Source organism: Camarhynchus parvulus, chromosome 4, assembly GCF_901933205.1.
Source record: "Camarhynchus parvulus chromosome 4, STF_HiC, whole genome shotgun sequence".
Taxonomy (NCBI): domain Eukaryota; kingdom Metazoa; phylum Chordata; class Aves; order Passeriformes; family Thraupidae; genus Camarhynchus; species Camarhynchus parvulus.
The window spans coordinates 65,390,198-65,462,286 of NC_044574.1; the positions used below are offsets into that span (position 1 = coordinate 65,390,198).

Here is a 72,089-nt window from a genome sequence, read left to right on the forward strand (position 1 = left end):
GTGGCTTTTCACAGGCAATGAAGTTTATACTTGAGTACTTCACTCCCATGACTCAGTGATGTGAATTTGGTAAGAAACCTCAATAAACAAGAGTGCAACAAATATTGTTTTATGCTTGGGAGGAGCAGATCAGTGGTTACTTGAGAGATAAATATTTCCAGATGTGTTTATCAGTTGTTCACTGGAGTATTTAAGCATAAATAACTAACTAACTTGCTTTAAGTTACAGCTCTGACTTGTGCCAGGAATCCCCCTGGCAAACTAAGGAAATTTAACAGTTTTGGAACGGTCACAGGAGATTGCATCTGCTCATGGTGAATGTCCAAATGGATACACAAAATTGTTTCAATTTTGCTTTTGTATTCTCATCAGTCAGCATCTAACCCCAAGGGAAAGCCCTGCTGCACAGGGTTCACTTCTCCCTCCTGGAATACTGAGACGGATGCTGAGAAGGGCCATCTCCAGTGATTAACTGCAGAGGAGGATTCACAGCTGTCATCTCATTTTAGGGTTAAATGCATCTCTTTAGTCTGCAATGAGGTTTCCAAGTGTCTTTGAGAGATGGACTGCAAGCTAAAACTTTCATCCTGGCCTTTCCTGCTCAGCCTTCTCTGAGTTTCCTTCTTGGATATCTGACTCTTCCCACACGTGGTTGGCCACACGTGGGCACATACCTGCTCCAGGAGTGGGGAATTCTATGTGTTCCTGACTTATAGACCATGTGAATTTAAAGCTTCTTTTGTGTCAATTTAACCCCCTCATGCCAAAGTTTCTTGGTAAAACCACTAGTAACATAAACGCTGTGTGAATCTGGGCCTGCAGTGTGGCTGCTCAAAGCTTCTGCATTTTATTTTAGTCATTAAGCTCCTTCATGGGTGTCAAGGCACTATTCCCATAGCATGTGTTGTTTTCTTTTTGGAAAACCCCTCAGAAATCAATAGAAACTTTTTGAGTAGGGTGGGCAACACCTACTAGGCTAATTTTGATTTAATCTCTGCTCAGGGGACAGAACTGCTGCTCCTCCTTATCTCTGTTTGCCCTGAATTAAGCACATCTGATTCACTCCTAAGCTCCTTCATCAGCTTTAGCATATGGATGAGTAAAACCAAAACATTATTTTTTTTTAAAATCCCATTTTATATTCACATAAATAAGCAAAAGCTTAACCACAGGGAATCGTGCTGTGAAAAAAGTTGAAAAAGAATTTCAACCTCCTCATTATTTTATGTGATTTAAAATCTAAGAGCAACATGCTCCAAAAATTTCTTACAAAAGAGGAATACTTATTAATCTAAGTATTCAGCTATATTTCTTACCTAAAATGAAATTGCATTAGTCAGAATAGAGAATTTCAGCTACAAAACCTACATTTAAAAGGAAATTCATGGTGTTTAGATTAAAATTTGCTTTAAGGCTCAGTGGCAGTGATTCTGTTCCCAGATCTAGAAAAACACCTAACCCAAACTAACATAAATTTATTTAATTTCTAAAAGCTGTGATTTGGTAGGGATATGCATGAGAATGTCATTGGAGGAGGCAAATGAAGCTGCCTGGGTTCAGCAATTGCTCACTTCAGTGGTATGTTTTGATTCCTTTTGAATTTGTGCTTGACACCAAATATTCAAGACTTGCAAATGTTTCTTTTAGGGGGTGGGGAGGAACTACAGCCTGATATTTATATAAATATTCAATCTTAGGAATAACTTTTAAAATAAAATACTCCCTTATAAGTCGAAGTTTCAAATTAGGGAATGCTTCAAACCCATAGACGCACACTTTCCATTTTAGCAACTTGATCTGTGCATTTCAGTTCAATTTGGAACAGCTTTTTGATCCCCCAAATAATGCAAACTTGATTTTCAGACAGTTCCCTGGCCTTTCAGCTTGCTAAATATTGCACTGTGCTCTCCTAACTGCTACGTGCAACACCATGCCAGCAAAAACAATAGCTGTATTTATGAAATACATTATTGCAGCTTCCAGCCCACAATTCAGAGACTTCATGGCTGGAATCTAAATTATGTGCCAGCATGCATGCAGTTGTTATTAATCCACAGCTGGAAATGTGAGCCAGCCCTTCGTATGATATATTCTTCTTTGTGAACTGGTGAACTACTTCTGCAGATAGAAATTACCCCAATAATTTACCAATTCCCTTCAGCAAATGAGCACTGATGAATTGTTTAGTTTTAGAGCTTATCAAGGTTGCTTTAGGTGAGTTTCTACCAGGATGTGTGTGCACTGGCCTCCCAATTTCTTTTTTTTTTTTTTAATTCTGTGTACTAATTAATCTCTCAGTGAAGTGTTGTCTTCCAAAACCTCCTGACACTTACTAGAAAATGATTCTCAGCCTGTCTTTGGGGCGGCAACGTTTCATTCACTCACATGCAGGTCACACTGGTTTTCTTTCTTTGAAGACTGTGACTACAAAAACCACCCTGTTCAGAAAGCCCTGGTTCCCCCAGGGAATGACAGCTTTCTGGCACCAGCCAGCACCATTCAAAAAGCGATTCTTGCTCATTTAAAGTGGTGCTGAATGAACTCCATTGGGCAAAAGGATCTTATGGGAATGAGAGGATGATCATGAAGCCCAAGCAATCCTTCACCATTATCTCCAAGCAATCCTTATCAACTCAAGATCTTACAGAAATACCATGGAGAAGTTTCAGCTGGAATCACAGGAGCACAAGGTTGGAAGAGACCTCCAAAATCATTGAGTCCAACCTGTTCCCTGACACCTCAACTAAACCATGGCATGGAATGGACCTTGTGAGTGAATTTGGTCAACCCTCCCTCTCTCACTTCCATGTAAACACAAAATCCAGGCCCTTGGAAGGCTTCTGAGCTGCTCCAGGACCCCACACCCTTCCTCTTTGGCAGCCAAAGTAAAGCAGTCCCTCCCAGCCCCGTAATCTTACACAGCTTAGTGAACATGAGCATGGTGATTGCTCCAGCCTGCAAACCCATTTCAGTAGCAGCACCAACATCCTTTGATGCCAGTAGAAGACCATCATTATACTCTGCACCACCAGGAGAACTGTCTAAGAAAAAGCCACTAAGTCCTGCCGCCTCCCAGGTCTACCACAGCCACCAGTCACATCAAGAAAACCAAATTCCCTGAGCGTTGCTAATGACTGCTTTCTTTTTCCATCTCCTTATCATTATGGTACAAGTCTCCATAAGAAAGCCTCAAGCCTGGTGAATGGCAAACTTCATTGGATGTGCCTGGCTCAATATTTCTATTTTTGATAGCTTAATTAGAGTGGGCAAAAGACAAACCACTTTTATATTCAGATGGCTTTGCAGACTGCAGTGTTTCTCTTTTATTTATCAAAATCATATGTGTCTATTTTAAGCTCTTCATCCTAAAATATTATGTCCTGGAATCTGACAGAAGCTTCCTGAAGAAAATACAAAAATGGTAATTCGAGAATTTAGGTCATTTATAATCAAGGATTCAAAGCAAGATGCTAGACACAGCTGAAACAATAGGAAAAGTACTGAGGAGCAGGGCAGGAAATAGTATTCCTGCTCAGATTTCAATGGAGCCACACAATGGTACTTCTAGATGGGTGTCCATAAAAAAGATTATGTGCAGGAAATTTAGCACCTCCATCTCCCTAAACCACCATTTACATGCAATATCTTCTGCCAGTTAACAAAAAATTTTTCTGCCTAATTATGCATGAAGACAGCAACAGATAGTTCTTACTCCAACCTTCCCTGATCTGGGGCAGAAAGGTGCCACTTCAACATGTTAATGAAATCTTCATCCCACTATATGAAAACCAACTGCAGACCACATGTAGATCCTGGCTTGGAAATGCCTGACAGTTTTTTTCAGCCTATTGTAATTAGAGAATTTACCATGCTGCCTAATCCTTCAGTTTGTGGGTATCTGCCATTTTTGTCCAGGCAGGGCAAAAATGCACAGGGAGTGTATTTTGCCTGTTTCTCTCAACTGGGCCATCAAGTGTGATGGTCCACAAAAAAATGTGTGTGGGGGGTGTATTAAGAAAAAAAAAAGGAATTTGACCCTGAAATTAATTAGCATTGGGATGTCATGGGTAATTTTAAAATGGTTTATCCCAAAAGTGAGATGTTAGAGCCAACATGTGGGATTTTTAAGGAGCCATATCTCCTCCAGATCAACAGAAAGCTGATAGGCTGTGAGGTTTCTTCCCTTTACATTCAATAATTACATTTAAAACCAAAACATTGGCAAAAATATCCACACCTTCAACTTTTTTTACAAAAACCATCTGAGATCACTTGCAACTCAGACCAAGTCCCTGCAGGCTTTTACCAACACCAATAATGGCACTGGAGGTGGGCAGGGAAGGAAGGGGGTGCTGCAGCCAGCTCCACAGGGAGGGCACACATCCAGCCCTGGCACCCCTGCCCAGGAGCTCCCAGGCTTCCCCAAGTGCCCTGCATGCCTGCCAGCCCTGCCAGAGGGACAGGACACAGAGGCTTTGGTGGCACCTGCAGGGGAGGGGCTGCAGCCAAAGGGGGAGCAGCACAGAGCCTTTCAGCCCTAAAGGCCAACACAACCTGTGTTCCCCTGCAAAGTACAGGGATGCCTCAAACACCAGCAGCAAAGGCTGGATCTTTCCTTTTTATCTCATGCACATGTGGTACCTCCAGCTGCTGCCTGAGGAACAAAGGATGAGGGAGGGTGAGTGATCTGGGGCTGTGTGTTTGCCCGGTTCTGTTAAATTAATTCATATTTAGATGCAACTGACACCTCCTCAGATCTGATTTTAAGTTATTTGCTTATGGAGTGAGCTAATTTAATAGGTAATTAACATGAGAGAACATGGACTCATTAATTTTTTATTTTGTGAAGTCCTCAGTCACTGATAACCATTTTTGTATTCGACTGATGATTTTGTGAAAATAAAAAAAAATAATTGGTCATGTCTAAAGCAAAAGCATAAATTTGAGACACTGGTAATAAAAAACACTACCCATGCCTGCTTTTTAATGCTTAGTTTGCCTTTGAAATATTTTGGGTGAAATTCTGTATCATCACACCCAGAGTGAGCCTGGAAAAGGATCAGGAATTTTTAAATGGCTGTAATAAAATGTGATCATATTCTTGGATGGGAAACATTAGACAGATGGAAGGAATCCTACTAATGCCCAACAATGCATCAAGCAATGTAATTACATGCTGTAGCCAGGATCCAGTTACTAATGCTTTGCAAGGCACAAAGGTATATGGAATCAACTATTTTTACAGCTGTCATAAAACTCCATTCCTACTAATATTCCTCTACCTCTCCTATGTGTATTGCCATAAGCAAAAAATCTGGATGCTAGCAGAGAAAAATCAGGAATTACAGCAGGACAAAGTCGGTTTTAAACCCAGAACAGATAGCATTGTGCCAGCACAGGATGTTATTTACAGAAATTCCATGATGTAACCCAGTAAAATCTGTTTACCAACTTAGAAACCAGTTCTTTTAAGTTTAGGGTTAATATAGGCCCATCTTAAAAGCTATAGGCAGTTTTTTCCTAGTAAATCAACATAATACCCCCAGAAATCCCACAGCTGTCACCATAAACATGTGTCACACAGTGATGCCAGGCTGGTGCATCCCTGAGTTTGGAGGAAAGGCTGAGTTCTCAAATCCTTTCCCAGTTTCTCTTCTTACTGTGTACCACATAGGTCTAACCCATGGAGATAAGCAGGTCTCTCTGTAAATCTCCATAACTGTGCTGTGGGAGTAGAAATAATTGGCGTTTTCCACAGAGGCCGTACAGTGCCAAGGGTTGTACTCCGCTAGGCCAGGGACGGAGCCTGCAGTTGGCCACAGGGGTCCTGCTGACACATGGCAAGCCCCAAACCACTCAGAGACACAGCATTTGTCAGCAATAACACTCCATGCACACAGCCAGGAAAACCAGAGCCAGATTCAGGGCTCATGGGCTGGACAAAATAACTGGGATTGTGGAAAAACAACCCTCGCGGCCTTCATGGCCAACTCCGGATTACAGATACGGATTTGCGTCACAGCTGAGATGGGCATGACACGCACAGCATCGCCACAGAATTTCAGAAAGCTTCAAATATTCACCCACAGAGTCACAACTTACCTCATAGAAGGCTGCAGTCACCACATAGACCTAACTCATAGAGATAAGCAGGTCTCTCTGTAAATCTCCATAACTGTGCTGTGGGAATTGGCGTTTTCCACAGAGGTTGTACAGTGCCAAGGGTTGTACTCCGCTAGGCCAGGGACGGAGCCTGCACTTGGCCACAGGGGTTCTGCTGACACATGGCAAGCCCCAAACCACTCCATGCACACAGCCAAGAAAAACAGAGCCAGATTCAGGGCTCATGGGCTGGACAAAATAACTGCGATTGTGGAAAAACAACTCTCGCGGCCTTCATGGCCGACTCCGGATTACAGATGCGGATTTGCGTCACAGCTGAGATGGGCATGACACGCACAGCATCGCCACAGAATTTCAGAAAGCTTCAAATATTCACCCACAGAGTCACAACTTACCTCATAGAAAGCTTCAGGCATCTGCCCACACAGAGTAACATCACGTCAGAAGGCCGCAAGGATCTGGGCTTCTCGTCCTTCAGCCCAGCCTCTTATCCCCTCCTGTTGATGCACTGCACCTGTGTGCCCTCTGTTCCCTCTGGTGGTTGGGCAGTGCCCCTGGGCACTCCTTACCTTCAATGCTGCTCACCTGTGGCCAGTTAGGGGGATGCTCCCAATCAGCACCACCTGTGCACCTACAGACTGGCTGGGCACAAACACCCAGGGCTGGGCTTGATTATTTATGGAAATGAAGTGTGGAGCTGCCATTTTAACTAGCTGTACCTCCATGAGTGAATGAAAACTCATCACAGCTGCAACTGTTTAGCAAAGTGCATGGAATTATGATTGCTCAAGTTTTCTCATATTTTTTATCTATCACATACATATAAACGAATTATAAAGAATATTTTCTCCTGCAGTTCTCTTTAACTTATAATTTAATTTCATTCATTGACTTAACAAAAGATCTGCTTCAGATATGGGGAAGCCAGGGAAGAGATTAGAAGCTAGGGGCTCTGCAGTCTTCACTGCACATGGTAGCATTATTTTCTGGAAGATTTCACAATCTTACTGTAATAGTTTTCCCATTAAGTTCAATCTTGCTACAGTTAAGTTATAAATTGATACTTGCCAGAGTCACAGTTACTGCACATCTGAGGTATATAATGATTCTTTAATTTAACAAATCATCAAATACCATATGTATTATTAGCTTTTAACAATTATTGTAGCCTTTTCACGATGCTCTCATAGCTCCATTCAAAGTGATATAAACAACACTAATGACTGTTGTTAAAGAGGCCATGGAACTTGCTCAGGTAGTTTTTCTTGGCCATGCTAAAGAACAGCTCAGGTTCAGAGGTGAACAGGAGTCAGTATTACCTTTATTATTTAAAATGTATTCTCATTGGCATTGTCTGCTAGTTTATTTACACAACAGATTTCCCTGATTCATGTTTTGCCTCCCTGGATAGCTGGAGCCCTTGCTTTGAGCAACTTAGAAGATACAATGGATGTGATTGTCTTAGGTGATGAGATACTGAGAGGAAATATCAGAGTCCTTCAGGTTCCTCCTTGCACTGAGCTCCAGCAATACTTTATTTAATCACTTTCTAATTGAATATATGCAGCATTTGTTCCCTTTCAAGAGGAGGGAGGATGTCAGCTAATTATATGCTTCATACCAGGATGGGAGTGATTAGGTAATTATATATCTCCAATGGCAGAATCTTCTAGAGGAGCTGTTTCTTGTGGGGGGACTTTATCTGTTTTCCCTTTCTTTTCAGAGGTTTTGCTCAGTAGAAATATATCCCTGGGCTTTTCTTTGCCAGGATATTGCCACTGGAAAGTTGTATTCTACAGATATCAAGGAGAAATTAAACACAAACAGAAACACTAGGGAAGTATTATAGCAGAAGATCACACATGATGATAAAGCAGTAGCACTTTTGCATATATAGTACAAAGCACACCCTGCACTAATGCAAACACCAAGCACAGCAATTTCCATTATCCTTCAGGCATATTCATCACAGATTTTTTTTTTGGCCCTAGAATTAGCTTGGAGAGTAACAAAAATCAGAGGTTTTAAGTCGATTTCATTCGCTGAGATTAAAGCAGAAAGATTAAATGAGCAGCAAACAGTGCCAAAAGTTTGGATATCAACACTGTCATTCTTGCAAACTTTTCCAGAGCTATAAATCTTCCCCATTTTGCTCAAGGATTTTTTTTTCTTTTTTTCCTTTTTTTATAGTGACTTGATGAAAGGCAGCAGCACTTTACGGATATTATAAGTGGTGCAAAATGATTGGTAGCCTTGGGAATTCTCCCCGCTTGGAACGACATTTAAAATCTATGAAATTTAATTAAAAATACATATATCATAATTGCTGTGCCTAGTTCTCTTCAGCACTCTGCTATCCCATCTAAAACATCCCATTTTCCGTTTTTCCTGCACAATGGCTCTGAGCTGGCTGGCATGAGCTGTTGTGACTCTATCAAAAGTAGCTGGTGCAATGTCAGAGCTTTTTTCCCTGTGCTCAACCAAGGCACAAGCAATTTAGCATCGTACACGTGGGAGTTCATAATCCCTGACACAAGACACCGTAACCATGAAGCCAGTGACCAGAAGCCCCATCAGAGATGCTCAGCTTGTCTAATCCTGAAGATAGCTGAAGCTTTAAGGCCTTAAACCATTTTCCTAGCAGTCCACAAAGCCCTCTCGAAGCATATTTGAAGATGATTTATTTTTTCATCTGGTACTTACGCAGCTCACATTCCCTGCCCATGGCAGGATGGGGTTGTGGAACTGGATGATGTTTAAGGTCCCTTCCAACCCAAAATGTTCCATGGTTCTTTTATGGAACCCTACAAATAAAAACATTTGCAGAAAAGGTTTGTGGTTTTCCACAAGTTCGTATCTCCATGATGAGGATGAGCTTGTTTTGGAGAAAGCAGGTGATGCACAGTAGAGAGTGTGATGTTGAGCAGCATTGATAAAACAAAGCAGAAAACCTCACCTGGATTTTGGTTTCCATGCCATAAATCTCACACTTCCCTTGCTCTCCACCCAGACAACATCCCAGTGACAGCAAATATCATCCCTTTTATTTGTTTGCTGTGAAATCTCCTGCTCTTGTCAGAGCCACTGATAATCCTCACGGATGGAACAAGCCCTTGGTTGCAAAAGAAATGGAAATATCACATTGATATCCTCTTTTCCACACTGACAGGGTGAGAACTTGGCCATTCCTTGGCATCTGGATGGGATGCCCTCTGCAGCACCTCCTCCTCCCCTCTTTAACTTTCCTCTCTGTAAAACAAGAGCCACAATTACTGCCCTCCTCTGTGGTTTGTGTGGAAATCCATTGATGAAGTTACTGCCACTCTCAGAACCTCTAAAGCTGAAAGTACATTCTAATTTAGCTCAGTTTAAAAAGGTTTCTTTTTTTTTTAAAGTAAGAGAACCTTTACGTTTTGTTTTCAAGCAGCCCTTTCAAATTCATATTTTATGAGTTCCTTTAGCTTAAATTGGCAGAGCAATTGTCTCTCTTAGAAAGTCTTGAAGTAGTAAAGATATTAGTTAGGCATTACAAACTAACTAATTGGGCCTTCAATTATCATTAAAATTGTTTTTTTAACAGCTATCTGCTGATATGAAAACCTTTTGATCCTATAATAGGGCTTGAAGTATCACAGTGCTCAAAACAAAGATTAGGTTACTCTTACATTAAATGTCTCTATTTATATAGAAACTATTTCTGTCTAAACATTACAAAGGAGATTGTATTATCACAAGCAATTATTTCAGAAATAATTAAAAGGCTTTTTTCCCCTTCAAAATGAAATTTGAGCTCAGCTACAATCAAAACACTTCCCAGTTTTGTTTTTGTTACATCAGCAAAGCCTTAAGAAGTCACCTTTAAGAACACAATCTATAGAATACCTTGATATATTTAAAGTATTTAAAAAGAAAGTTATTTTCTCAAGGAAAAAAGCTCTAGGAGACATTCTTTCTAAACACCTTAACAAGGAGGAGGTCTCCTGCTCTTTAAAATATTCTGCTGATGGTTTATTACCTTTTTTTAAGTAATAAAAAAAATTTAAAACCCCAACACCCAACTGGCTGCCTTAATTACAGTGTGCAGCAGCATCTCCTCAAATTAAAGGTTATTGTCAAACACTCTCTGTGAGACAATGCTAAACCAAATGGAAAGATATAAAAATACATCCCAGGGTTTATGCAGCAGAGAGCTGGAGGCAACAGGCCTTGTTTTATGGTGAATTAAAAAAAAAGGCATCGTTCTCATTAACACTCATTGTGTCTGAATGGAGCCGGCAATTGCCCTGGGGTCTATATAATTAGCTTTAACACTTGCTTTAATAAAAGAAGGGTACAGGAGGATGTGAACTATCATTTTCTGCAGGTCCTGAGTACTCAAGGAACCTCTGCTAGATTCCTTCTGCCAGGAAGAAAGACACTTCTGTTCCCCTAACTAAAATAATAACAACAATAATAATAGTAATGATAATAACAATAATAATATCATTAGCAACTAGGTTTGGTTTAGTAATGACATTTCTGTCTGTCAAAAAGCTGGTGGTGAGACATGAAGAAGCACCACCAAGGAGGCAGAGGCACCACCTCAGTTCTGGGGAGGCATCACCACAAACCCCTGCCCCCTAGATGAGGTTACAGAGCATCTCAGCAGAAGGTTTTCATTCACAAGGCATGGGGGCAACAGGAGGACAAAAGTAGAAGGGGATTAAACACAGAATTAAAGACAGGATTAAAGACAGAAAAGAGAAAGAGCATTTTCTGCACCCTTCTTCCTTCATATTGCAGTCATGCTGTGTGCAAAAAATATCTTTTAATTCTTCTTGAGAGACCCCCAAGAAGCAGCACAGGCATCCAGCATCCATCAGATGCCTTTGCCTGCAGCACGAGATGTATTTTTAAGGGATTTTTTACATCACCTACAGATCTGGTGTGACTGTGCTTAACTTGTGAAATCTGATCCCTGCAGCAGGCGAAATGACTTTAGGCAGAGCTGTGGCTCTAAGGAAGAGAGGAATGACTGTGGTGCAGTAAATAACAGCACCAGAAGCTCTGTACAACATGACTTTCAGGCTGATTAAAGCTGCCTTAGGTGCCAAATTTGTATGATCTTCTACCAGGCTTGTTAACTGTTCAGAAGCTGCTATTGATGGAGGTTTTAAGACAGAGGAATGTAACTCCTGACCCACGGAGAGGGAGATCACACAGCAGCTACTTCATCTCCTGTAGTCAGCTCCAGACAGTTTGCTGTGAGTAAAATAAACATAATTATCCACTCTTATGGAGGAGCAAAGGCATTATTTCTGTTCTTATTAATCAGCTCAGCACAGTTCACCATAACATTTTCCTACAAATAGAGATTACCTTTCTTTTCCTCGCTCCTGATGGCTCCAGCTGCACCAATCTAAAGTCGACTTCAATGAAGCTACTCTAGATGTAAAGGAAATTTGGTTATACATGAGGATTATAAACCTGATGGGTTTTCTGGGCAATTTGAGATGAAAGAATCACAGCATGGTGTGGGTTGGAAAGGACCACCCCCCCTGCAATGAGAAGAGCATCCTCAATTAGCTCAGGTTGCTCAGGGCCCTGTCTAACAAAGCCTTGAATATTTCCAGGGATGAGGCCTCTACCACCTCTCTGGGCAACCTGTTTCACCATCCTCATCCTAAAATCCTCTCCCTTATATATGTATGACCTCCCCTTGTAGCTTTTTTCCTGCACAAGGCATCAGGATTTATGTTCCCTGCCTGTTGGACACACCAGGTTCCAGGCCTGTGTGTTTTTTATGACCATGAACTCAACTCCCCTCATTTGGACAAAAATGCTCCAAAAATACAAATTAACATATTCTATGAAAGCACACATGCCTCATTTTGTTTATTCTGAGCAGAAGCTCTGAAATGTTGCACCTCAGCAGATAAGACGCCCGTGCTCAGGTTTTAGATCCATGGGGTGCTTGGAATTATTAAATCAAGGGAAAAATATGCCAGAGGAGGAAATGAGCTTCCTCCCTCCCCCATGCTCTCTGGTGCCATCTCACCTGCTTTTAAGCCTCACCACTGCTCCCCACAAAGCCAGGTTGTGTCTGTGTCTCTTCCCATGTCCCTGATGGATGGCAGCCAGAGGAAAGCCAGGAAGCAGAGCATGAGAGACTGGAATACGCTTGCTCATACTTCCGAGTGGTTTTGATGAATAAAACAAGTGAAAAGCAGGTAAAAACTTACACTTTGGAAAACCTGGCACATGGCAGATTTACAAGCTCATGTGGTGAAAAGACTGGAGAATTAAAGCTGGGGGAAGACTAAAATTTTGTGTTTAAAGACTTCAGGCTCAACACCCGAAAGCCACCCTGACCCAGAGATCTAAAGGGGAGGAACCTGCACCAAATCAGCTGAAAAATGCTGCCTGCTCATCTCAAGCCCCCTATTTTTATGCCTGCCTTTTCCTTCTGTAAGTTTTACTTAAAAAAAACTGAAGTAACAAAATCACAAAAGAAAATGCTTCAGTGATTTCAAACTTTGCAGAAAATTGAAATTGGAGCTGCCTCGGAGTCTTCTTTCTACAGCAGTTTCAATTTAGATGAAATGCTGCTATTTACATATATATAGCAATGTATAATAAAAATGTATATATTATGTATATAATTATACATGTAATTGCTATAAAAAACAGACTACCCTCATCTTTGCTGGTCTCAAATGCCTCCTCAGAGGAGTTAAAAAAGAAGCTTTGCTCACTGCATTTTGCAGGCAGTGATTGGGAAGGGAGGATGGATGAGCCCTGTGGAGCGTGCCAGTGACTGCACAGGCTGCTCACAGAGCTAATGGGGAACGTGGTCAGAAACCAGCTTGCACCACAACAAAGAAATTAATCACAATTTGTTGGCACGAGCCTGAAAACAATTTCTCTGGGTCTGTAATGACTGCAGCTGTACTGGGCTCCAAGTCTCAACAGCATTTATAGTCATCAAAATACTGTACGATAAACATCATTTCATGGGGCCAGACTTCCACTGGATGTAAGGATTTTGAAAACAGAGTGTATATATAGATATGTCTTAAATCTGTATTGCAATTTGCCAGCACAATCTCCAGTGTCTTGTGGTTATGGAAGTCTGCAAAGCTAGTGGAGGAAAAACAGCATAAAAATGGGATGGGGCAAATGCTCAAGGTTTTTCTCTCTCACCATGCCTCAGGATTGAGATACAGTACAATTTTAGCACAGTGCCACAGCTGGGACTAACTCATGGCTACAGCCAAAGCATATTTAATCTCTTAGACATAAACATCTTTTATTTTCCTTAAACCCAGCCTGAGCACAGGACTGGTCCAAGAGCAAAAAAAAGGATAGTGGCAAGAAAGCCTGCAATCAGTTTTTCATCTGTCCCCTAGGATGAAAGGGGAATATGTGAGTCATTTTCTTGTACAATGGAGAAGCCTGGATCCCCCTGCAGCTGGTTAAAGCCAAGGACTGGCCAAACCGTATTCCGCTGTGATTTGTCACAGATTAAATGCAATCATAAATGTTTCTGGAAGTGTTTTTTCATGGGTTTTGAACTGGGCAATAAAACACTGTTCTTTCAGTGGAATTTCAGCCAGAGAACTCTTATACTAATGCCTAGTATTAAAGTGATCAATAAGTGATAAATGACTGACATTCTGGTCCTATACACTGAACAATGGAATGCTGAAGGACAGTGACAGTTGCTCCCGTGGGATTTACTTTATTGTTTTCTGCCTCTCTTCAGACTCATGCTTTGAGTCTTTTTTCACTAATGTTTCATAAGCTGCTATTGAAGCAATAAAAACAGAGATAGGGAAAGCATTTGGGAGTTATGCCTGCATTTTCACACATGATATTGCATGGTTCTTTCTGAGATGCTGCAGCCTGCTGGGAGGAAAGGGACTCAGGGTTGCTTTCTTTTGTTTTCTTTAACTAATTTTTAAAAGCAATATGGAAATTCTTGCTGTGTGAAGTAGCTTTCCTCTTTTAGTCAGCCGTTCACCCACTGCCAGATGAAATAGTAACAGTGAGTGAAGCAGTATTTATTCCATCATGCTCGGTTTGGATTACCTTAAACGAAACAAATTTGCACTATACAGTAAACTTCAGCTTGCACAGTTATTTGGGGATTAAAGAGGTTATGGAAAATGAGCAGAGATGTTGTTCTATGTTGTTCTGAACCTGGTGCTGGAGGGGGAATCCTGCCAAGAAGGTGGAGATGTGCTGATGGCAGCCCTGGGCTGAGACACGCTGGGTCCCTCCACTCGGTGCTGCCTCCGAGGATGCTGTGCTGGCTCTAACCACCTCCTCCTGCCTGCATGGATGTGCCCTGTAGGAGCCAGCACAGGTCAGGAAAAGCCAGCGCTGCCTTGGGGCCAGTAATCCTGCCGGTCTCCGTGGGGATGTGTGAGCTCGGCATTCCCACGCACATCCCGCAGCGCTGATGGCAGAGGGAGTGTACCTGGAGACTCCCTGATTAATCTCAGCTAACAGAGGATGAACTGTGTGTCATAACCTGGCTGCATTTCATGTTTGGAGAGAGATTCAAGCTCTTTGGATAGCCCTCAGCTTGTTCCCAGGGGAGCCAGGCCTGCTGGCAGCCGTCATTCCGGGCGGTGGCTGGAGTTATCCCCAGCCCTGCATGCAGGGACCACGCTGCAGCCCCAGCCGAGCTGCACACAACCAGCTACTGCTGCCTTCATTGCACAACAGCCCCCGACTGCAAACGTCCCCGGAATGGGAGAAACACACTTTAACAGCTTATGTAATTTCCAACCAATACAGCCTGGATTAGAGTCCTCCTCCGAAGGGAGGAGTCATGCCTGCTTTCCACCCTGGGGCTACGGCAGCGCCCTGATATCCAAAGTCCTCCCAGCAGCTGTTCCCAAGCAGGGGACAGCCCTGACTACACTAGGAGGAGGATGAAGGCATTCCGTCCCTAACTTGCTCTTCGGATCACACCTCACTTCGCAGGGCCTCTTCTGTAGCAACCTCCTGGGCAGAAGAGCAATGCTCTCTTCTCACAAGGTAAAACTCCCATACCTCACATCCTGGGCTGCATCCAGCCCAAGGACACCTTTCTAGTATGGCTCTTGCACTGACAGCCCCTCCTCTGATGTGCCAAAAATGACACACCCCTGTGTTGCTTTGATTTTTTTAAGATTTTCTAAGTTTTTTGATGTTTACATTCTTGTAGCAAACTTTCTCACACACTTTCTGTAAATTAACTTATTGTTTTGCATGCTTTTATAGAAGAGAAATTTGATAGACTGTTGGAGAGGTGATAGTCATTGGAGAGGTGGCACTTTCACCCTCCAATCCACTGTCACTTTTATAAAACTATAAATGCTGGAGTCAGAAAATAAACTTCCCTTTTCTTCACCTTGAGAGCAGCGGTGTGTGCGCTCACGTTGTTTCGTGTCCTGTAGTGACACCCTTGGTGTGTTTTTGAAGGCTTTGACTGGCAGTCTCACCTCTCACTTGCCCCTGAAGGGCAGCCCTCTGGTTAGCCAGTGCTGCCCACCGTGGAGCTGGGTGTTCACACAGGCATTCCATGCTTCCCCCTGGGATGTAACAAACACACATCATGTACAGACCAAGCCTCTTTTCCACATCCGTCCTCTCTCTGTCCATCTCCACGCTCAGCACCGCCCCCCACCCCCTGATAATTAGGATGCCTAAATGAGAACAGAGCAGATTTAATTGAGACTGGTTTTTCCATGTGAGGCACGGTGCCCACAGCCTAGCGGTCCTGCCAGAGTGGGAAAACCGGAGGAGACAAGGAATACTTGGGCCATGGTGTTACCTAAGTTGTGGAAACCTGTTTTGTTCCTGAAGGAGTAGATTAGGAGTGTGGGGAATATCAAGTTTAAAGCAGCTTGACACTACTTGGCACCTTCTAGTCACTGTCCATGTGATCTGTGAAAATCCCAGAGTTAAATGAAAACAGATTGAAAAGGCAAACACAGTCATTATTTCTGCAGAGAAAGCGCTTTATCCTGGGGATACGGCTTGGCAACCTGGGAGCTTAGGAAACACAGAGGGAGTACATCTGCTGCAGTAATGTTCCTTTTCACCTGGTTCCTGCACAGCGGCACTGCCGAGCAGCACCATGGAAATATGCTCCAGCACCTGTGCTCCCCTTTGTGCCCACTGTTAATCTGGAAAACACTCATTTTTGAGAGTGTGCATTCCCCATTACCAGCATCTGATGGCTTTGGCTAAGAGCTGGAGAGGTGGTGAATCAGTATTCAAGTTTGTTCATGTTGTTAATAAGGGAAGAATAACTCTGATTCTTGGGATTGTCTTGTCTCCATGCAAAAAGATCAACCAACTTCCCTACATGGATCTGGGGCACAGAAATGCTCCTTCTAGTTTGTTGCAAAACAGGTTTTCAGCAGATGCAAGGAAATCCTTATGCTTCAAATAGTATCTTCACTTTCTGCATTGTATAATGCTCGTATGAACTGCTCCACATTTACTGCAGACCAAATCCTTTTGGATATATACAGACCAGGTATCAATCTACCCACAGCTTAAAACTTGTGTTCAGTAGCTGACTGTCCAATGATCTTACCCTTAAAGAACAAATAGTATTTATAAATTACAGTGCACTTTTTCAATCTTAGCCACTTGTTCCTGGTTTAGTTAGCACTGATTGACACAGAAAATATTAATGATAAAAACATTGTCTCTGGGTTGGGAAATCCCAGAACTGCAAACAGCTAGAGAACATTCAGAGGAAATAAATCATTGAAAATTTACCCTGTTGTTGTACTTTTCTATTCACATCTGATAATGGTCATTGCTAATGCCAGATTGCAGGGCTGGATGAATTTCTGGTGTGTCCTGAAATGGCTGTTCTTAAATCCATCATCCCATCCTGGCAAAGAGGACAGACTTACCCTTTTTAGAAAATAGGCTGCATGTAAATGAGCCAGCAGTGTGAGCCAAAAAGCACTTTGGTATCAATTTAGGCACAGATTTTGCTACCTTTCCTCAGGTGAAGGGAATCACACTCTTCAAATACTGCTATGGAAGTGGATTGGAACTGCTGAAGTCTCGACCCCATGTAAATAAGAATGCCTGTGAATAATTGTTCATTAATTTCACATGTTAAAAAAAGTAATTAGCAAAAGCATTTCAAAACCAACTCCATCCAGTGCTCTTGTGGGAAACCTCAACACAAGCAGAGCGAATTAACCACGGTGCTACCAGGGCCAACACTGCAACAGAGTCAGAGCAAATGTGCTTCTGCCTCGCTCTGGGTCTGCAGTGAACAGCTCTGCAGCCAAATGAGGACTCTTAATTATGCACCCTCTAATCATCTCAAGATTTGCTTTAGCAGTGAAGTTTTTAGACATGGCAAAGAGTGAGCTGCATTTTGAAGGCTTCAGAGATGACGTGACCCTTTCCTCCCTGCTTTCTTCTCATGTAACTAAACCTTATACATCAGTGGTCCAGGTGCTTTTTGCTCCTGCTTGGAGAAGTCCAGATGGAAGGGAGAGTATGCAACTACTCAGCTTCTGAAAAACTTCTCAGCTTTGAGCACTGTGCCTGTAGAAGGATCTTGTCTCTCCACACCATGAATACCATCAAATGACAGCCTTCAGAAGCAGGCATCCCCATCAATTCGTCAGCAGGCTGACAGCTAAACAGGGCACAGGGGAGATGTGAAACATTAGCACAGACAGAAACATTCAGCCTGTTTTATCTCCCCTTCAATTCAGAGTGCTACATTAGCAGAAAACTGGCACCAGGACACAAAGGCTTGGATGCACGCTCAGTACTGCCTCTCACAGAGCTCTCACCTGTCAACAAGGTTCCTGGATAAGCCTGTTTTTTTTTTCTATTTATATTTTTTTTCTGAAAGCTCTGATTGGAGTAGGAAAAGTGAGCACAGCTCCAGAGACAGCTTGGCAGGCTGTCCCCCTGTGCCACGCTGCTCAGCACGGGCCAGATGCAGCGAGATGGTCCCTGGTCCCCAGCCCAAGCAGGCAGGAATCTGCTGGCAGAGCAGCCTCCAGAGTGGAGCTGAGTGCTCTCCCACAGCTCCAGCAGCCAGCCAGGAGCTGGAGCTGGCAGCACCCAGCTGCATGGACAGCCTCCAGCAAGCTGCACTGCAAATGCACAAAAAGCAACTAAAAAAAGCAACAGAAAAAAAAAGAAAAAAAGAAAAAAAGCAGGAGATGAGTTAATGCCAGACAACAGGTTATTCAAGGCAGCAGAATTGCCTAATGCTGGGAGAGGCCCAGGGGCTTTTCCTGACGTTGTTTTGAGCCTGTTCAGTGACTGACAGAGCAAATGCATCCTCATCTCAGTATTTCTCCTGTGTTTTCTGTGAAGCACTTCGGGATTTACTGGCGAATAGTAACACCTTTAGTGAGAGCAACAGAACTATCACACTATTGTTAAAGCTGGAGCAAGACTGGAGGGCTTTATTCTTGGGGAAAACACAATGTGAACCAGATAGCCAGCATAATGGAAAATGACAGAATAAATCATAATAAAGGTCCACTCTGTCATTTATGGATAAAGTTTTGAGTTTTGAAGTCTCTCTCTGAGATTGCCTAATGTTCACCAAGACATAACCAACACACAATAGCTCTGCTCACAGCCTTAACTCTAAGAGGAGGGAATTTTATTACTTATCTTAATATTTTGAAACAACTTTTTCCCTAGGAGATGCAGGCTTAAAAGCTGTTACATTAAAAAATGTAACATTGGGGAAAATAAAAAACCAAAACCAACAACCAGACCCCAATGCCTTATTCTGTCCCCACAACCAGCAAATTACATTTTAATTCTAAAGGTCAATCTGTTTATACTATCTACATACACATTTGGACTCTTTTGCCAATTGGATATGGAGTCCCATACCCTGTTTCTGTGACTCTTTGTAGCACAAGATGATTAGGATTTAGATCAAGGCCAAACTCTCATTGCTGTCTCTCCAAGGGCCTCCAACTGAAAGGCTTTAGTTTGCTCTGCCAAACAATCTCAGCTTTCTTGTGGAAAATACATGTAACACACAAGCCAAATTGTAGCAGGGATCTCACAGAGGAGGTGAAGCATTATTTAATGGGATTGTGTATATTCCATAGAATAAGAGATTTAAAACAGGTGTTGAGTAATTTTATTTAAATATTATTACAGTGCTTATCTGAAGAAAATGTCTGTCTCTGGGACATAATAAAACTTATTCAAAGATTAATTAAGTGAAAATTCTTTGCTTCAATAAAAAATAGCCACTGAATTAAAGCCTCTCATACTTTGTTGTTTCAGACTGAAAACTTAACAAAAGAGGGTCAATAATTGCAGTGAGAAACAAGAGAAATCCACAGAAAACAAGTCAGCAGATAATGACAATTTTGCCATTCACCTAATCTCAGGAATCAGTTGAGCTGTGTGTACCAGCTGCTGGGATCTGTGTGAACCAGAATACCTGGGGGAGAAACCTGAAGCATCATTTGCAGAAGGCACAGCCAAACTCCTCCTGCACACTCAAAAACCCTCTGCAGAGAAATCATGGTGGCTCTATGATCTGAAGAAGTGAGACAAGATCACAAAGGGTATTATTATTGCAAGGACTAGAAAACTTCTCTCCCCTACCTTTTCTAATAACACATTCAAGAAAAATGAGTAGCCACCATCAGTGAGAGAGCTTTTGCTTAAGCTGAACATACTATAGAGAAACACTCATCAAGGCAATAATTAACAAAACCCATTTGAACTTGTTAAGAACTTACAGCAACTGAAATAGTTAATTTATTGGCCCTTGTGGTATTTACAGTATATAATGGTCACTTTAAAGAGAAGGACATGCAGCAAATCTTCTCCTGCATATGCTCAAAGCCACAGGAATTAATGCCAGGGTCTGAGGTTGGCTAGCCTGGGCTGCTTACTGGAAACACACATCACGCTTCATTTAGTACTACATGAAAGTTAATCAAGTTTAATAACCTTTTCCTGAAATGTCCCAGGAAATGAGGTAGAAAAATTAAAACAGTTAGATGTCTGCTGAAAAGCAAATATATTTATTATGCACTTTAATATACACAGGGATTTTTGCTTAATATAATACAAGGAATAAAATAAAAATTTTACAATGTGAAATTCATTCAATGTACATTAAAGGCTATTTACAACCCACTCCAGGAAAAAACAGTCTATCTGCAAACCAAGTTAACTGAGGAGTTCAGATGGGGAATATTAAGCATAACAGACATTTGCATAGCAGAGTAACTGAGGAGGGAAAACACCTTTTTAGTTTTAAAGAAATGGTAATGTTTTCAATACTGATCACAGAGAAGACAAAAATGCATCAATTCTGCCTCGGTATCTCTTAATGCATTTCTCTCCAGATGAGTTTTTCCACATGCACACAGTATTGATATCCATGTCCACAAAACAGTCTTTTTCCCCAGCTCTCCCATCAAGGATTTTGGATGTCTTGTGGAGATGACCTTGGAAGGACCAGCGAAATGGGATGAAGAGAAACAGGATTCCTGTTTTATTCAGGTTTTTTGGGTGGTGAGAACTGCTGCCCTGGCAGAAGGAGCTGTGCTGAGTCACAGCTGCACCTCCCTGCTCACCTCCACTCCATTTACAGATGGGAAAGGGCAGGGCAGAGGGAACAACTGGGGAACAGCAACTTTGCTTGGCACACAAACCCCTCACAAATGGTGATGCTAAAAATCACACGCAACAGCAATGTGGAATTACACAGACCATCTGAGAAAATAGATGATTTAAAGCAATTCATGCCCTGTTCCAAAGGGATATTCAAATGTGGCAGAATTGTCATTCTGAAAACATTTTTGACAGGTCTACTTTCTGCTCATTTCGAGAGAGGGCTTCCCCAGTGACTGTTTCAAATGTAAATACTATTCACACAAAACCCACCAGACTATCTGTAAGTTGTGGCCCCTTGTGAAATTGGCCATATTTTTACCTCTGTCCACAAGGTGCAACTAATAACAACACAATAAAATTAAATAAATATAATCCCAATGACAGTCAAGGTCAGTAGAAAAAATGTTGGCATTCAGGGATCCCTTTCCACAGAACAAAACATACATCTAATCACTAAGGAAAGTCGTATTCTTGCACAGTATTGCAAATGTACTGCTCTTGAGGTTTGGAACAAGTTTGCTGAGAACATTTTGGTACTTTCTCTTTTCTAAACCACTAACCCTCTTAAGGCCATTCTGCCAGACTCCTGTTATGTTTATTTTATAATTGTCCCACGGGGACAAGAAATTCAATACATGAAACATTCAGAATCATCCATATTGCCGTGTGTCAGCTTCTAACATCTAATTTTACTATATGCTGAATGCCTGACTATAAAAGATTCTTTTTTGACATTTAGGAAAAAGCATGTAAGAATGGAGGTGCAAGATTTAAAAGCAAAAAGTATTCTGATGACAGTTGATCATAATAACCAGACATGGAGCCCTTCAGTGCCTCAAAATATGCACTACATCTACATCCAGGGGCCATTCATCAAAGTTTAAGGATCTAATTATCCATCTACGAAAAATAACCTCAGCTCTCCATCATCTTATTTCTGGAATGATCAGAATTAGAGTATGAAAAAGATGAAACCCAAGCCTTTAGAACAAACACTTGCATACAAAAATAGGCTTATTTTCTAAAGAGCAAGGCTGTGTAATGGTGAATATAGCAGAATATAGCTTGCATTTGTAGGAGAAAAGAACCCACTTGTTTCACTTTATCACTTGCAGAACTGTGCAAGTAAGATGTGCACATTCAAGGGGAAAACTCTCACTGCTCACTTTCACAACAATGACCCTGACTTTGCTCTCTCTCACACCAGTAAAATACCTCTGCTGTAAGAGCAGGAAACCAGCTTTCCACTATCCATGGCTGGGCTGATTCACCGTGCTCCAGGTACAGAGACACGCTGGCTCTACCTAATCCCCGTGAAGCAGTAACCACATTCATACAAGTTTGTGCTTTAAGGAGTTATTGTCTCAGGACAGGGCTACCTCAGCCACCTCTGTACTCCCCAGGCAACGCTGCCGCTGTGCTTTTCCACTGCACTCCTGCTGAGTATTCTCTCAGCCTCGCTCACAAAGGGGCTGTATTTTCCAGGGTTTGCTTTACTGACATTCCCAAAAATAGTCCTTTACCTTGGAAAAGAGAAAGAGCTGTTTCTAATGTATAGAGATATACAAGAAAGCAGGATCAGACCTTTTAGCACCTCAGACATACCCATATTAGTTACCTCATCACTGTAGCAATAACAGAGCCTATTGAAGCACCAAGTGTCCAAAATTTGCCTATTGCTTTCAGTGGTCCCAGTCTGCCATCCAGATTTGGTGCTGTAGTACCAGAGAGTAGATTTTTGCCTCTTAAAAATCCCAATGACACTGCAGGTGGTTGCAGTCCAACTTCATTGCCACCACTGAACAGCAATTACACAGACAGAACACACAAGTACAGTATTTATAAAATACTGTTACAAGACTTGTAATTCTGGAGGGAACCTTTTGAAGTACACGGGGAACTGACAATACATGACAACAATGCAAATGTGACAAACTCGTTGCTTGTTTTCTTTAGCCACAGAAAAATAAATACAAAAAAAGCACTGCCTTTTCCATAACACAGTTCACTGTGGCACATGCACCTCTACCAAGCGATCTGGAATAGGAAATCAGGATTCCTGGTTCTTACCATTTTCAGCTGTGCTCAGGGAAATACAGCATATATCTTTCTGCAATTAAAAAAAGTGCTCATTCTGTGTATTAAATACAAAGTACACAAAATAAAATTTCGAAGCACAGAGGGTTATACTGAGAAGGCAGCCTGAAAATGTAGGCACGTTACAGTAATTAAGGTAACTGAACTGCAGGAATCACATTCTTGAATTTCTAGGTGGACTAAACAAGCACTGTTTGCTTTCATCCCAGCCAGCTGATAAATCAACGGGAGCAGAAGCGCTTCTGTTCACAGCATCATGGAATGGGCCTGGAAGCACAAAATAAAACCACTGAGCTTTGAAATAGTCTGTAACACAAACAGCACTGTCAGAAATGGAGCTGTATCATCCCTAATTAAAGTCAAAAGCACACAGCAACAACCTGATGAGGAAAAGTGCTTCCTGCCTAACCCCAGTCCTGTGATTGATTCCCTGTGAGCTCTGCCAACCCAAGCTCCTACAAAGTCCCCACAACAGGAGAGCTTCCTGGAAAGGCTGGGAAGCAGCAGCCAGGAAAGAAAAGCCATTCCTGTGGTGCTCCCATGGAGTATTTCTGATGTGATTCCCCACAGGTGACTCATTTATCCACCAGTCAGGGAAATTACCCATTTTTCTGCTTCAGATTTAGCAAAAGAGGAGGTAAATTACAGCCTGTGCCAAGCAATTCATAATCCACACAGAATTGTTCTAAACTCCCATCTTTAAAGTGGAAAGTGTTAAGAGAAAAGCAAAAGGAACCATTTGGTTATCCACACCTCATTTTTTAGCCGTTTGCAAAACCAAGAACTTCCCTGAGAGAAACCCTGAATTTTCAGTAACACATCATTTGTTCCAGACAAAGCAAAGCCAAATTTTAGTATGATATGTGGAATGTTCAGATTTCTTTATATGCTGACTATATTTTAAAATAAAGGAAGATAGAAAAATTCACCCAAACCAGTCTTTTGATGACAGATCAGGTCAGATGAACACATTCTACATCAGAACCATGCAATGGATTTACAATAAAGTATAACATGAAAGCAAGCAGTGAACATCAGGTGGAGGCACGTAAGAGTTAGGAAATACAATCCTTAATTACACGTTTTAAAGTTTTACAGAAGCAGGAAAAATTACAAATAAATTCTAATCCTGTTTGGGCATGATATACTACTGTGGGAATCTGAAGTCCTTGTAACTTTTATGAAGATTTAAGGACTTTTCTGTCCCAGCTGATGATTCCTCTCTATGCCTGTTCTTGCTGTCCTGCCCCACAGCTCATCTGACCCTTCGGTAAAATTTGCATTTTACAATGTGCAGGCTCTAGTGCAGATGTTTCTGAAACACTGTATTGCTTCAAACATTTTAATTGAACCAAATGCCAGCCCAATAGGGTCCTGCACAATATTCTATAGCTCTGGAATTCTCCAGGGACTTCAGCTGTGTCTACAGATAAATTCCATTAAAATCAGTTTCCAGGACATTTTGGGAAAATGTCTATTTATGTGTTTTTGACAGCTGAAGACCTTCCATGTATGGATTCTGCACCACCTGCAAGTGTCCTAGAAACACTCTGTCTCTGATGACCTGCAGCAGAACTGAGTCAGAACTGGCAAGAACATTCTTGTTCTAAGGAGCAGCAGCCTGAGCTGTCCAAAATGCTGCATTCACACACAAAAAAATGCTTTCAAAAATAAATGAGCAAGCAATAAGAGATGGGCAAACCTCTTATTCTGCGTCTCCGAAATTCCAATAGAAAACATATTAACACATCCCAAATATCCTAAAAAACATATACCTCAACAGTTCTATTTATCTCCCTCTTCCTATTTTAGCTGACTCACTGACAATTCATGTCTGAAAAAGAAACTTATAATTATTTTTCAGCTTAAAATTCAGTACTGGAGAGAAGGTGAGATATCTAAATGACCTCCACTGATTAAGAACAACAGAATGGTCAGAAAATTGGTACCATAACATAGATTACAATCTTACACTAAGAAAAGCCACCTCTTTTATGGGAGGACTACCTTTACAGTAACAGAAATATAAAATCAAAGCTTTAGAATAGTATTTTATACTTATGCTTTGTCCTTGAAATCCACATTCAGAGAAATGGTTGCCCATAACTTATAAGAACCTTCAGAAACTTTCTGAGGAGCAATTTTGTAAATAATGAAATAAAGACTGTATCTGAAAATATAAAGAACTGAAATTCTCATCTGTCCTTACATGTGAAAATCAAATTCCAAATCAGTGCTATGTGAAACTCACTTATCAAAGACAGTGGGGCACAATTTGAGCAACTGAATTCAACAGACAACATGACAGTGATCCAATTCCTCTATGGCTGCTGCTTTTAAATGACAGCGAAGGAAATACTTGACAAGTAAAGATTTTAACACCCATCACGTAAGCAATTATGATAGTAAATGATAATAAAATGTAATTTTAGCACATTTTAAATGAAATGCAGGCGTTTGGTTCCTTTGTGACTGGGTAAGTTACCTTTTACAATGGTGTTTCCTTCTTGTAGTTGAAGCTTGGGTCGCTACCTTCAATCTGAAGTTTTAAGGCTTGCTTAAGGCTGAGTTCTGTCTCTGCGGGGGGATAGCCTTCCAACACATCCTGATGCCCTCTGTCCTGCACTGTTCGTGGGACAGAAACCCTGCCAAGAAAAACCTGATTGCTCTGAAGATGGTAATTTGGATTTGTCATAATGCCATTTCTCTTCTTCTGCTCCCCACTCTGTTGGTGAATCAGGAACTGCTGCTGAGATCGACCAACTTCTTGCTGAGCTGGAGGGACCAAAATCTTGCACTGTGGCTCTGGAGGCATTGATTTCAGTGGCATGCTTGTGCCAGACTTGGCAATAGGTACTCGTTTATCAAACTGAGTCATTTCATACTCTAGCACTTTGGGTTGGGAGGAACTACTCTGCTTCATTTTTTTTCCAGCTGACCCAGACTTGCTGGAGTTGTCTGTTTTGCCCCCTTTGTTCGCTTTAGTTGATTTCAAGCTAGGTTTCACTTGGCTCCATTCAAACTCGCTGCTGGGTGAATTGTGATTTTGACTCAGGGAATGAGTTGTGGAAGAAGGGGAGACAATGGACTGCCTGCTTCTGCTCCGTGGCAGGGAATGCTGCTGGATTTGTTCTGTGAAGGACAGGCTGTGGAAACTATCGATGGGCACCGTCTGAGCGGTGGCCGTCGAGGACGTGGTGCGGAGAGAGGAATTTTTGGAGCTTTTCAGGGAATTATTTGATAAAGATGACTTCTGACGGTCAACCGTAGAATCGGGAGACTCCGAAGGAGAACTGAAGGCGTGTGCAGGCCCATTGGATAATCCCCTCATCCCAGACTGCATGTCTCCTCCAGTACTCCCTGAACTATTGGACTTCATGGTTAAGGACTGCATTTTAGAGGAGACTGATTGTAAGGGCTTCTGCTCCATTGTGTGGACTGGAGACGGAGTACAACCATTCAGAGTCGATGCACCATATTTTTCCAGTAATTTGATGATCTGGGAGTGTCCATTTTTGGCTGCAACCCGCATAGCAGTGCGCCCAAATTGGTCAGCGTGATTGGGATCAGCACCATGCTCCAGTAATATCTGGACAACGTCAATGTGCCCCTCTTGGGCCGCAATGCAGAGTCCAGTAGCACCTTGATTACAAGTGTGGTCAACCAGAGCGCCATGCTCGATGAGAAGCTGCACGACCTTCACGTGGCCTTGCCATGCAGCAGACTGCAAAGCAGATCTCTTCTCGTTGTCTGCAGCGTTCACGTCAGCGTGGTACGTTATCAGCACCTGCACCATCTCCAAATGGCCCTGCCAGCAGGAAACATGGAGCGCTGTTCTTCCTTCAGCATCGCTGGCTTCGACGTTTGCACCATTTTCTAAAAAATACTCAGCCATTGTAAGCTGGTTTTCTAATGCTAGGATATAAAGTGTCGGCCGGCCATCAGCATCTTTGTAGTTCACATCTGCTCCGTGGCTGAGCAGGAGCTCAACTATATCTCTGTGACCTTCTAAGGCAGCAACCCGGAGAGCGTTTCTCCCATCATAGCCTCTCTGATCAATGTTGGATTTATTTTCCAGTAACATCTGCACACAATCATAGTGACCTTCCTGTGCAGCTAATATGAAAGGTATCCGTCCATCATTATCAATTTCATTTGTTCTAGCACCTTGTTCTATAAGAGCTTCACAGATCAACCTGTGACCTTCAAAAGCTGCCATGTGCAAAGGTGTCCAGCCTGCATCGTCTCTGTGATTTTCATCTAGCCCCCTGTCCAGCAGAGTCCGTACTACCTCAACATTGCCCTGCGCAGATGCTATGCTCAGGACTGTTCTACCTTCACTGTCAATGCTGTCAACAGCTGCACCCCAAAACAAGAGAGTATTCACCACTGAGGCGTGGCCCATGGAGGCTGCTGCCAGAAGCGGCGTCCGGCCGTTGTTGTCCGTGTGATCAACGTCAGCTCCTCCTTCCAGGAGCAGATCAACCACATCCACGTGTCCTTCGTAGGCGGCCACCAGCAGCGGAGTCATGCCATCCTTGTCGCAGTGGTCGACCTCAGCACCGCGGTCGATCAGGAGGCTGACCACCGAGGCGTGGCCCTTGCTGGCTGGCACGCAGAGCGCGGCCACGGACAGCGCCGTCCTCCCATCCACGTCCTCATGGTTCACCTCCGCGCCGTGGTCCAGCAGGTGCTCCACAATCTCCTTGTGCCCCATGTACGCAGCCGCGATCAGAGCCGTCCTGCCCTCGTTGTCGGCTTTATTCACCTCAGCCCCATGCTGGAGCAGGTTCAGCACGATGTCCTCGTGCCCGCCCCACGCGGCCGCCCTCAGTGCCGTCCGGCTGTCGGCGTCAGCGCAGTCCACCTTGACCCCGGCATAGGAGCGCGGACACCACCTCCGTGTGCCCTCCCCAGGCAGCCGAGCGCAGTGCTGTCCAGCCGTCGTGATCCGTGTGGTTGACGTTGGCCCCGCAGCCGATGAGGCAGTTGACCACCTTGGTGTGGCCCTGCCGGGAAGCCAAGGTCAGCGCCGTCTGCCCGTGGGCATCTTCAATCTCCAGGTCTGCCCCCCTCGACACCAGCAGGTTGACCACGTCAAGGTTGCCGCTGTAGGCCGCGTTGGCCAGCAGCGTTCTCCCGTTGGAATCGCACTGGTTCACGGATGCGCCGTTGTCCAACAAGGTGCGGATGGAGTCCTCCCTCTCCAGGGCCTGCCGGACGATGCAAGACGTGCGGTCGTCTTCGCTGTTGACGTGAGCACCGGCCTTCACCAGCAGCTGTAGCACCTCTTGCTCTTTAGGAATTAAGGTTGACAGGGAGTCTTTGACAGGTGTGCCATTCCAGATCATCCACAAAGCCAGCTCTGAAGTCTCCAACTGTAAATTAGAATTAATGAGATGCAATGCAAACTCTTGAGCTTCTAACGGCGTTAAATCCTTTGCCCGGCAGGTGTAACTCATGGCCAGCATTCTGTGTCCCTCTGCGGCGTTACACAAGTATTTCTGTGTGCAGTGCTTCACATCCAGCAACCACTCTGCAAAACTGTAATGAAACAAGATTTTTGTATTTCCAAGGCCATCGATAAGGACTTTGGACAGGACATCCAATTTGCGTTGAAAGTCCTCCATCGTCATCGTCATGTTTTTGGTCCACACCGCGTTATACAATTCTGTGGTGGTCAAGGGCCTGCAGGCTGCAAGAATTACATTAAGGATGGGCTGGACCTTTGCAAACTGTTTTCTCACAAAAAGTCTCTGGCAGAGCCAAAGGTAGAGGCCATTTAATGTTCCTGGAATATCACGGATCTCCCGCAACATGATAAAATTCTCCACAACTCCATCTAGGACACGCTCCAGATACAAAAAGCAGCCGCTGCTTTTGATGTGAAGCTGATTCAGCATTTCTGCTGTTTCCTTTGTGAGGTGTTGTCTCAGGGCTTCTTCCTGGTCCAAACGATGCAGAATATACTGCTGCACATCTTTCACAATGTAAGCCTTTCGGAGGTCATCCAGACTTATTTTTCGAAAACCTGTTGAGAGGAGAGAAAGTTGTAATTATTTCTGATCCAGCTGTGCTTAACTCAATGTTGAAAGAAGAGTAAATAAAAGCCAAGACATTTTTGGGTGGGGAACACCCACAGTAAAATATTTTCCCCTGTAAACACAGTGAATATAAATTAATTATAATAGCAGAAAACTTTGATAATTAGATGCACTGTTATCATCTATTATAAGAAAAAATAGGTGCTATTACCAAAAATAATATTGAAAATCACTCTAAATTAGGCATTGTGTGTCTGCCTTGGACAATACTAAACACCTAAGCAAAACCATCAAAACTGTAACTGAAATAAGATTATTAAGTATTATTATATTATTAAAGGAGTAATCCCTTCTCCAGCATGGTTAACAATGGAATTCTAAGTAATTTTCAGCTATTTAGCTTAAAACAATTATTATGTTTATTTAGTTACAGAAGAGGGTATTCACACCTGCTGCATATGCATGATTAAATGCATATAAATTACTAACTTGACCACCACAGCTTCTTTTAAAAGCTTTTATGAGACAGGAGAGACACTCAGAAATAGTTTTAAACATCTATAGACCTCTGCACACCGAAATTACCTACTTTTTGCAAATGAGGACTGAGTTCTAGATACACCCTCTGGTTCTCAGGTAGGTGACTCATTGTATAAAGACACAGGTTCTCTCATAGTTGTATCTCTGTTTTTCCAGCTGTTTACTCTTTAGAGGAAAAAGGGGCATTATTTCATACACACAGACTGTGTCTGTCCCCTCCCCACTCAAGGAAAGGGACACCATTCCCAGCAGCACGTGCAGGGAAGTTCCCTGCGCCGCCTTAGCGGCCACAGGACTCTCGGGAATGGGGCTGAGCCCAGGCAGAGCCGTGTGGATCCAGGGCTGCCTCTGGCATTTCAAACATTTGCTCTGGTAAGGCCAAGGTAAGCACTTGATGAGGACCTGCCCTCCCTGATTAATGACACACCGCGTGTTTGAACGTGCCCTTGCGGAAGTTACGGGAAAACCACAGAGGTCACGGAGGCAGCAGCTCCAGTGACTGCATGTCAGGCCAGCACTGCACCTCACTTCTCCAGGGACAGCTTGTCAGCCCTTCCTTACAGCCAGCTCAGCTAGTCAGACACAAAACCAACTGCTCTTCAAACCAAAGCTAAGTTACTGATCTCTAAATTATACTGAAGGAAAAGCAACCATAGATCGATGTGTTCAATTCAATTCTAGCCCCATCTCCACAGAAAAAAATCATTTTAAGTAAGCCTCTCTAGGATGCTGCTTCTAGATCTATGTTTTTATTGTATTTAAACACTCTGTGGATCAAACTGCTCAGTCTGTGAGGTTGTTCTGACAGCAAATTCAGGCTGGTAACAGAGCTGTGGTTTTTGCTGCCCAGTGGCTTCAGCAGAGGTTCTGAACATCCCATTAAGGTCACTCTGTTAATTGTTTAGTCTACATCAGCACTCTACAAACACCACAGATGAGAACAGAGAGGCCAACTATGGAAGTGTTACTAAAATATTTCTGCTTCCCTTAGTAATTATGGAAGCACTACAAACAGGACTGAACCAGTAGAATACCTAAAACAAAATCATGAAATGAAATTAAATCACTGGAGAGGACACTATTGCACAGTCAGTTCAGAGGATAAGACTACACAAGCAAGATTGACTACTTGAAGATTTTTTAATCAAAAGGGAGAAACAAGAAAGATTATTTTCTCCATTCCAGAGGCTTTTTTTTTTTTTTTGGCTCTAAAAGGAAACACAGAAACAGCTTTATCCACCATAATGTGCCACAAATTCAAGTAATGTCCTTACCTGACCTGTAGGATGGCATAATTCATTGCTTTACTATGTATTTTATTAAAATATTCTGTATATAACTTTGAGAAGCCCTTAATTCTTGCACACAACCCAAATAAAAAACTTTGCTGAGTAAGAGCAGACAGTGCCCTGTGATTCTGCAGATCCCAAGCTCCCACTTGAAGCGAAAGGCTGTTTCTAGGTCAGGATCCTTCAGAAGACACAGAAGTGAAAAAATAACACTAAAGCCATTGCTTGGACCCACAGCCACATGCATCCACGGAGCTGTAATTAGGGACAAGTGTCCCTTTGCCTGGCTCATGTGTGCAGAGGGACTAGCTCTGGTTTGCTCAGTTTGGAGCAAACACAGCCACCCTGCTCCCTCACCTTCCCCTGAACTGCCCTGCTTTGCCTCACACAGATCTGTCCCTTTTTTCTTGGCTCAACAAGAACAGGCAGGGAGCTCTGCAAAATCATTCTCTATGTCTTTAGACCTAAGTGACCCTGCTCACAAAATCCCCAACCTCTCACATTAATCCCATGCCCACATCCTGCCTCCCAATATATACCTGCAAACGTAAGCTATTTTTATTTTTACATGGTTTGTTTTTTGAGTAGCGTACTTCATTTCCCTGCAAGGAGAAAACCCCCGACGGACTGGCACAACAGCAATCCTGAGATTTCAGCTGATGTTCAGTGTTGCCTGACTAATGATTTCACTTCACCTCCCCTGACTCCCAGCCTTCCCAGGAAAACTTGCAGTGATAACTGTTTAAGCGCCTCTGTCTCAGTCTCTGTATCTCTGCTTCAAAAAAAAAAAAGACTCTTGCCTGTCTTGCAAGAGTTCTTTGAAAAACAATTTTCATTTTGCTTCCCAAAATGGGTGGGAAAGCGAACAAAAAAAACCCCTAAGCCCTCCAAACAATAAAGTAAAAAAGGAAGGGTTTGTATGTTTGGCATTTGTTTTTTTCCCTTTAAATGATGTATCAGTGCCCAGAGAAGCTGAGGATGCTCCATCCCTGGAAGTGTTCAAGGCCAGGTTGGATGGGGCTTTGAATAACCTGGAAGGTGCCCCTGCCCACGGCAGGGGGTTGGAGTGAGATGATCTTTAAGGTCTCTTCCAACACAAAACATTCGAAGACAATCTGATTACTTTACTCCATACTAGAGCCAAAAACATTACCCTGATCTGTTCTTACCTGAGATAGACCAAGTATCTAAGCACTTCAGACAGGTAAATAAATTTCAGAAGGCTTCAGAGCAGTTTTAAACTATTTGATTTGCTATATGTTTATGGAAGCCAAAAATTGTTTTTCCCCCCCTTTTCTGCAGTATTTCCATACATTCTTTGCTAATGAGATCCTATATATTGTATCTGAAATTAAGCTTGGATAGCATGAAGCACACTACACTCATACAGACCTTCACACATCCCAGGGATGAAACACCCTGTAAGGGCTGAGATTAACAAACTGCCATTGTAACAGACTTTTGGACATGAAACAGGATGTTAATTTTAACCACTGCATCAGGCCATACTATAATAAGCAAATAATTCAAAAGAAGCCTTATAGATAGAACTGAATTTTTTAAAATCTGAATTTTTTGTTGCTAGCTTGAAGAAGGAAAACAAAGCTATGTCTTTTTCTCCCAAATATCTGCTTAAATGAAGTCATTTTACATTTCCAAACAAAGCTCCTGCAAACTTGCTTTTCAACCCTGCTCCATACAATAAGTCACTTTCATGGACAAGAAGTACCAAAATATTAAGAGAAAGCTCATTTTGTTTCAGATGCATTCCCATGAACTACTTAAGCTCAGCAAAACAGAAGTTACAGTAGACAGAACTTGCAGTCCCACGACCCTGCTTCTTGCATTGTTAAAATTTTTCTTACAACACATCACTTTCAACCCAATGGGAGCTCCAATATGGATTGTTCTAATTTATTGCATTTCTGGCAGTTCTGTAAACAGATCTGTTCCAAATGTATTCTTTGGCAAGACCTAGGGCCATTCAAAAGGGGGAAAAAGTATCTTGGTTATAAATACTTTTATAGCATGTCAACCTTTTCATACTTTAATAGTAAAAAAGCTATTAACTAGCAAGTTTCAATACTTAAAATATCCTTCCACTTTCATATCTTTAAATGGATTTACATAAGCACATAACAGAAGTTTAAAATGCATTTTAATGTATCGAGCTGAATTGTAAGCTTTAGAGAAATCCAAATTATTACAAACATGGCAGTAATTTGGCATTAATAATTTATGCTGCTGATCTAAACACGTACTGAATTAGGTACTTCTGTGGCCATTTATGCACACCTGCTCAAAAAGAATAACTCATCCAGCAGAGTAAAGGGCACCTGGAGACTCAGGCAGCACACTTAGCTTTTAGTGCATTTGCAGTATATTGTGCATTACAAATTTCTCTGCCTCTTCTGCAGGTGCTACGAGACACCGAGGCTGAAATCTGCTGCTCTCACTGGTCTGTGTCACTGCACAGAAGTTTATTTAATTAGATCTACAGGTAACAGTCCATTTAAAACAATTTAGTCTTCCCTCTTTAATTACGAGGCAATTAAACTCCGAGTTCACACACAACTTTTTACAAGGAAATATGAAATTCCCTAGTACAATGCTTTCAAAGTGGTAATGAAAAGAAAGGACACAGTAATTAAAAGCTCCCTATACTTTCCCAAGCATTCTAAAGAATTTTTCTTTCCAAACCTCAAATCTAAACAAGAAATAAACTTTTTCAAAGCTTCAATATTATAAAAGTAAATTTTACAACCACATAAATATACAGTTTATCTTTTACAGTAAGAATCCAACTCCCATAAAGACTTCAAAGAAATATGAAATCATCCAAATAAATTCCAACCTACAATGAAAAATTAGAGGACAACTTAGATTTTTTATTTTGGAAGCAATCTCTCCTGAAGTAGTCTCATGCCATTTATTTTCTGGAATGGCAGAAAGGCTCAGCTTCAAACCTGGCAACTGATTTACTTTGGGGATTCAGCAACAGAATTACCTTGGTAGCTCTAATCACCAAACAGTGAGGTTTCTGAGAGAAGCTGCACTGTGATTTTTTTACTGTGTTTCTCTAAAATTTTGACATTTTCGCTTATTTTTTGATTTTTTTTGGAAAGGCTGTAAGGAAAACAACCCTCCACATCTATTCAGACATTTCAACAGCAGAAACATGAGAAAAACATGTTCCTGAGATTTCCAATCAAGAACAAATTCAGATAAATCCCAACTCCTAAAAGTTCCTGTCTGTCTTGAACTGAATGACAAATAAAAGGATGAGTGAAAAATTGATGACATTGTCAGTTCCTGCCTATGGACAAGTGGGTGAATGGACCTTGAAAGTTGCCTCTGAGCCTAAACTGAACCCTTTCACCTCCACTTTCAGTTTTTTATTGAATTTTCCAGTATCTTTCTGGTATTTGCCATTAACTTCATGAGAACTATAGCTCCCTGAGATGTGACCCTGCACAGGTTGTGCTGCCTCATGCATGAGAAGGAATTCTTCAGAAGAATGTCAGTGTTGAACTGAGGGGTATAATCAAGCCACATGCCACAGATACTTGATTAATGTGTTTAGCAAAAAAATGAAGAAATTAGGTAAATGCCTATTAAAAAAGAAGCCTTTTAAAACCATTTGTACATATGCACTTTTTCCTATTTACCTTTATGCTGTTAATGAGAAATTATCTGCTGTTCACTCCAACTTCTCTATGTCAAATTGCCTGATTTTAAAATGCCACAAATTCTCCAACTACTATGAGGGATTTTCAAAACAGGTTTTGAAAAGCATGACTCCTGTGCTTTCAAGATTTAGTCTCATTTTAGAAGAAGCATTAGAATTAGCTCATTAGCTAAAAATGAAAAAAAAGTAATTCTTTTGTGGCACATTTTATGCTCTGTGCCACTTTCATGTTGGAAAGGCTGTGTTGATGTAGCTGCTTGAGTGCCCACACTTGGAGCGAAATGATAACAAACGATGATGTGGGAGGCAACGTGGATAACTATGGGTGCAAGACAAAATTGTTAAATTTAGGGGAAAAGTCATTAGGGAAAGCAAGCAGGCAGCACGTGGCAGCTGGTGACAGAGCCTATGAAGAGAAGGCAGTTATCTGTCCCTCTCCTTTTTTAACTCATTTGGCATTTGCTCACTGTGGAGGGTGACCACAGACTCAGCCAGGCATCATCTCACATTTGGTTCTTATTTCTGAGGTTGTCTCTGTAGCCACAAGAGGCAAAACTTTTTTTTTCCCTTTTTTTTTAAATTAATGAAAGCTGAGAATCTGAGCAAGGGGGAAAAATCCGTAGCACACTGTGCTACTAGAGAATCTGGGAATAAAGAAGGGCCCAGAGCACAAGCTGCAGCAGATGCAAGCTCGGCTATTCAGTTTTCATAAATAAGTTGCCACCAGAAGTGAAAGAACAAAGAGGACCAGAACAAACACCCCTCCTCTCCTTTTCTCATTCTTAAGAGTGCTAGGGATGATTATTCACCACTGGCAGCCTCAGGATGACAGTGGGTGAGAAAGACTGGACTCTCTCTTCCATGTCATCACTATTTTTGGCTCAGGAGCTGCTTGCACAACTCCCATCTGTACTGCACACCCAAAAAAGAGCATCATCAGGAGAAGGCCACTGCAGCAAGCCTGCTTCCAGTTATGGAGAACACTTTGCTGACACGAGAGCTAAACCTATTTGTCAGACAGATTCAGAAGAATTTTTCACTGAATGAAAATTCTAAGTGAAAACAGATACAAACTCACTGCAAACAAATTAATACTGGTCAATGTACATTTCATACCATACTCCAAAACTTTTTTAACAGAAAAAACCACAGATGGGACACATTTTCTTAATAAATTCTGAAAGGATCCCAATCTCTCTCACCAAGTCACAGTGCAACTGATTTTTATTTGGTCCAAATACTTATTGTTGATCTCCACTTCTGCCTGCCCACCAACTAAATATAAATAGCTTTAAAAATTGGCTCAGCTAAAAGTAAACGTTCAAATACCACAAAGGAGGGGAAGAGTTTGCCCCAGTAGAAGAGTGAATGTCAGTCAATCCTTTGCAGGCCAGAACCCAAAAAGCAATCCACGTTATTTGCAGTTTTACAACACCAAGTTGCACAGTTTCTGAAGTTAACAGAAGCTTCAGCCATGCTCCTCATAAATCCTTACTACACCTTCTGCAGACCTGAATATTGGCTGGTAACAGGAAAATCCTCCAACAGTGAATTAAATGGGCAGCCAGCACATTGCCTGTAATGGCACATTTTCCTTTCACAGTGGCTAAACCACAACTGCCTCCAAACAGACCCTAAAATTTCTTCTCAATTTATATCCAATTCTTTCTTTGCTGTACCTTTTCCACAGTGAAGATGGGATTATAGTATCACACACCAATTTCCTTTATGCTATTCATCAAGTCATACTCTGTGGAAATGAAAAATTAACTCACTGGAATTAAATTTATTTTAAAGGCATATCCATTAGTTCTGCTGATTTTTCCTGTCAGGAATTCCATCTGGAAATATACTTAAAAGACAACGGCAATTTTTTAGGGCTAGTCTGAAACACTGTATGATTCAATGGAAAGGAAATAGGACTGTTGTGAGAAAGTCTTGTCTGGTTTTTTGGCAATAACAACACATCTAATCAGCCAAAATCTGACAAAACTACTCCCATAGGAATGCCTGAAGGAACCCTGTGAAGCCACCCCTAAGTTTCTTTTAGTTGTCACATACTCCCAAATACCAGTCTTCATGTCTGCCTGTGATTAATACAGTACTTCATTCCAAAGTGCAATTATCCCATTGACCTTCTGCCACTGTGGCAATGAGCAAGCCTATGGGTCTAAGTTCTATAATCACATTTTTTGTCCTAATTGTGTCCTTAATACACACAGGCTTTATACATAGGCCTGGAATCCAGTCCAGATATTGCCTTTTATTAAATTTCAGAGAACTTCCAGTAACAATGTCATTACAGTGAAGAAATGTTCGCATGACACAGTAAAGCCTGGACAAAGAAGCTGTAAAAATTTTTTTTACTGTGCAACCTTTGCCAAAAGCACAGTCCAAGAATTCACATCTACATTGTTCCTCTCTCCAATTTCACCTTCAGAGATTATTACCCACTTTCTGCAAACATGGGGAGAGATTTTAATGCCAGATGAAAGGAAAACCTTCTGAGGCTGTAAGGAATGGGTGTATGCAGCTGAAATACTTCTGCAGTTACACATCACCTATGCTGTTTGAAGCTTCCTAAAATAAGCAAAGCAAGAGGAAAATCCAAGACACTGAAGAGAACGTGGATGCTTTGCAAAGATAAAATTTAACTCTAAAATGTTTGGATTTAACTTTCCACAGTCCTTGGGAAACAGGGATGTCACCATCATATTTTCTGAAAAATCCCTTCAACCAGGATTTCTCTCCTGGGAAGCTGAGAAGCCTCAGAGAAAAGGAAAAGAATATTATCTCATTTGCTTCTCCTGTGTTTGGCTGCTTTGGAATGTGGTTGGCGATTGTTTATCCAACCTGTGAATTGTTGTGACTTAATGACCAATCATGGTCAGGCTGCGTCGGGACTCCAGAGAGTCACGAGTTTTTCATTAATATCTTGTTAAGCCTTCTCTAAGTATCCTTTCTCTATTCCTTAGTATAGTTTTAGTAGAGCATTCTTTAATATAATATAATACCATAAAATAATAAATGAGCCTTCTAAGAACATGGAGTCAGAGTCATCATTTCCTTCCTGCCACGGGGGACCCCGAAAATACCACACAGGGATGTGTGTTTTATACAATTACTATTTTTGCTATTGTCATTTTTTTAGAACTAAGCATGCAGCAGTGCTTCCCACCATCCCCAGGGCTGGAAATGACAACATCCTAGGTACAGGTCCCAAACAATTCCCGTGCTCTGTGCTCACCTGTAAACATTTTTGTAACAGCTTTACTCTGCTTGCGGGCAGAACACAGGAGGAGCAGCCAGGGAGGGAAGAACTCGAAGTGGCTGGCTAAAATCTCTGCTATGGTCCCAGACAAACTTGTGGAAGTCTGTTCACCCTCAGAAACGTTACAGCCCTCGTCCACCGAGTCCACCAGCATGAAGAGGCTCTGCTGAGGGGGCTTCATTCCCAAGAGAGGCAGCAGAATGCACCTGGAAGAACACAGCACAAAATCGGTGTTTTAAATGCATTTAACAATACACTGACTGTCACAGGCATCCAGGACTAAGCTATGATCAACTTAAAATGAAAAGTTACTTTTTGAAAATAGCTACCATGCAAAATATTGAGGTAGACTAAACGAAAAGAAATACTTTGAACACGTAGGTAGTGATGTAGTTCTTGCTTAGGCACCATTATTTTTCATGAACTTCTAATTTATAACAATACTTTAAAATTATGTAATAGTGTTCAATTAGAAGACTTGGAAAAACATTGCTTCACTACGAAGCTACTTGGCCTGAAGCTTAAGAACTTCACTACTGTTGTCCCTGCCAAAGCTGTTGCTACTGCTTATCAGAAACCAATAGTGAACAATAGCTGGTCATGAAACAAAAATCTGAAAGACACATGAAATATCAAAGCTCAAAGAGTTCAAGCCAGAATGAATAACACTATTACAAAGAACAGAATTTCTGCCATACCTTCACAAATACAATGCAAATTAGTAGCAGACGGAGGCATTCGGTAGTGACTTTGATGTATTAGCTTTTATTTATATTGAAGTTGCCAAGCTTCTGTTACTGGGAAAGGATTATCTGCATCCTTGGGATGCAGCTCTAACAACACATCTGATTGTGTGGCTAAAAATTTCAAATTTGCATCTACTGTTGCTCTCTTTAGCAGGTGGTTCTTAAAAATATACCTCACTGCATTTACTTGTATCTTTAAATAGCACTACATAACCATCATGCATCTATTCAGTATTTCCACACTATGCTACTATTTTTTGGGAAACTTCATAGTGATTCAGGCCTGTGAGTTTCACTGACTAAATTATCTTTAAATACACTTGGCAAGTAAACTTTGACTTTATAGTATAAGGACTTGGAAAATGAAACGAGGTGAGAAAAATACATATCTGACAGTTTACTCTCTTGTAAATTTGCTGTTTGCACATGTCCAGAAGGCATACCCATCATAAGTATTTTTTGTTTTACTCAAGACCATAATAACCTTTTTTCATTTATTTTACTGAACAAATTTACCTTCAGAAGACTTTGGCCAACACATTATCACCTACCAAGCATTCAAATGGGAATATAGGAGAATCCTGCCTGTTAATGCAAGAATGTAACCCACTTCAGAAATTATTCATAAGCCTTGTTAGGGGGAGGTTTGTTACTTTCTGGTTTTCTGACAGAGAAAAAAAGCAAAATGGAAACAGTGGTGCACTTTTCATGTCTGACAGTAACAACAGAATGTAGCAGAACAGACTAGAGGGGAAATTTCCTCAGAGGTATAAAAAGGAAGTACAGAATACTTGTGATCTAAAAATATTAAGTATTACATGGATCTTAAAACATGGCCTTCTCTCCTTTTTTTTTTCCAGAAGCACAAGACTTCTGGAACTCTTTGGTAGTTCCCCAGCTAGGTACTCCTTCAGAGGATGCCTGACTTCCAACTGGAATCACTGCCCACTAGGCTGGGAAGTTAAGCAGCTACCAATTTACAGAACAGGAAATTAAAGTAGCCATGAGGTTAAAATTACTTTCCCAAGTGATGCCAATCCCACAATGAAAGGAGGCAGTTGGAAATGACCACATTTTCCACCCCTTCCTCCACCAAAATGCTGCCTTGGCCCCTCAGCTATTTGTGTCAAGGCATTTTTCCTGCAACATTTCTTTCCCTATCAAAACTGATTTTCTTCTCACATAGTTCTCTGTATGAAATTACTTTTTGAGAATGAATGTCACTATGAGATATGAAGAAATGGTAATGGTTATCTTAAATTAAAAATCTCACTTAAAATCCATGTGACCCTAACAAAATGCCTACAAAATACTTTAGGAGCATCCAGAAACATTCTTGTGTCAGTTTTTACCTGTTGGGAACCCCACCAGGAAAAGCAAACAGTCTTGTCTGGGAAAATTCCCAAATCACTCTGCCTCCAAACAGGGCTGGAAGCAGATGTCTAAGGAATAATGTAAGCACTGGGCAAGCACTAGAAGACCAAATTTTACCATTATTCTCAGCCACCACTGCTTCCAGGGACTTTCTGAGATTCAGTCTTTGCATTTAACATCCCTTAACTGACCACACTTCCTTCCACAGGTCTGTCCAAGTCTTGTAGGAACTGGTTTAAGGCTCTGGCATTCACAACAGCAAGGCTGACTGCAGCTTTGCTGCACACTGCATGAAATAACCCTTCCTTTTGTGGTTTAAAAACCAAAATGTCCTTGTTCCATTTGACATTCTTCAACTTCTGACTGGAAGGGGCAGTGAGCAGTAATCTCATATTCCCACTATCTATGCCATTTGTACCACAGCCTCTCTGAGCTATTTTTTCCCAGGCAGACAAGTCATAGCACACTGAAGCTGCTCCACAAAATGCTATTCCACAGCCCCTTGGTTCCCTGTGCTCTGCTTCTTTCCAATTCACAAAACTTGTACTTCTGAATCTTAACATAATTTAAATTGCACTAGGAAAAATATATGCACATAAGAAATGAGGCACAATGACTTCTCCCAGCTTAGAGCAATATTAATAAAAGCGTGGCATTAACAAGATATTGATCAGGCTTTCTCTTTAAGTGCCCTTTGAAACTGCTTGATAAAATTCTGTTCTTCCAAGACACTTCACATCACGAGTTCAGAGCGGATGCCAAGGAACACAGCAGTGAAACTTTTTGGGAAGTGCTGTGCTCATGTGCCAGAAATCCCATTATGTGACAGCCAGGGGATCAGCCCCAGACAGCAGAGGGCTAGGAAAGGCAGGTCCTGCCTGACCAACCTGATCTCCTTCCAGGACAGGGTGACCTGCCCAGGGCATGAGGGCAAGGCTGTGGATGTTGTTTACCCAGACTTCAGTAAAGCCTCTGCCAGCGTCACCCTCATCACCCTGCTGGACAAACTGGCTGGATGGTGCAGTCTAAAGAGAGAACGGGAAGGGAGCTAAACCCAACTGGGGGTGGGTCACAAGTGGCACTGCCTGGGCTCAGTTTTGGGGCCAGTTCTGTTTCTTTATTGCTGATCTGGACAGAGGCACTGAGTGAACCCTCCCTAAATCAGTCTCTTCTCCCAAGACATGGTTTAGTGGTGGACTGGGCAGTACTGGGTCAGTGAGCTCAAAGGTCTCTTCTACACCATCCTAGGAGTCTGTGTTTGCCTCCATAACAGGACTTAGTAATTCCACTCCCCTACCATTTCTTGATTACACAGGAAAATAACATAAATCAACACGGAATTAACAAGGTCTTTAAAGCACTTCCCTCAAGGGTGATTCATCTACAGATTGTTGTAACAGATTGCTTAATTGCAGAGTGCCTCTCAAAAGATTGGAAGTTGATTTTCTTTACCTTCTGAAAGGGTAACAGCTTTATCTTTACAACTGTTATATTTAATATATTTATAAAAGTGGTGATCATTAAAAAAGCCCCAAGTTAACCTGGATATTTGTAAAAATACAAAATCTCCAGAGAAAACAGCACAATTAGGTATTTTAAAAGATGGAGTTCAATCTAATGACTTACTTATGCAGAGCAAAGATGTTTTACATGCTCTGCAGCAAACAAGAATTCCTCAGAACAATGAGCCATCCCATAGAATTCTTCAGGATTGCTACTGAGTTGACTGAACCCATGCAAACATGATTTTCCACACATGGAAGGAATATACACAAACTATGCTGAAGTTCTGCTTATGGCTGGCCTTGAGATTTTGATTGGATCCACAAAAGCACAAAGACACAACAGAACAGAGCAGAAAGACAGTGGCACTGTCCACAAAAGCTGAAAGGAGTCACAGAGGAGTGCACATACTTATTTAAATAAGAAAAAAAAAGAATAAAGCAAACACATTGCCAAATAGCAATTAATGAGTGGCTCCAAGGGCAAAAGAAATCATAATGTGTTCCTCATATTTGACTGTGTATAAAAAAGCTGTATCCCACTTAAATTGGGAGTGCAGCATCCTAGAAGGGCTCCTGTTTCTCTACCCAGCTGTCAGCATTCTCTGCTGACAAACACACAGAACAAGGGTATAAAAATCATCTCCTAAGCAGGCCAGAAGACACAGGGCCAAAAAAAAAAACCCAAAGAAAAACACAACCACTACCCCTGATTTGTCAGACTCCAAGTGCTGCTACTTTTAACAAAGCATGACAAGGTTCAAATTTTATGACAGAAATTACATACTTGGAAATCTACTGTACTACTACTACTGAGCTCTTTCCTTTCCTGAACAGTGTAACAAAGCTTTAACAAAGTGCTTCTTGGGACACCCTAAAGAGATTATATCTCAGTATTTCCAACTTGTATCCTGAGAAGCACCAAATTCGCAAAGAAGCAGACAACATCATTACTCCACACAGCCTCCTCCTGCTTTTTCCCACTTTCTGCACCAGATTCCTTGAAGAAATTCACCAGCTATTTGTCATATTCCTAAATCCTGCACATTGATCAGGACTATGCCTCTGTAGATACTGGATCAATGCCTTTGTGATTATGTATTTATATATAAAGAGTTTAACAATACCTGGTGTATAACAAAATATTTTTCCAAGCACACATCTCAATCTTCAGAAAAGCTAACAAGCATCTTCCTTCTTGTAAGTGCTTTACAAAATGATATATCACAGCCCTTCACAACGTGATTTTTAAGACACTTACTTCCATTTATGTTGTATTGGCAAAAACTGAAAATAAAGCGCACAGTGAGACTGTAAATAAGCCAGCTATATTTACATAATGTTGTAGTAATTTTTGCCAGCAACATAAGCAGCAGTGGGATTTTTGCCTGAAAATCACAGACTGAGACCTAGCAAAAATCCTAACCACTGAGGGGAAAGCTGATGCTGCTGCCTCTCAGTGAGATGCAGCAGAAGCTCTGCTGTGCCCAGGGGAACACACAGGCAAGGAGAAGGCTCTGCAGGGCAGCTAAGAGCTGGAGGAGCTGCATGCCAGGGAAAGGAGAAGGAATTATGTTGTACAGACACTACAGAGGGGAGCTCAGGCCAGTGGAGGACACCTAGGGACACAGGTACCCAAGGGCATGAATCTATACAATAGAGTTTTCACTACTTCCACTGCTCATGGAGTAAACCTAAGAGCTTCTAAATGCCTAAAAATAGAAAACAAAATGCTAAACTCCAAGTATTTTGTAATCATCCCTAGTTGAAAAATTCTCACAAGTGACAGCAAACACCAGAGCTCGCTTCTCCTATGCTTACAGACACATGTTCATTTGTATATTGTAATAATCCAGGGGCTGGTTAGCAGGGAGCATAATCCATTAAAGCTGTCTGTCCCCACCACCCCCAGTTCTCAATTTGCATTTAAAAGCATGGAGCCAGCGAAGATAAAGCTGTTAAAGACTGTTAGAAGCTTCAGCAAAGACAGACTTACACCAATAGCTGCATCTTCTCTTTTGTTTTCCAAACTGCATTTGGGGCACAGGTCGCAATAAAAAAAGAAAAGGTGAATTTAACTTCTAATAAAATTGGCAGTTCCTGCTGTTCAGCTGATGAAATATTACCCTCATTCCAAGAACTTTTAGCAGCTGTATTCACACAGAAAGAAAAACCAGAGCATCCTTACAAATTGCTTGTAGCACTGTTTGTAGAAGAGTGAGTTTTATTTTGTCCTGTGACAAGGCATTTACGTCTTATGGATGACTTACAGTAAACAGTTTATTTACCTGCCTTATAATGCATTCTGGCTAATGATTAAAAGGGAAATTAATGATCAAATCAATAGCTGCTTTCTGTGTATCACCACCCCAATTCTTGGCACTATATACATGTGGAATACGGGCCTTTCCTTCTTACTAATTGGAATAACACCCAGAAAAACAGACACAGAGGACCCCTTAACTATCTGGGAATATTTATGAAATACGAGGGCTGTGAAGCACACAACAATTCCACACTTTAAAAAGCTGAAAAATAGAATCCATAAGGCGAAAGTGAAATGACCCAGTTGGATGTGGGCACACCTGTGTACACACTGACAGATCTGATCTGGTTATCGAGGTACTTGTTCTGTACTTTCTCAACAAGATAAAGTGCACTGCAGCTGATTATCACTTTCTGACAAAGTGTAATACTGGAATTAAGGCACACTCCTGGGCTACAGTCTGATACAGATTATTGTTTCTAGTAAATTATTTATTTGCAGGCTGCACAGGAAGACAAACTGGCTCTAACAATTTTACCCAACCACGGTTAATCCTATGAAGGAAGGGGCAGAAAGCAGAAAAACTAAACAAAACCCACCCTGAGAATCACCTATTGGGAAAGCTCTGGGTGAAGCACACAGATGTAAATCGAGGGTCTGGCCTTTTCAGAAGTGGTGAATTAGAAACAGCAGGCAAGTCTTGTGCAACTCAATACCTGATTTTGCAATGTCTTGTAGCAACCTGGATTTTATCTGCAATTGTAAGGCAGACTTGCAGCCCCAGCAGGAGAGCACAAAAGGCAGCTCTAGGGCATCAGGCCAGACAAAGGCAGAGCTGATGGTGGAACCAGCGCCACTGGTCCCACAGAAACAGGCCATGCTGGACCCTGGGTATTGATTAGAGCCCTCCTACAGTCTCACACAAATACAGAGGTGATTTCTGGCTACAAAGCACAGCCAGCTGATCTACTTGTGGATTTACTTGAGACCTCAGAAAACAGAAGCCTTAAGAGCAAATATTTTGGTGTAATAGTGGACTGCCCAGAACAGTTTGCAAACAACTTGGCTATTATAAAGGACAGACAACTGTGCCTGAAAACCACGCACAACTGCTACCAGGAGCAGGCTGACTGTATTTTAAATGGAATATACTTGCCATACGTCCTAACATCAAATAAATTCTGAATTGCACCGAGTCTGACATACAAATCTGTGTCCCCAAAAGCAAAGAGGGGAACAGCACACAAGACAATGAAAAGATTTTCCCCAAACATGTAATTAAAAAAAAAAAGGCAACGTATTCAAAACAAACTGTCCCAGTTCTGTTTTATAGTGACAGAGAGGTCACCTAGTCCACTGCCACGCCTTCAGCAGGATGAGCTCTACATCTGCCATCCCTGAGACACAAGCCTAGGCACTCCTGAAGATTTCCACAAATCAATACTATCTCCCTAAGCAATCCATTCCAGTGCTTCAGTATTCTTGAAACTGGGAAGTTTTCTCCTTCCCTTCCTGTGTCTAACCTTTACCTGCTTTCCTGCAATTCAAGCCTTGTACTTCCAGCCCTGTAACTTCTGCCCCACAGATAACACCAGGCTGATTACCAGGAAGCCAGCAGTACCCAAAATTTATAACCATTTATCTCCAGTCACCTGACAGAATTAAGGAACAGATTGAAAAGCAAAAAAAAAAAAAGCCACAAGAAAAAGTTGGTATGAAACCAACTTGATGTGCGATGTCAGTTTGAAAGTGGAGTACTGATAATTAAGCACAGTTACTAATCTCTTATTCCATGTAGTCAAATATAGTTCTACCTTGCACATGGGCTGTTTGCACCAGTCTCATGCAAGTAAAGCCTTCCTGCAGACAAGGTGGCATTTATGGTTATCTCTTATCCACCAGTCCTGTGACTCTTCCAAACAGACATTAGATTAAATTTATCAAAACCAAACCATGTCATACCATGTTAGTTGTTTTTCACCTCTTTGTTATCTCTCAGCTGTCTGCAAACAGTTTGTCTGATTATTTCTTCTGACATTTCTCATCTCGACTGACACATTTCTAATTCCCCACGCCTTTTATATCCTTCTTAAATCAAGGCACTAAATACACAAATTGTTCTTTCAACTCTGAATTTTCAGCAATCCTGATAAAGATAACCTCTGCTTTGCAGACAATCAGTAACAGTTTGAGAACATCTCACCAATTCTATACTGGATATCTCTTTGAGGTTTTTGGCCTGGGCTGTTTTTCTTTGACCTTACCTATTTCTTGCTACTTTTAATTATGTTAGCTGACTGCAAAATTACTGTTTTTAAAGAAAGGGCAATACACAGAAGCATTGAAATTTTATCTTTCCTACTGTTATCAGTTTTTTCTCCCCAAGGAATAGCAGACTAACACTTGGTGGCTATTGTCTTTTTTCTGCTAACACAAATGGAGTTACTTCTTGTAAAACATACCTCACAGGAAACACCATCAATGCACCTGGAACTTGCAGTCTTGCTCTCATTTTTACATTACTCTTTCACTTTCACATTTAGTGGCTGCTCTATTTTCTTCCTGCCACCTTCCTGCTGGAGTTTAACATGTGAGTGAGGAGGAGCTCAGTTTCACTGAACCAGACATTTAATACAGTGCTTTGCAACCTCAGTGCTCTTCCCAGCCAGTTCCTTTCTTTCATTACATTTGTCTTCATCAGATCTTACTCACAAACCCTCTGAGATGGTGAACATCTCCATCTTTTTTAATCTGCTTTTCTTCCTCCTCCCCTTCTAAGCAAAGACTCATAGAATCATTTAGGATTCTATAAAAAGACCTTTGAGTCCAACCATTAACCCAACACAAGCATTTAAGATCATTTCATAGTCACTATACCCAAAAGATTTCACTTCCTCAGCTGATTTTTCCAATCTGACTGAAGCTAGTTTATGTCTCCCCACTAACTATTCTCTGTTCTTTGACATCAGAAGCATGGTCACTGGCAGACTCCTGCTTCTACCATGCCTTCCCAGCTGATGTTTATCTCCTATTTGTTATTCAAATTTTTAACTTACCAGAGACAGACATTATCATCCAAATTCTATGCCATGGATGACACCACTTGTTATCTTAAAGCAGCTTAGCTTACTTGAGCTTGCTGTTTTGGTGGGGTAAAGCACTTGGAATTTTACAAAAGTTTTGAGGTGAGGGAATCTCTCTGAGTTACCACAAGCCCTATTTGGACAAAGCAAGTCAACTCTCAGACACACAAGGTGGTCTGATAGGCAGTTTCATTTACAGTCCATGGAAGATCAGGCTTACCAACAAACCTGCAAGTAGAAATCCCACATGCAGGGCTACCACCACATGTGATATATGTATTTTATTCAGATTCCCCAGGTGCTTAAATTTCTTTACTTTAGTCTAGAACTACAAGCAAGCATATTATGTACAAAACAAGCTACTTTTTTCAAACACATACCTGTTATACAAGTTATCCTGACAGATCTTTTAGAGCACTGAACTCAATCTTGACTGTACACTAAAATTTCCAGTTCTGCTTGTTCACCCCTTACCTTTTTTCCATTAGTATGAAGACACCTAAGGCATTTGATTACTCCCTGACTTATCTTCTTGCCTGTCCCATGACCTACATGACTAAGCCTATTTCCCCTCCTCCTCCATCCCCAGTTTTTGAGCTGTTGTCTAAGTTGCTGTTATTTAGATTTATTCCTGGAATTTGTCATCCACCAGGTTTTGCTTTAAAGCTCTTTACTTAGGGTCAAAAATTAATGTTTTTCTTTCTATCAAGCATCAATTAAGTTCTCAATGTTATTTTTTCCTGCAAATCCATCTCTTTTTTTAAAAAAAAGTAGGAGGTGCCAAAGAATGTATGCTTTAGATCAGATGCATGAGATGAAAGCATCAAATCAGACTCACTGAAAACTATCATTAGTAGAAATGAGAGAATTGCCTATACTTCACATTATTTTGCATACATGTAAAGTTTAGATAACAACTTACTTCGCAAATATTCAAAAGCCTGTTGTTGAAATGCAACATGTAAGAGTGGGGCACCACAATAATAAAATGACCACGTTTATATATGCAGCAGAATGTATCAAAATTACAAGGTTAGTTTTAAATAATTTATGAAATCAAAGGTACAATGAGGGAAATATATATATATACACACATACACACATACATTCAGTCTTTTCAGCTTTCCTTATTAACTACCTGATTGCCTAGTTGTAGCAAAACTAATATTTCTTTGTTAAACAAAAATGTAACTTCTATAAGCTGTGTTATCTGAACACATTACTACACAACGGAGTTGAAATTCTTGTAGCTTTACAGGCATTTGAATTTGTAGGTATTATTCTACATTTTGGAGATAGACAAAAATCCCTTTCTTTTTTCTGTTTCTATTTATGCAGTGCATAAACACAACTGAAGGAACAGATATTTCTTTCCAGGTATATGATTGTATTTGCTGGCATGAGAGAACTGCTAAGCACAAAAAGAAACAGAACAACTCCCAGATGAGGCAGGTAGAAAACTGCACTGAATAAATTCAATTGTGGGCCTGTTGTCAGGCTATATGCTTCTTTACTACGTTCTATTATGCCATGACCATAAAAGAGAATACAGTAGATTAATACACACAATAAAAGAGCCACCATCACTACTGCAGTCAGTCTGACAATCCCCAAATTAATTAGATTTGTCCTGTGCATTCCAAAGGGAAAAAAAACCAACATTACAGATTGGGAAGCAGGAAGACGAGGAGCTGAAGTGGCTGTTTCAACACTGAACTGCTCCTTCAGAACAGGGGGCTCTTGAACTGCCAGCCTGGAAGAACCAGGCTAATCAACAACTGACATTTTAAAATCTTGATCATTCCCTAATCAAGCTGCTCCACACCTGCCTGCCTCATGTCTTGCACACCATCACAAAGCACCTCACACTTCCACTGCTGAACTGATTGCAGGATTATACTGTCCAGCCTCATTTTGAGAAAATCCTCTGCACAAATACCAGATGAAAAGCTGTTGAGAATTTACCTTCCTAGTCAAGCACACTTAAGACAGCTTTCCTACTCTCTTTGTTACCACATATCCTTATCCATCTTATTTTCCATCTTAGTAAAACAGACTATCCTAATGTTTATCGCACTTAGTTGAAGAGGCAACAGATGGAGCAGCTTTCCTGTGTCCCATCAAAATTATTCTCCCATACTCCCCAAAGCACAATTCACAGCATATGTTCCTCGTGCATCACTCTGGGGCCTTATCAGCTACTTTGTAGTTTGGGTTTTTCCATCCCCAGCCCCCAGCAGATACAGTTTTTCTGTTTTGCCTGTAAAGCTCCAATTGATGCTTTCTGTATTGCCACCAAAATTTACTCTCAAGAAACACTGTTAGGTTAGCCCTGTGTAACCCTGATTCTATAATCTTACTGCACTGTTGTCTTTAGCTTTGGAACTGATTTTGTAGCCTCATATTTATTAGCCTTAGCTACAATACAACAAGTGATAGAAACTACCAACTCCCACTTCCTCCCTCCAATTATTCATACACAAATTGTTTACTGTGGATGAAAACCACCATTTAAAATTAAAGAAGGCATTAACAAAAAAAGCATAGAAACACAGAATGATTTGGTGTTGTGCTGTTGACTGCTGAAGTTTCCATCTGTTAGACTTTGATCATTTAGGGTAATCCAAGATCCTATAGACACAATTTCTCTTATGGATCAGCTTCACTTTACCTACAAACTGTGCTTTTTTTCTAATGTCCTGCTGAACTCGACTCCAGGAAAGTGTAGAGAAAGTATAGACAGCTTAGTGTGTCATGCTCACTATCGCTGCAGGAGAGCTGATGTAGTTAAACCAAGACTTGTTAATTAACTGCTTTAAGATGGAGATCATGCTGTAATCCCATTCTGAACAGATTTTCCTCCTGAGGTTCATTCCTACCTGCCTGTTACTGTCATCTCTACACTGCTGGTATTTTCCTTGACCGACCTAGAACTTCTGAACAGCGCTCTCCTTCTTCCAGGACAACTCCATGATACTGCAAATAACCTAAAATAAGGTGCTGCCAGGGGACCTTCCTTCTCTCGTGTTCTAAGATATCACAGATCTGTAGCACACAACTTCCATCTTATGCAAGGTGCCCACCTTCCCTTCTCCACATAAGCACTACCAGCTCTTATTAGGACATGACAAAGAAAAAAACCCAAGGTAAAAACACTGCTGGTGGTCTGTGGACTCCAAGTCCACTCATCACATACGATCCTTTATTCCAGCCTTCCTCTCACCCCATCAATTTAAACAGCAGCAACCACAACTGAGCCCAAAAGTCTGATGGCCTCCGACCTGCCTGCACAGCCCTCACTCTGTATGAAGTTATCTGCAAATGTGACAGAGAGAGGAATTTTATAGCAATTGTTTTGCCCCTTTTATTTCTTCATGATGTACATTTCCCCAATTGCCTTCTTTTCATGATCCCATTTTCAGTTCTATTTTCATGCTATTTTCTCACATTTTGATGTCAACAAGCACACCAGGAACCTACCCACCTCCATTCTTTCTGGCACCTCCTCTGCAATACTTTGAACACCTCTGTACAACTCAACCCTTGGGTCAATGTAATTATTTTCCTGCCTTTTTGGCCTGATTATTTCTTTTTCAGCAGTCATTCTTCAATCATAAAATGTAAAGACATTAACTATTGGAGACACTCCTGCTCCTGGACAAAGACAGAAGATTTCTCACCATTCCCAGCGTATTGAACACATCATCACACACAAGAAACTGAAACCTCTTCAAGTCATGGCTTTCAGGAGGCAATATTTCAATGCTATCTTCTCCCAGTATATAAGACACACTACATCCTTTCTACTTCACAATCCACCAAATCCTTTTCATTTTTTCATTGAAAAAGAAGACAGGAAAAGAAACCTAAACCCTTGCACAAGCTCTGAACATGTGCACAGAAAACTGAAGGGAAGGGAAATAATTAACAAGTAAGAATTGCTATGAAGGTCCATCTAACTAAACAGCTTATAGGAAAACCTGTAAGGTTTAAGTCTGAGCCACGTTGATTAAAGCCAAAATGTTAATGCCTATAGAAGTAGAAGACAAAAAGGTCTATGTAACTTGTCATTATTAAAATGCCTCGGGGAAACTTTCTTATGGTAATTTAATCTGAAAAGGTTAAAACCTTAAACGGTATTATGTTCAGTCTGTAGGCTGTGCTTCCATACAATGAAAGAGGAACATACAGCTTGCTCTGGCAGAAACACTGACTGCTGCTATGTGACCCGTTAACTCCACAGATTTAAGGGAAAAGCCTAAAGAGAAACATGCCACAAAGTACTTAAGCTTCAGGCAAAGCTCAACGGTTCTAATGGGCTGGAGAACACCAGAACACAGAGTTTCCTATGAAACCCAGCTCCAGTTAAAAGCCTAAAGACCCAGTCACACATAAACACTCAGAAGTTCCAGCACAGTCAAGATGCTCTCACAAAAGCAAATTTACCTTCTGCAACTCCACTGGAAAGACAGGCTGTGTTGGCAGATTCTTTTTAACCCTCTTGTGGCATGCTCTTACAGAAATAGTTTCTCATCTCACCCATAAATTGGTATGATTTTCAGTTGGTATCTTGCCTCCATCATTGTTGAGCATTAAATAAACCACAGATAAACAAAACAACATGATTTTAACTGTAATGAGATAGTTTTTAAATGAAAACTCCTACTAAAAGGAGAATTCAATCTTCTATCAGATCAAGATCTTCTGGGCTAGGGTCCAACCAGCTTCAGGATTCTAGTCAAGCATAAGTGAAAGATGCAGGAAGGGACAAAAATCTGGGAAAGTACAGAAGTAGAATGTTGCCTATTTACACATCTAAAACATTGGTAAGAAAAATTCCTTTTAGAAACGAAACTTTTATTCATGTAAGGGATTTTTAATGCCACATTCTTAGGTGTGACCTCTGCGGACACACTAACAAAATGAATTACTGAATTTCAGGCTGAAATGAAAGAGAAAAAAGCTGTATTTAAAGATGTAAAAGGCTGTCCCAAAAAGGAAAGAAAGGGTGCTCTCCAGAAACATGGAGAATAAATTCTAAGTAGTAAAAAACTTGGATTATAGCAAGAAGAAATCAATGCAGGCTAACATATGGATTTTTTTTCCTAGAAGAACTGTGAAACATAAGAGCAGATGAAGCCAGCATCTTTTTCTGTCTGGTGAAGGAGATGCTGGACTTGGTTTTTCTGAGCTCCCCTTCCAACCTTCTCAATTGTCAATTGCACATTTGAACTTTACATGTGGTAAATGTATAACAAACACACTGGAGGTTTAACTTACTTCTTTAAAGAGTCTTGTAAATTAATTTGTTACACATTCAGATCCTTTGCATGTCACAGGATACAGTTAGTCCTTAATTTTGTAGAGCTATGAATGGTAGAAACAAAGGCAAGAGAGTCTAACAAAATCTGTATACTCACACCCTTCTTGCAACCACTGGAGAGCTACAGCTCCCAAGATTGAACTGAAGCTCTGGAAGCACAGGGAAAGGCTCTGCAGCAGCCCCTTCCAGAAGGAAGTAGATTAGAGAAAAAGAGGTAGATCACTCCCAGACAGTCTGAGACCTGGGTGACAAAAACTGAGTCATGTATCACCTATGAAAGATTAATACTGAATTACTAATGTCCTCTAAAGTAAATTGATAGAAATCCCAGCAGCTTTTGGGTTTTCAGTAGCCCAAGCTCAGGTATCTTTAACTGTCTCCAGTGTGCGGCCTCTCACCTTTTCTCAGCAGTTTTGGAACTGGGGTGCTGCAAACTGCAATAGAAGCACATGCTGTGGTTAATTCACTAGCAAGGAAAACTCCCAAGCTTGTAGGGTTGTACCCTACAAAGTCAGGATACTCCTAATTCATCTCAAATTCACTCCAAAATGCATTCAGATTTTTGCAATTAAGAATAGGCTACTCCAAACCAACAAAAAGCTCACTGGTTAATTGCTCAATAAAGCCTACACAACCCATTATAATTTTAATTATATTACTGACTTCAAAGATGGTACAAAGAGTTCTAAAAATGAACAGCTTCTTCACACTTCATCTGTCATCGTTTACAACTCAATGTCTGAATCTTTTCCTTCATCTAAGCAGGAAAAATGCACTTCAGTACTGCAGATTGAAAGTCCCTGGACAAAAGTCACAGAAGGTTTGCTGAACAAACCACTGTTTTTCTACATTGTCAGACAAAGAATCCAGAACTTGGAATAAAACTTGTTATTCCCATATCATTTAGATAGGAGTAAAAACTCTATCACCTACAATTTGCAACTTTCTGATGATACACGACTCTTGAGGGAAGAGGGAAGAAAAAGATAAATAACTTAGTAGCACGGAAAGGCAATACAGGGGAAGGGCTGGGGCAAGGAAATGCTTGTTAGCTCTGGCTGGCACTCAGAGGTTTTTCCTCTGAATTCTGCCCTTTATGAGGTTTCCATTACATTGCCAAAGACAAAACACCAGAGGCTCAACCCTTTGGAGTTCTCCAAGCAGGCAGAAGGAACTTTACATAGATAACAGCAATTGGCACAGGCTCTGACTCACACAACTCATACACGGCTTTCAAATTTAATCAACATGAACCCCTGCTTCAAACTTGCAGTCAGCACAGAACCTTACATGACCTCTCACACCTCTTTCTTACACTCAAGTCTACAGGTATTTGCATATTCAAGAGAACTATAAAAGTATTAATCACTCAACATTATTGGCCACGTTAAATCACAAGGCAAATCTGATGCTCATGAAGAGATGAGGAATTAGAAACAGAAGAAAAGCTCTGATAGTCTGGGAATCTGCAAAAGGAACCACTGCACTGAATTCAGCACCAGCATGCATAGAATCTGGTGTCCTTTCTGAAAAAAAAAAAAATATATATATATATATACATACTTAAGCTCTGGGATACAGCTTCCCTATATTCACTTTTGGTAGAGAGATGTAACATCAGCTTCAGAGAACTTCTGTGAAGCTCTTAAAGAGTAATAGATTTGTTCAGCAGCTCTTTCTGATTTGGTTTTGTGCTTTATTTCTTTTAAATTTCTGGGTTTTTTGGGTCTCTATTGATCAGGGACATCTACTTGCATGGGAATGCAACTTTAGCAATGCAGTAGAGTGGAAATCTGAATTCACAGCTTCATTCTTTTTCCTGATAAAAATCACTTAGACCCTCTTACATTAAAGTAGTTGTATGAGAAATACTTTAGTAATAAAATGTTAGGATATCTCACAAGCAGAAAATCAGTTGGACACCATTGACCCAAATTTAGTATGTGAGAAATAAGGATGTGAAAAGTCTGACAAGATTTGAAATTCCCTGAAAAGACACCCAGAAGCTGGAAAAAAACTTCACCTGTGAGTGAGAGCAAAGCACCTCCACCTGCACCAACCTGCTGGGAGATGTGGAAATTTACCATTTTTTGGTGATTTATTAATTACAGCAACACACCCAAGCAAAATTCGAAGTTCAGTTTAAGTTTGTACCAGATCAACACACACTGAAGGTGAGTTTGGTAGGAGTTTAAAAACATGATGTTATTTAGTATCTTCTGGTCTTGGGTATCTTTCAAACTCCAGAGCAATGGCTGCAAAAAAGAATCAGCTCTGCAGGGTGAACCATGCCCACATTTCCAGTGACAGACACTCTCTGGGCTGTGAATGAAGCAAGCTCTGCCTGCCACCACCAATCCCAACTGCAGCACAACACATGGGAATGATGTGCCTTTCCCTACTGTCTGAAGGTGTTTAATGTCATCTCCTCTGTCTGGCAAACATAAACCAGGAACATAAGGGAAACGCCTTTCTACAGCCTGGTTTACACAAATCTCTGCACTCTCCACAGCGTGTATCAGAGCTGCTCTATGCCCTCGTGGCCTTGGATAAATGCTATCTGCCTGTATTCCTACCAAATCACTGGAAGCACAAACTTGCTGCAGCAAAACCAAAACAACCCTAGAGACAGCATCACAAAATTATTCAGAATTTAACTTTTCTGTATCAACAGGGAAAAAGAGCTTCATGGACCTTTTGAATTAAATTCTTTTTTTGTCACATCATTTCTTAACTTCTGGTGTCTGTAACATCTTTTCCTTCCCTTCTGCTGCTTTACTTTCACTGAAAATCTGAGTGTGAGGGTTCAGCACTCACATTTTAAGCTGCTTTCTGCTCCAGCACTGAGTGCCTGATAAGAAAAGTGCTGTAAGTAGCTGTTCTTTCTCTCAGCTGTCAGTGCAGCAACAAACTCAAAATGCTAAATACATTTGTATAATTCAGCCTTTCTGGTTCTTTGGAAGATCTGCCCCTGAAAGAATTTTTAGGGCATTTAAAGCTTATAAATGCATAAGAACTTTTTAAGAGGAGACATTTAAAGAGCTGAGAAACGTCTTAACTCTGAGGGTTGCTGCTTGCATATGTATCACTAAGACCATCAGGACTGCTGAAAATCTATTTAAGAAACATCCTTCAGGAAAACATGTCACCATTTTAGCTAACAAACTTTACATTGTTTATAAACTAGCATGTTACCAGACATTAAGAAGCTTTTCTTTCTCAGTATTTCCAGGACAATCAGCACAAAAATAGAGTGGTATCATCTTGTTTAGCACTTATGAAGAGAAGTCTTTCCATTTTAGGACATGAATAAATACATGGCTGGGTCTGGAGCAGCTGTAAAAAGCAGAGCAAAAAATTGACAGTGCCTTTAAAGAAGAATCTTTCTCCTCTTCTACTGAATAAACTAAAATAAGGCAAGAATCGATGAAGCACTTTGTGTTTCTTCAGTGCCTTTACACAATGACAGATGCAATCATCTGACAGGAAAGTCCTCCTAGAACTCATTTCACATCCCAACAACCTCCACTTAACATGAACTCTAAACACACCGGAGCCCAGGATCCAAGTGCTCAGTGGCAAGTCTTAGAAACCACGGAACATGCTAAATCATAGTTTTGTTAAACATTCCCTGCACGGTTCATACACTAGCAAAAGTTCAATCAAACAAATGACTGAGGGGTCTGATGGTGGGGAGGGGGTGGCCAAGCGCCTCTTGTTTGTGGACAGAGATTGTATCACCCAGCAGAACAAGCTCGTGGGGCTGCTGTCAGCAGCCACCTCCTGGTCCCCTGCCACAGTGCTGAAAACTTATATTCCCTGCACAGCACCTTGTCTCCAACACCTCATCTCCCTTAAATCTGAAACACGAGAACCAAGACCAGCCACCACAGCCGCTTTTGAGAGCAGGAGGTCAGGATAAGTGGGAGCAAGGGAATACAGGAAGGGTGAAAAGAAAAATCTCCTTGACTGAAGCTGCTGTACTACCCCCTAAGTATTTCTGGTGTAATACCAGGAGTTCACAATCAGTGCTGCAAAATTTGAGAAGGAAATGACCGTTGCTGGATCTTGTGCTTATTTTATTTTTCTAGTACAAATCCAAGAACCATGTATATTGACCTCCTCAAACCCTATGTTTATAAAAATGAGTCTAAACAAGTATCTCTTGTATTTTATATTTCTAGGTTGCATTTTTGTCTAAAGACATTTACCTAGCTCCTGTTCTGTGCAGTAAGCAATCACTTCCACAAGAGGAAGGATTCCAGCTCTTACTGAGAACTTTGCTGTACTAAATTAGTCAGATTTCCCTGTAATAGACTTTTAAACATAAACAGGCTCTTACACACCAGATTAATCCACTTTCATGATTTAAAAAGACTGCCTGAAGCTAGATGGCCAGTCTGCTATTCCATTTATAGACACTAAATTGCACACAGTTTTTATTCATTAGAATTTAAGAGGGCTTGATACCTCTGAAATTAGGACCCTAATAGCTGTTAGAAGTTGCATATTCACTTAGTAGCAAACAAAAAATCCAGAACTAGTCTCGGTTTAGACTCTCTGTTTTAAGACACTATGCTGAGAACAATGTGGACATGCATCCTGTTTATTCAGCAGGCAAGGACATAACAGCCATCAGAACTAGAAGGCTCTTTTACACCACCATGACAATGAGAGCAAGCACCACAGTTCAACCTCAGCACTTGCCTCCACAATCCTAGGAGGCAGGAAAGAAAAAAATAGAGGAGAGGAATTTTATACTGGAAACAGGCAATAAACCCTCTAGTACCACAAAAAGTTACACCACTAAACAGTACCAAAAAAAATTCAGTTTAACCAATATTCCAGACAAGTTTTATGCTGGCAACACATTCAAGTGAAGCTCTGTTGATGAAGACAAGCCTTACCCTTCATGAATTTTCCCTCACTGTGACCCAAAGGAATAAAGACCAATAGACACAGGCTGACACAGGTTGTGCTCAAGACTGCACATTGTTCTAAGTGTATCTGTGGATAGACACTTATATACATGTAATTTATCCTTTCATACACTCTCATCCTCACAGAAATTACCAGTGACATACTCAGGAGACTATGGTTTGTTAGGAACACTAATAAAAAAAGTCTGTTCCTTTTCCATTCAGCTTAGACAGCTGACAAACCTCTTAAGGGGCAGGGTGATCAATTCCTTGATCAATTCCCGATCCCATCAACACTTTGAAGTAGTTACAGAAGAAGCAGCAATAAAGATTTGACACAATCTGTGCATATTGTGAGAAGAAACATAAGGAGTTAATTGACATTTTCCTACCACATATTTTTAGACAAACATACAACTGATGTGCTGGACCAGACCCAGAGATCCATTAGCCCAGTTTCCTCTTAGACAGAGCATGTTATTGGAAGCTTTTCCAAGGGTCCTGCAAGGTCTGTTCCAGGTCTGTGAAGGACAACTGCCCTACCTTTATGGCACACAGAGACCATGGATTAGATATTTTCCACTCTGAAGTCAATTACTTTCAAGTCTTTCCAAAACATCCAGTTACATCTGAGGGTACTAACATACAAATGTAAATAAATTCACTATTAATAATAAACTTTGTTTTAAAAGTAAATATTTATTTATGTCAGCTAAAACGACAAAGTTAGATTTTTCCATGGTAAGTCTGCACGCTCTGAGAGAGATAACGAGCCATGAAACAAACATGTTTTAAACTACCTGCATCTTAGGCTCACTGGAAGGAAGACCTAAACAGCAGATTTTTCTTGTTTGTTTTATTTTGAGTTTGTTATCAATAGGGTTGTTTTGTTGGGTTGGTTTTTTTTATATTTGTTTTTACCTTTTAAACGCTTCAGCAGGGTTCCTCTCGCATTCCCCGGGCTGCAAGAGACTTTGAATAGCAGGATCTCTTAGTTTGTCCTCGTATCCCTGGATCAGTCCACTGCGGCATATCTGTGTGACTAAACCTCGAATAAAGCCTCCAACACAGAGCGTGTCAGAGTCCTGGGCCCTGCAGAAATGGAAGGCCAGGGCCTGGCGATGCAAGCCTCGCTGCAGGTTGGCAGGTGAGCTTGGCCACAGTAACTCAGTGCACAGGGCTGTCTTCCCACTGCCGGGCCCTCCTACCAACAACACACCCCAGGCAGCTCCTTTCCCGGAGACAACACCGCTGTTATTCCCAGGATTGGCTACAAGAGATGGTTTGTTGGCAGCGCTGCTGCCGCAGCTCGCTTTCTCCTGGAGGCAGTGCTGAAGCTTGTGGAAAACCCACTCCCTACAGTAAAACTGCTTTCCCTGCAGCAAGCTGGTTTGAGCCATTTTATAAAGCTTCTTCTCCTGGATGTGTCATAAGCTGCAGCGCATCTTCAGCATCTCAGGAGCGCGTTCACCCGGCACGGGACGATCCTGCGCGCAGAACTTGGCAGAGGTGACGGCGACCGGGCACCCTTGCTCAGGGTAGAACTCAGCAGCCTCTCCTCTGCAGGACGGCTGTCACTCCATCTGTGCCCTGTGCTGGGATCAGCACGGCACCATCACAGCTCAGCTGACATCGTGCAGCGGCGGCTGGGACCAGCCCTGGGCGAGACTCCTGGCGTGGCTCACGAGTTCACGCAGCTCCATGGCTGCATCTGTGGCTCAGGCAGCTGTGCGTGTTCCCGGCGTACAGGGGAGACAATACATCTGGAAAAGCTGAGGGAAAGCCAACTTTGCAGTGTATACTGAACGCCTTTCAACTCTAGGCATTAATCTCTCTGGATATACATACAGAAAAAGCTGTCCATAAGAAAATGTTCCTTCTGGGAATTTCATAAAAAAAGCGATTTCTCTTCAGAGTACTATATACACAGCACAAACGTGGCAAGTACCACTGACTAAAGCAGCCAGTCTGGCTGGTGAGCTTTGCACACCTCATACATCTGGGAGAGTGTCCGAGAAGCGCTTCACAGTACGGTTTCTTATGCAGCACAAGCGACAGGGAGGAAAAAATTGTTTACAGCTCCTTATTTCAATACATTCGTAGTGTCTTCTTCAGAAACTTGATTCTTACTGAACCTGTTCTCAGGTATCTCAATCGCAAGATGTCAGAAGAGACAACATCTTCCCCTAGAGCTCTGAAATAAAGGAGACAGCACTTTTAACCCTACATGCAAGTCATAATTCAGTCAGCTGCAAACGCAGACAACAAAGACCAAAGTCAAGGGCTCGTATTCCTTATTCTTCCTAATACTGTTGAATTCATCAAGAGAGCCGTTTTAAAGAAAATTTGTCGTTACGAGACGTGATCAGCCACATGCAAAAAAAATCCCCAACAACAAACAATGAGCAGATATGACAGTGGCCTCAAAACCACAGCAAGTCTTGCATTTTCTCCCGAGGAGAACCGACTATATCCTTCCATCCTAGAAACATTCCTCCTAGCGAGGCTTCTCCAGCGAATCCCCTCCTCAGCCCGTGTTCCTCCTGCCGGCTGCGGGCGTTTTCGGGAGTTTGTGCAGCAGCAGGGCAGCGCTGCTCCCCGCACGCTTCTTTGTTCGCGGCAGCAGCGGCGCCCGGCAGCCCCGGGGTCACGCCGTGGCACCCGCGCCGCCGCCCCGTGCCCCGCCGGCACCGCGCACCCCGAGCCACCGCCCGAGCCGGCCCGGGCTCAGCCCTGCCCGCCCGGGCAGGCACGGCTCGGAGCCGCCCGGCAGCGCGACCCCCCCCTGCGGGGAGCCCCGAGCAGCTGGGGAGCGCCCCAGCCCTGCCTCGGCTCTGCCCGCCGCCCTCCGCCGCGCACACGCCCGGCTCCGCACGGGCACCCGCTCCGCGCCCGGCGGGGACCCCCAGCCCCGGGGCCGGTGTCAGCCCCGCCCGGCAGGGGCCTCCTCCCGCCGCTCGCACACCTCCGTGGCCGCCTCGGCGCGGCGGCTGCTCCAGACGGCTCCTCTCGCCGCTGCCCGCGCCCCTCCTCTTCCTCCGCCCGGCCCCTGGGCTCCCGCCCCCGGGCGCCGCCGTGCCAGGGCCGCGGCCACCCCGCTCCGCCGCCGCCTCAGCCCGCCCGGTGCTCTCCCTGCTCGGCGCCTCCCTCGCTCCCCCGCTCCGCCCGCCCCGGCCCCGCCTCGGCCCGCCCCCTTCCCCTCCGGCGGCGGGGACATCTGGGGCGGAGGGAGACGGGCGGTGCCCCTGCCGCCGCCCCGGGCTTTGTCCCGGCCCCGGGGCCGCCCCCGTCCCGCCCGCTCCCGCGGCGCCTCCCGGCGCGGCCCTGCAGGGGGCGGCCGCGCCTCCCGCCGCGGGCCCGGCCCGGCCCCGCTCCGCGGCCGCGGGACTCGGGCGGAAAAGGTCCCGGCTGGGGGCGAGCCCCCTCACCGCGGGGCTGGCACGGGCCCTTGGCTGAGTCCGCCTTCCGAGCCAAGCGCGGACCTCAGAGCTTGATCTTCTCGCTGCCTTTTCTGCTCGTGCCCCGGACCGACCCGTGTCAGACAGAACTCCCATTAATTACCCTGACGGCCTCCCCAGATCGTAGCGGCAATCCTGAACCTTTTCCGCCTTCCCAACTATGCTTCGGGGTTTACACACATGCAAAAATCATGTTTCCAAGGCTCTGACAGCTCCAAAGGGGCATCCCACATCCTGCCACGTTCAAGTGACCCTTGAGCTTTCCAATTGGTGAATCCCTACCAACCCTTGGAACCTTAATATGGGAGAAACCAGGGTAGGACTTTCTCCAGGACAACTTTGATATGGAAGAAAACAGGGTGGATCTCGCTCCAGGACACCTTTACGAGGCCCTTGTGAAGCCCCTTCCACCTGTGACAGCGAAGCAATCGCTCTCCTCCTTTACTTTGTCTGTGATAGAGCAAGGGAAGGATTTTCATTAGAATTTGCTCCCCTTGCAGCTGGCTGCATTAGTTATGATAAGGCACTTTTCCATCAAGGATCAAGGTCTATACAGTTGTTAAACAGTGCCTTCATTTGAGCACGGCTCTGTATGGTTTTGTACACCAGGTAATTATGGCATTGTGGAGTACACACTGAATATAACCATAGGATACAACGGAGTCATCGATTTAGGGCCCTTCAAGGAGCATCCCGGGGTTCTTTGCAGGAGCAAAATGAAAAATTAAATAAATTCAGTTGGTGTACTGAAGAGCTTAGAAAAACAAGTCTGTCTGCTTCTGAAAACCAGTAGAACAAGTTTGAAGAACCTTTGGAAGCAGTGAATTACAAATTCGCAGAGCAATGGGGAGTGGGGGAGAAACAGAAATAAGATTAGTAGTAAGAAAATGCTGTGTGGTTGTTTTGTTTTGGGGTTTTTTAAGTTTTCTGACTTGGTTGGGTTTTTTTAACCCTACACTTTAGGTAAATAATCTTCTCTAGGCTTGTTTTTTTTTTCTTCCTAGCTGCACCACCCTTCCATTTCGAAATGTTGTGGAAACTCAAGACTTCCAAAACTAATGCTAATACAAGTTCAAGAGACTTTGAACTGTAAAATATTTTCTTTTTTCATTTTTTTTTTTTTAACAATAAAGGGATAGAAACAGATAATGTTTGGAGTGATGGGATTGCAGCTCTAGTCTGCTGAGCAGGATAGAGAAAAAACAGAAGTTGACAGAGAGGAAAAAAGGTAAAAACCCACAAGAAATAATTACAGATTCAACACGTTAAGGAGGAGATCTTGGCACAAGCATTAGATTGGTGACCCAAGGAGGAAAACAAAGAAATTGGACAATGATGAGATGCAGGGGAAAGTGCAACTTCTGCGTTCTGATGACCAAGACACAAGTGAGAACCCAATTTAGATGAAAAGGCGCTGTCAGATTTCACAACATCCAGCGTGAATATTGTGAAGCAGGTGGAATAACCGCATGGTTTGCTAAAATCAGATATTTAGCATGATGGAGTTATAGATAATCACTGTGCAAATAGTTAACCTTTCTGTGCTAATACATAAATCCCAAACCAGATGACAATAATTTGATTTTAGCGTGGTACAGAGGACATGAAATAATTGACCCCCTAAAACTGACTGGTGGGCACTGTATCTCAGCTAAGTTTCCCTTCAGGTTATCACTCCTACAGCTGACATCAGGAGTATGAAAAACTTGCTGGAATTACAAATGGAAGAAGGAGAGGGGAAGGAAGAGAGGAACAGAAGTTAGGAAAAAAAAAAAACCAGCAGGCCTAAAGTATGATTAGGCAAAAGCTTGCAAAGTCCAAAGCGTGACCTTTCAAAAACTTTCTATGTACAAGCTAAAGGTGAATGGCCTTGCACTGACCCTCCCCTCAAATTACTACTAGGAAGCAACAGCATATACACTTTCAGCGGTAAATCCTTTTTTTTTTTAGAAAAAAGAAAAAAAAAATCTTTAAAATAAGTTCAAAGGGTTAAAAACCCAAGGTTGTCATGAAGAGGAGCAGCCACAATCTTTCATCTGTACACAAGAAACTAAGACCCTGAAGTCAACCTTCAAAAGCAAGTGAGGCATTTTGTTATCAAGATTATTTGTGTAGTACCTCCTATACCTAAGGTGACAGCTCAGATGACATCATCCTGGTGAATTATTATAGCTGAGGGTCAGATTATTTCTGATACAATTGTGCAACGTTGTAGTTAATGAGACAGTATCAGGATAAGAACCAAACCTTATTTTTGTGGTTTTGTATAACTTAGTGTGACACAGATAGCAAACAAGCCATGATCTAATTGGCTGCAACCTTGCAGGCTACAGGGCTGACAGATAAGGCCTAAAAGAAGATGAAACAGAGCAAAATTTCCTATCTGGGAAAAAAAAATCCAACTCAAAAACACTCTATACTTTTTGTTTCAGTGGTCTGAAGCTATAGGAACCTTCCTGGTTGACCTGAGCCACATGGAGGCACCTGATTTGAAATGCTGGGATGTTTGTGTTGCGCATGATTTTAGGTATGGTTTTGTATTTAGCCAGTTAAGGCTAATGAAAGAAGAAACTCTGAGTGAAAAGATTGCACAAAAAGTTATAACATTAAGAAGTCTGCAGTAACAATGGAAAAACCTGAGGGGCTGGGTTAAGCAAAAATCTTTTATGATTTGCCACATCTTTTGCAGAGCGTTAGGAAAGGCTGCTACGTGCCGTTCAATTATTTCACCAGTTTCAGTATGATGTTCCTTGGGTGCAGAAACAGGCAGTCCTGATGGACAGGAGAACACGACGGATCACATCTGAAGCCATCAGAATCTGATCCATCCCGTGTGTGCACAAACCTTGGCTGGCTCTGTGTGTGGCTGGGAGCGCCGTTCCCTCTGTGATGGTCGGTGCGTGACTCAGCCTGCGGGTCCCCGTGTGGTCGGGGTGCACGCACGTCCCAGCCAGCTCGGAGCCGGGGCTGCACATCCTCCCCAGCTCCTCCTGTCTTGGGGAGAGCTTTGGGCAGGCAGTGATTCACATCCAGAAAGAAATGTTTTGCAAGGGTGGGCCTGAGGCGTGGTTATCTGCTTAAGCACGGAGTAGTCATTTTGACTGCTTTTGTAACTTTGGAGTTACTGATTTTCATGCATCATTATCCTTTAATTCAGACGCTTTCATTCTCTGACAGGTAAAATTAGTGAGGTTGATGGTAAATAAAGATAGTGCAGACTTAGGATAACATAGGAACATAAACATAAAAAATTATAATTTCCCAAGCAAATAGTGAAAATCCTATCACGTGAAGTATTCAGGCAAAAGCATTCCTCTGATGCTGATGTTTCAGGTCTTAGTCCTAAATTCTGTCTAGGCTGAGATGCACTTGGGACTGTCAGTATTGTATAAGATGCCTCCACAAAATCACCTGGAAGTCCTGATCCTGAGTGGCCTGTGTCCAGTCTGGCAGCCACAGCCAGTCTCTGATCCATCCATCCATCCATCCATCCATCCATCCATCCATCCATCCATCCATCCATCCATCCATTGCTGGTCATCCAATGCCCCAGGTCAGAATCCCTCAGCTCCTAAATGGGATGGATGTGAAAGGCCTCAGAAAGGGCTGGTTAGTTCTTATTCACAATTTATTTGATCCTTCAGAGTAAGCTGGTCACTTAGTCACGTACTTGGGAATGGACTCCAAGAGGATGTGCTTCCTGAGCTCTTCCATCTTGTTCCTTCTCATCCTTTTTAAAGAGGAACATAATGCAGGTTGGTTTTGTTTGGCTTTTTTATTTTTTTTCCCTCTACTTATCAGGGACTTGCACTCACAATTTCGATTTTCAATAGATGAAGGTAATAGTGTTCTTTTACATAAGAATATAGCCAGGAAGCATAATAGTTCCTTTCAGCTCTTTCCTCACCCTTCCTCATTACCAGGTAATTTGGGTAGGAGTACTATCTATCCCATCTATTGAAACTGGAGCTCTGTGAACAAAGGATGCAAGAATGACTAAGTTGAAGCAAAATTAAACAAAAGATCTGGGATAGGATCATGTGGTGGCTGGAACAGTTGGCCAGGAGAGGAGGGAGCTGAATTCGCATTTTCCCTGAAAAGGAAATAGTTCCAGTTTCCAGGCTGACAGCATTCATTTCTAGGTCATTACAGAACTGCCACCACAATATAATCTAGTTGCATTTTGTTTGAGAAATGGCTATTGTGCTTTGGGTTAGAAAAGGCAATTCTCTGTCCCTTGATACACGGGCCGGGGTCTGTCCTGTAGGCACAGAAAAGAGAAAGCAGGAGGTTTGCATCCACATATCCTCATCCTCTGTACAAATACATGTGTGCATTGAATACCCAGCAGTGGTGGATGTTCATTTTGCAGCTTAATAACAGAATTAAGATACACTCAAAAGACCTGCTGTCCATGGCTGGAAAATATAATTTGGATCACATGTAGTTATAACTGTGCTTATATCTACTACTGCTGCGTGTTACTATCATCCTGTTGGTACCAGTGCTCCTCACTGCTACTCTGTCAAGGAAAACACTCTGCCAGGTGACTGTTCAAAACAGGGGACCAGTCTAAATGCTCTGAATTCCTTCAGGAGTAGCTTTTTTTTCTTGCTCTGTGCTGACATGAGAGCACCGTCCTCCCAGTTGCACACTAAATTTAGTCGATAGGCTTGGAGGCACTTTTTGTGCCTCTTGAGCAAAACTCAGGCATTGGCTTTAAAGATTTGCTGCAGCATCTTTTTTATATGTATCTGTAATATTTATACACACACAAGTATGCATCTTCACAGAGGAAGATAGGAATCTTCTGATTAATAATTGATGCTCAACCTCTGATACTTACTGGGCAAGGGTTTAGCTGGGTGTCTGCAAAATGCATCACGATTTTTAGCCAGCTACACAAAAAACCCCCAAAAATCCCAAACAACTGCTTTTAGTATCCAAGAAATATATGTTGGTGTAGTGCTCTGGAGTGCTGTGGTCTGTCCAGCCTGTGTCATTCTAATTTTAAATACTTCTGTGTGTACAGGAACATGAATCTTCTTCAGCTTCCTCCTACCTTGAAGTAACATGTTACCCAATATTTGTGCAATATAAGTTGTGCTATAACATCACCATTCCATTTAATAACAGTTGACAATGCACAAGGCCAGCCAAAATTAACACTAAAGCAATGATATTCTTGAAAACAGGTGCTGCAGTTGATAAGTTGTCCTGTTGGATAAAATTATAATTGTCTGTTCCTTGGGAAGGGAAGAATTTAGACGCTGTTAAGTGATGGCATGAAAATGTCTGTGGAGTAGAAAGAAAAAGAACCCATAGCAGTAAGTCTAAAGAGAAAACTAAATCATGAAAGTGACTTTTTATGTGAGTTGGTCCAGAAGTATATTCAGTACCATTCTCAGACCAGGCATGAAAGAAATTGTTACATTCTAAGGCAACTGATTCACATGTGAATATGCAGAATAACTACAATTAGAAAAGAGGTTGTGCTGGCACAAGATTCTGTATAAACCTAGTGAAACCTAACAAAACATTTGCTTTATGTGCCACATGAATAAGCTGTGAACTTTGGGAAATTTTGTGTACAAATAACATAAATATATATATATATGTATGTATATTTCTCACATAATCTCAGTGTTTTCATCAGTCTGTGTTACAGGCAGTGTCTGAACACTTGCCCTGACCTGCTCTGTGATCCTGAGCAACTCATGTCACTTTACCTGCTTCTATTTCTCCATCAGTACAATAAAAATAGTAAATCTTTCCTATCTCCTTTCTTATGCCTGGTCAAATGGCAAGCTAAAGTAAGGTTTGCCAAAATATTTTGTACCACTTCAGTGACACAAGATAGGCATAAACTTGCTCCACCCAGCTAAGTTTGACTGATGTTATTGAATCAGCATAAACTCTTCAGGCTAAACCAGGAGTAATAAATAACCAAAATTCTTTTTGCTGTATAAGCTCTTACAAACTTCTGCCCTAAGCCTGTAGTAGCTCAAAAGCTTTCATGCAAGAAGGCACACTGTGACACTATAATGAGTCATTTTAACACATTTGCTCTCCATCTAGTTCACCCTGGCTCAAGAGTTTCATGTTATTTGTGCATTTTAGGCACTCCACTGCAATCCTTAGGCAGGCAGGCAGGCTGCTCAGGTCACTTAGCTCTAACTGCTGTCCTTCTTCTCAGTGTGTGGGGGCTCAGTAAATCAGCACTTCAGAAGTGAGAAAATGGCAGGATTTCATTTTGCCCATCCTTTTAAAGAAACTTCACCCACCCAGCCTGTTTCCTGTGAAGCCAGGGCAGCATTCTGCCTTCCATCTCCTTACCTGTATGGGTGCTGCATCTATCAAATGCAAATTTGGGGTTATAGATAAGCTCAGCTTCCAGACTTATCAGCACTTTGGAAGAGAATATGGAATGCAATCATGCCCATCTTTGTTCCTTAGCATAAAGTGTGCTCAAAATAGCAAATACAGATCTTCCTTTCTTATGAGGAGGCTGAAGGAACAGGGAGCACCTGCAGGAGCTCAGTGGCAGCACTGGAGGAGCCAGGAGCAGAAGGAGCAAGTTCAGAGCTGTCCTGGTGGCCCTTGCTGGCAAAATTCCTCATAGGACAGCTGTGGCCTTTGCCCCTGCCAAACTGTTTCAGCATCTTCCACTGCTCCACCAAGGTCTAGCTGAATAGTCATACTATTCAAAATCATTTTTGTACTCACAAAGTTAGTAAATACAAGTAATCAGCATAATCCTAAAAAAAAAATTGCAATATAAACTATATTTTTTTCCCAGGCTGAGGCTACTAAACTCTTGTAGACACTCAGAAAATAAAATTATTCATGACAAATTGTAATCAACAGGGGTAAATATGAAAGGTTTTTAATCTGTTTCACTGCATCTATGAAACCACTTGATTAGTCCCCTTCTAACACATTTCTAAACACAGATGAGACACAGCGAGATGAAGAATTTTTAGAGCATATTTTGGATAAGTTTGCTTAGATTAATTGCAGATCTTCTGAATCTAGAAGAGGCAGCTAAAATATATCCTTAGAAATGTCCCATTAGACTTTGAAAATAGAATGAGAAAGACAAATTAATGTTGATTGAAAAACAGCATGTGCATTTTGTGTGGAAGTGAATTTAGTTTGGTCATTAGTGTCATTTGATAAGCAGAATTTCATTCCCTTCCCCTAAATAAGGAACTCGCTCTGTTTTTCATCATCCAGACTGTTTATTCTAATGGATTTTAGGAATCCAAAAAAAAATCCCTTTTAAAGGCAATGAAAAGGAAAGAATCAAATTATGTTTCCTCATGCAATGCAACAAAATAACTCAAAACTTTTGACACATACTTGCATCAAAGCAACCAACTTTTCCACTTGCTATTTTCCCACATGAAGAAAAAATCAGGGGTTTTTGAAGTAAAATTGAATTTGCTGTGTCATAATGGGAAAACCAGTTATTTCTGCACTTACCAAACACATAAGCCATGTGATTTACTGACACTTCAGAAGGTAAAGGTAACTCAGGAGAGATTCAGAAAGTACTTAAATTGATTCAGGGCAGATACTAAAGTTTGGATATTTGTTGGCAGTTCCTATGAAATGTCATAAGCCAGAATAGGAGTAGTAATATCAATAACAGGAACAGCTTCCACAAATTCCCTATTTTTTTGGTAATGGACAAAAAACTGCCCTGAACTGACAGGTGCAGACTTTTCCAAAGGAGTCTGGATTTCAGTAGCATTTGGTTTGGCCCAGTCAGTGTCAGGGAACATGATGACAGCTTTGGAAGAGCCCTTCATCAGCCCTGAGTGTGGTGGTGCATTCCTGAGCATCTTCCATTAGCTGATCTCCTACCACTCGGCTTGCATTGCCCAGCCCCCTTCTCTGCCTCTTCTCTGTGGCATTAGCATGCTGTAGAAATCCAAACTGAAGTCAAAATCTAGGACACAAGATCAAAGGGTTTGGGTCCTGGCTGTTTCCATGTGTGTGTCATCTTCATAAAATCCTTTTAAGGTTCTTACAACACAGACAATTGAAATGGAACCTGGGAGAGGAGGTAAAGGGCTGGCTGAGGCAGCAGAGAGTTTATGAGATTGTTTTATGGAGCACACTGCCCAAAAGGGTATTTAGATGTAGAGCAACACACATCTTCTTATTTTAGCTTTCTCTTGGAAACAAGTCTCATGACAAAAGGTCTAAAAAATACAAATGAAGTTGAGGTTAAAAGAGTAAAAAGCATGAATTTGATGATACAGTTCCTCTGGGGGGAAAAACCAAACAAAACTGTTCTATTGTTGACATGCTGTATTCAACTAAACAAATTTACCAGTTAGACCCATTCACAGATTTATTAATTTAGGTTGGCAAAGGCCTTTAAGATCACTGAGTCCAATCATTATTCACTTCCTCATAGGTGAGATCCTGAACCTGCAAGAAGAGTGGAAAAAAAGCCCAAAGTCCATTTTGCTGCATAGTCATAAGCAGCAGGAGAAAAGCCAAAGATTAACTGTCAGCAAGGCTCTACTCAGTCTTGGCAAAAACCACTCCAGTACTTTAGTGCTGAATATTCTTGGAAACATTCAAGGGTGGCACATAGGACCTTGAAGCTGAGGATTTAGCAGAAGGAAAAAAAATAATGGAAGGATTTAAATGGATTAAGGGGGTAATGGGACCCAGGCAGAAGGAGGTGGAGATAACTTTAGCTGTCTTGTAAATGAGAAGAGGGAGAGATGATAAATAGAGTTCTGAAGCCTCCACAGATTAAATTATCAGGGTGGGAGTCAGGTGTGAATTGCTGGAGAAGTGCTGGGACTAAAGGGATTTTTGTATTTGCTGGTGCAGGTTAAGTTTCCCTTCAGGTGACACAGTCAGTGGTGGAAATGCTTGAAGCTGTGTCTCACACATTATCCAAGGCCTGGGGAATAATTCTCAGTGTGAGAAGGAACCTTCAGTGTCTCACTAGAGACTCGGTGAAGTGAGACAGAAGGGCAGCACAAAAATCAACCTTGACAAATGTAGGCAAAAGTCATTAGTCACCATGGCAAAGACAATCTTACAGTAAATGAGAGGATTGAAAGTAGTCTGAAAATAACTGAGGAAGCTGCCTGTACAGCAGATAGACATGCACTAGAAATCAGAGTGTATCCATGACATCAACAGCTTTTCCATCTTGTTGCCGAGAGCCTCATTTTAAAATACTTTTGCAACTGTTTTCAGATTAATCTGTGTTTCTCAAGGGGTAAGAATCCATTTGGTGCCTGGGGCTCCAGTATCATATCTGCTGTGTTTTTCTGCAGTTTTTAGCAGCTATTTATTCTCTTCCCCTTTTACCACTAATCACTATTACTCTTACAGTAAATCAAACCAAACTGATTCAAGCCACGTTTATCAGAAGTTCCGTCAGGTTTTGTCAGGAAAATAGGAAATAAACTCAAAGATTTTCTAATTAACAATGATAAATTATGGCCCTATATGAAGCCACTATATTAACTGTCCACGTTAAGACATTCATTAATGCCATTGCCAACATAGGAAAACAATAATCTCCCTCCTTTGGCAAGTGTTCCAGATCTCAGAAATCCCTGGAAGTCAATATCTAAATGTCTGTTTCCGAGGAAGTTTAGACTTGTCTGTGTTTTCTGTTGCACTGTATTCACAGCATTAAATTCAGTGGAATAAGATTAAGTATTTTACTACTAATTCAGCATCTTATTACTGGAGGTAATAGCATTCATGTGTATCAACAGCTTTATAATCCTATTGGCATAAACCAAAGTCAGGCATGAGCAGTACACAAGGGTGGTGGGGACTGCAGCAGTGGTCCAAGCAAGGCTCCATCCTCCCATCAATATCTTTTTTCACTAATTTCACACTTGCACTTTCTCCTTGTTCTCCCATAAACGTGGGCTGGTTACATTCTTCAGTGTTTTGCCTTCCCAGCAGAGAGTTACCACCACTAAATCCCCCAGCAGCTCATTAAGGAGCTTCTTCCAAAACTTCCATGAGACCCACCCATGCCACAAAAAGTAATTCCCTCCCAGTGGAATGAGATGCTGTTTAATCTGGAAATATAATTACACCATGGCAATAGGTGTTTCTTGAACACCATGGTTTAGGAGGATTCATCAGATGCACGGGAGGTGGGTGGTTGGTATTAATGAGGCAAAATTTGTTTGCACTCTATGTACAGACAGTTCTGAAACTGCCAGCCAAAGCAGAAAGAAAGGATTTGCCTTGGTGCTGTTAATGAGAAGTAGATTAGTAGAAGTTAAAACAAAACAAAACTAAACCAGCCACCACGTAAAGGCAAGCAGAGGAGTGCAGAAAGTGTGTTCATTCTTAATAAATACAGCATCGCTGGCTGCTGACTGACAGCTTCAATGTTATCTCACTATAAATGTATAATAATTAGTTGGGTAATTTGGCTTTCTGAGAAACATTATTAACTCTATTAGAATTACAATCAACTCAGGAAATCAGATTCCTAAATACTCTGAATCCAATGCCTGCTTTTATGCACAGCTTTTGGGAGGGAGCAGGATGACGAGCACAGGCAGAGTTAGGAAGATGCAACACAAAGTGTTTCAGAAACCCAGACTTTTCCTTAGCTTATGGCTGAACAGGAAGTGTTTCCAGCTCCAGAACAGGCCAAAACCCCAGGATAAACCCATTCCCTGCCCAGGAAGCAGCATGAAGTGGGAGCTGGCCCCAGGTGCTGCAGGGAGAGAGCAGCAGCAGGAGCCCTCGTGGGCACGGAGTCAGAGCAGCGTGTGTGTGTCTGTAATTACATTCATGTTCTGATTATAGAGCCAGATGACTCCAACACATGTTGCTGCTGTTCCTGGGAGCATAGAAAATTTGGACCACACCAGTTGCCACAAAACTATGTAGTGGCTGTCATCATGCTGGTTTGTAAGTGAGGCACATTGTCACCTCGAGGAGAACCTGCTTCATTAATAATAACATCAATGTGACATTTCCATTTAATCCTAATGACTTCATAATTATTAATTACTGTCACTACAGAAGCAAAATCCCAGGGAAGGTGGAATCGCAGTCATATCATTCTTCACAGTTGCCAGGTGTTTTTGGATTACTTCATCCAGGAAGAGAAAAAATAAGATTTAGTCATTACTGTTGAGAAACAGTCATCCTTAATATAGAAAAACTGAAAGAGTCAGCGAAGATTCTTCTGCCACCCTTAAAAAAATAGAATTATAAACAACATTTCCTTTAAAAATGTTATGACATTTTTATGACATCCAATTCAGTTTGTTCAAATCACACCTTGAAGTTGTCAATGTGTTGAGCACACACATCAAATAATGTTGTTCAACCTTGGTCTAAATCCTGCTGAGTTAATAATGAGGCATGATCCTCATTGTCAGTGATTTGCAAATTTATATTCTATTACTAATAGCATCTATGCTAATTTAAATCTGCATTCTCCTATTTAAGCTTTTGGTACTTCAAATATTTCATTTAAATTAGTGAAATGAAACCAATTTTTTGTTTTAATCAAATTGGTTTTTCAGTTTATTTGAACTGTGCTCATTGCAATTAGGAAAGGTCTCATTTAGCAAGTCAAGGGAGAAAAATCCAAATTGTCTTCCACATAGTATAATTTTTTAGAGTTAGTTTTTCAAAATTACGGGATACTTTGAGAGGGAGGATTTCTGATGCATTTTAAACGTGTCAATATTTATCCATTGTTGGCT

General features: G+C 41.8%; 1 protein-coding gene across 1 annotated transcript; it reads right to left on the minus strand.

The window, feature by feature from the left end:
• Positions 1 to 19,408: 19,408 nt before the first annotated feature.
• ANKRD50 (ankyrin repeat domain 50) lies at positions 19,409 to 60,017 on the minus strand. Its single transcript, XM_030947054.1, is given in 6 exon segments — positions 19,409 to 23,121; positions 25,340 to 27,737; positions 27,739 to 28,885; positions 37,663 to 37,892; positions 57,821 to 59,093; positions 59,865 to 60,017. Coding segments are annotated over 4 exon segments (4,251 nt in total). The 5' UTR covers positions 58,300 to 59,093; positions 59,865 to 60,017; the 3' UTR covers positions 19,409 to 23,121; positions 25,340 to 25,342.
• Between the last annotated feature and the right edge of the window lie 12,072 nt (positions 60,018 to 72,089).